Below are 72089 nucleotides of genomic sequence, written 5' to 3'. Positions count from 1 at the left end.
GTGGTCTTGTCCTGGTGCTCCTCTGAGACAATTAAGGTCTTTACAGGGGATCTGTATCTGGGGCTCTAGTTGTCCTGGTCTCCGCTGTCTTTCAGGGCAGTAGAGGTCCTTTCTAGGTGCTGATCCACCATCTGGTCTGGATACGTACTGGATCTGGGTGACTGCAGTGACCCTCTGATCTGGACACCGACTGGATCTGGTGGCCACGGTGACCTCGGAACAAGAGAGAAACAGACAAATATTAGCGTAGATGCCATTCTTCTAATGATGTAGAAAGTACGGTGTTATGTGAAGTGTTCCGGTTCCAGTTTACCTAATTAATGCAGCCTAAAAATCCTTTAACGGATTTGGATATTAAAAGCATATTAGTATGTTATGTGTATGCCAGGTTAAAGAGATGGGTCTTTAATCTAGATTTAAACTGCAAGAGTGTGTCTGCCTCCCGAACAATGTAAGGTAGGTTATTCCAGAGTTTAGGCGCCAAATAGGAAAAGGATCTGCCGCCCGCAGTTGATTTTGATATTCTAGGTATTATCAAATTGCCAGAGTTTTGAGAACGTAGCGGACGTAGAGGAGTATAATGTAAAAGGAGCTCATTCAAATACTGAGGTGCTAAACCATTCAGGGCTTTATAAGTAATAAGCAATATTTTAAAATCTATACGATGTTTGATAGGGAGCCAGTGCAGTGTGGACAGGACCGGGCTAATATGGTCATACTTCCTGGTTCTAGTAAGAACTCTTGCTGCTACCTTTTGGACTAGCTGTAGTTTGTTTACCAAGCGTGCAGAACAACCACCCAATAAAGCATTACAATAGTCTAACCTTGAAGTCATAAATGCATGGATTAACATTTCTGCATTTGACATTGAGAGCATAGGCCGTAATTTAGATATATTTTGGAGATGGAAAAATGCAGTTTTACAAATGCTAGAAACGTGGCTTTCTAAGGAAAGATTGCGATCAAGTAGCACACCTAGGTTCCTAACTGATGACGAAGAATTGACAAAGCAACCATCAAGTCTTAGACAGTGTTCTAGGTTATTACAAGTAGAGTTTTTAGGCCCTATGATTAACACCTCTGTTTTTTCTGAATTTAGCAGTAAGAAATTACTCGTCATCCAATTTTTTATATCGACTATGCATTCCATTAGTTTTTCAAATTGGTGTGTTTCACCGGGCTGCGAGGAAATATAGAGCTGCGTATCATCAGCATAACAGTGAAAGCTAACACCATGTTTCCTGATGATATCTCCCAAGGGTAACATATAAAGCGTGAAGAGTAGCGGCCCTAGAACTGAGCCTTGAGGTACTCCATACTGCACTTGTGATCGATATGATACATCTTCATTCACTGCTACGAACTGATGGCGGTCATATAAGTATGATTTAAACCATGCTAATGCACTTCCACTGATGCCAACAAAGTGTTCAAGTCTATGCAAAAGAATGTTGTGGTCAATTGTGTCAAACGCAGCACTAAGATCCAATAAAACTAATAGAGAGATACACCCACGATCAGATGATAAGAGCAGATCATTTGTAACTCTAAGGAGAGCAGTTTCAGTACTATGATACGGTCTAAATCCTGACTGGAAATCCTCACATAAACCATTTTTCTCTAAGAAAGAATATAATTGTGAGGATACCACCTTTTCTAGTATCTTGGACAGAAAAGGGAGATTCGAGATTGGTCTATAATTAACTAGTTCTCTGGGGTCAAGTTGTGGCTTTTTTATGAGAGGCTTAATAACAGCCAGTTTGAAGGTTTTGGGGACATATCCTAATGACAATGAGGAATTAATAATAGTCAGAAGAGGACCTATGACTTCTGGAAGCACCTCTTTTAAGAGCTTAGATGGTATAGGGTCTAACATACATGTTGTAAGTTTAGATGATTTAACAAGTTTATACAATTCTTCCTCTCCTATAGTAGAGAATGAGTGGAACTGTTCCTCAGGGGGTCTATAGTGCACTGACTTTGATACTGTAGCTGACGGATGAATGGTTGCAATTTTATCTCTAATAGTATCGATTTTAGAAGTAAAGTAGTTCATAAAGTCATTACTGCTGTGGTGTTGGGAAATGTCAACACTTGTTGAGGCTTTATTTTTCGTTAATTTAGCCACTGTATTGAATAAATACCTGGGGTTATGTTTGTTTTCTTCTAAAAGAGAAGAAAAGTAATCAGATCTAGCAGTTTTTAATACTTTTCTGTAGGATATGCTACTTTCCCGCCAAGCAATACGAAATTCCTCTAGTTTTGTTTTCCTCCAGCTTCGCTCCATTTTTCAGGCTGCTCTCTTTAGGGTGCGAGTATGCTCATTACACCATGGTGTCAAACTGTTTTCCTTAACCTTTCTTAGCACACACTCATCTGTTCCCATTAACACTTGTTTGATTAGCAAAATGCCAGCAATGAGCACTAAGGTTATTTGGAAGCAGGAGATACCTTGAATCAAGAGTGAACTAAGGCAATGTGAATTCCATTATATATATATATATATTAGTGCTGTCAATCGATTAAAAAAAAATAACTAATTAATCGCACAATTTTTTTAAATTAATCGCGATTAATCGCGATTAATCGCAATTAAAAGACTGAAACTTTTTGGATATGTAAATGTAAAATGTAAATAATTAATGTAAACTCAAGACAAAGAAACTATTTAAATTCAAAATATGATTGTTTATTGGAATTTTTGTTTAACTTGTAACACAGATTTTCTCATGTAAACAACATACCTGCAATAAACCATCAATATCCTCCAAATTAACTGTTGGCTTGAAAGCCATATTTATTACAGAAATAAAAACACAGGCATGTAAGTACCATTTGAATTTCAAAACAATCAGTGCCAATAAAAAACAAAAATGATTTCCATGTTGAATTCTAAGTGGACTGCAAAAAAATTCCTAAGTATAGTCATTGCCAGTGCTTTAAGTGGGCTGGTACACACCAGTACTCAGTACCGCCACTTCCAAATATAGCTCTTGAGCGTACCGCCACCTCTCCGTGCGCCCAGAACGTAGCGTACCGGTACGCTCACTTGGACATCTGTTTTAATAGAGGTTTTAATCTTTTACCTGCACTGCCGATTTTCAGAGCGCCCTTCACAATGCAAGCTTCCTAATTCATCCCACCCAGAGCAGAAACTACATTACCCATAAGTTATACAAGTGAATAGCGCATGTGTCGCTTTTCCCACTGTTAAGTGTCAACAACTCAACGTGGCCGGAGAAGGTGTGTGAAACTCGTTGTGAGTTATACTAAAGCAAAATCTTGAGTATTTATTGTCTGATAAACATTAAAAACTGTCTGCGGAGGTTGAGTCGTCCTGCAGCCCCCGCTGGCTGTTCATTGGCTGCAGCATCTTTTTAAGTTCTAAAAAAATACCGTAGACGGCAAGGCACAAATTTAGTTATTAATTTATCTAATTAATCTATAGCCTATGCACAAAGACAATATGATCTTTTTTGTCCCCTTTTTGTTTTAAAGCTTGATGAAGAGAGAGAGCGCAAGTTGCTGCAGCTGAGGAGGACAGTGATGCACGCGTGCAGGAGTGATTGACAGTTCGCGGCACTGTGTACAAAAAATACCCCGCTACACAATTATTTCGTTATTTTCGTTTAAGCTTATTAACGTTAGCGTTACAGAAAGGTCTGATTTACGCACTGTTACAGTCATTGTTTTTTTTGTTTTTTTTTAAACAATGACATTTGAGTTCATGATTTTAATGTTGCTGTTTCTTGTGGCAGACTAAATGAAGAGTAATGTTTCTTGTGGCAGACTGAAGAGTAATCCGGCAGAATTTTATACTGAAACTTTCCGTCTAAAAGTCCTTCCTTGGTCTTAACCATATTTCTTTGCACGTTGAACACACATAGGCCACAACTGGAAATAAAAAAAACTGCAACCGCGTTAATTGCGTTATTTTTTTTAACGCGTTAAATATTTCAAATTAGTCGAATGCGTTAACGCGCTAATTTTGACAGCACTAATATATATATATATATATATATATATACATATGTATGTACACTGCAAGCAACAATCCACTTTTTGTATAGTATGTAGTTGCAAACATATGATTTTCTTAATTAGAATACAGAAGTCATATCGCCTTTACAGTTCATAATACATAAATAAGGTTGCATTCTCCCAGTTTAATCATCTAATGCATATATTACATCTAAAGCCATTTTAACTCAGTTTTTATTAATTTTAACTATTAATTTACATCAATTATGAATTCTCAAAATAACACACATTAATATACTGTGATCGCTTCTTGACTTGATATATAATGGGATATATCTGAGGTGTTTGAAGGAATAAAGAAAGGTTGCATGCGCACAGGTAGTCTCAGCCTCAGACGTCACGTCCATGGACCGTTGGCTAAACATTTGATGCATATGGGACACAAAAGTGGAAACACTTCAGGAATGTCAAAGTCGTTATCGGATTGGTTGAATTCTACAGGATTTCCGCAAGACGCGTTGTTTAATGTTCCTCCTGGAAAGAAATATACCATGGCGCCAAACCCCCTCACGAAAGTTTGATGAACAGATGATCAGGATCAACTAAATGCTGGATTTTCCAAAGTATGTGAAATATTTAAAGTTCGCCACATTGAATCTTTAAAATATGTCAGAGAGTTTTACACACCGGTCTGTTATTGTGGCGACATTCCGCAAAACTTGATGATGAATGAAACTAACTGTGATTGGTTGTTGGACATGTCAGTCAAACCTCCTCATGGGTGGGCCTTGGCCAATGAAAGCTGCCATGATTTCCAGACCTACAGCCTGTGCAGACTAGTGCACAGGCAACCCTTTTATCAACACATATACACCAGTTACCACTCCAGAACACAAACACGCTTGGAACACATTCATGCACATGTACCTTATGTACATGTAAAAGTGTGCTATTAATATGCTTCTTTTTAACTTAAAATAGGAAAGTATGTTTTTAGCTTACTTTTTATGTACAGAAATGGGCTTCATGTACCCCTCAGAAATATACTTAAAATTACATTTAAGTGTACTTGTCTTATACTTACAAAAAGTCTAAATATATATGAGCTATACTTGTGTTCCTAGAATCAGTGTTTTTATTATTATACTGTAGATGGCGCTAGCACACATCTTTTGTACAGAATTTCCAAAAAAACACAAGTGAAGAAGAAAAAGAAACAACAGATACTAACACATGTAACACGATCATCTCACATGAAACAGCATTAAAACTGTAATGTTATGGAAGAAAATGGTGTCCGATGAAGAGGTAATAATTACAGTCACGCTTTGGGGTGTTGATTGACTCCATTTACCTTTTGATTATCATTCTGAATCCAATTCATAGTCTTTTCCAGCTTTTTTTTCAAAATGTTATTTCTTTATTGCTATGAAACGTACCCACATAAAGTGTTTAGAAAAGAATGCATGAAGCTAGAATAAAATGTTTTTGTTTACGAGCAGATACCCTGTTCTTTCATTGGATGTTTTGTATTTTCAGACAAAATATATTCAAATTAATCCTAAATATGGAAGTAATAGTATACTTAAAGTATGATGTAAAGTTTACTAAAATAAAACTTCTGAGTATACTTGCAGTATAAAACTGCAACTGAGTTTAATGCGACTATACTTCAAAGTGTACAAAGTATTTAATTAGTAAATCATCAGTGTACATATAAGTTCACTTTTGGTAAAATTGCAGTACAATAATTTTATACAATAATAACATAATTTTATCAAAGCCATCCACCTTACATTTTAGAGTGGCCTTTTTTATGTGGCCAGCCTAAGGCACACCTGTACATTAATCATCCTGTCTAATCAGCATCTTGATTTGCCACACCTGTAAGGTGGATGGATTATCTCGGCAAAGGAGAAGTGCTCACTAACACAGATTTAGACAGATTTCTGAACAATATTTGAGAGAAATAGGCAGTTGGTCTTCATAGAAAAAGTCTTAGATCTTTGAGTTCAGCTCATGAAAAAACGGGGGCAAAAACAAAAGTGTTGGGTTTATTTTTTTCAGTGTATAAAAAGAGTCACAGGTCAAAGTAACCCATTGTGCTTTGGATGTAATGTCACTGTATGGATAAAAAGGTCCTTCAGAGATTATTTCAGTGAACATCATACTTCACAGGATTAATATACATTAATCCAACATATAGTTTGAATCACTTTAAATAAACTTTAAACAAACACTTACAAACTCAGTGTTGTGCATTTAAGGTGATACTTTCTGTAAATTATAATCTTCACCTTCACTAACGTCCAGCCTATGCAGATAATCTCACAGTTGCTTCAGTCATCATTAAAAAAATCATTCCTTTCAGCTCTTGACTGCATGTAGCAGTTCACTGAACACATGCTGCTTCCATTCTTTCACTCACTCAGTGCTCACAAAGAGATCCGCCAGCAGTGGCACCGGGCATCCAAGAGCTTGGAAATCCCACCGGGCTTCAAACAGAATGAAAGCACGAGCCAAAGAGATGTGCCCAGGCTGTGTTCCTCCCCAGGGCTTCATGCATCAGTACAGGCTGTGTGTGTGTTTTAGTGAGCATCTAGAGCATCAGTTCTGTTCGATTCTTTTCTCTTTCCCGGAGCATCCTCCCCTGTGATCCAGCGTTTAAATGTTAATGCTGCTTGACTGAACACATGATAGCGGTGTGGAGCAGGGTCACACACAGTCTAAAGCTGATGGATCACAAACTGTCTGCATTCAGTTCCTATGCGAGCCACAGGAACCTAAGAACCAGGTCTGTCTTTGCAATTGAGAATTGATTGACAGGTCAGAGTGGTGAAAAGGTCCTCCCACTTAGTCCATCCACCTACAGCCAATTTGTTTTCTCATTCGTTCAACCTATTCATGGCTTTCTGTCTCTGTCCTCTTTCTGTCTTCCTGTTCTCCTTTGTGCGGTCAGCCTGTGGATAACCGTGTCTTTATAAAAGCCACAAGGGAAAAGGTCAATGACCAGACTAGAGCAAAGAACAAGAGAAGATAAATGACGAAATTAAAGGATAGAATGAATGGAGAGGAGAGGAGAGGAGAGGAGAGGAACTGCATATGGCTGGAAAGTTCTCTCAGGTGTCTGGAGCTCAACAGATGGTGCAGAAGATGGAGAGTGATGACACTGTATTGCAAACTGAAGTCACAAAAGAAGCCTTGAAGTGAACAATGCTTTTGATTTAAAATTAAGAGAATTAGCAAGAAAATGCCAAGCACTTTCATGTGTAAAACTATCAAAATGAGTGTGAAAAATTCTTGAAAGAAAGAAATCATTTTCTTAGTCATATTCACATTCCCCTACTTTTTTTTTCTCTCAGAATTTCACTTGGTCTAGTATACGATTGATTTTTGGAAGATTATTGTCTGTGCTTATCTGATTTACAAAGTATTCTACATTATGATACACATTTAATTAGGATTTTCTGACAGAAAACAAATAAACACAATAAACATTTTATATATGTGACTCTGGACTACAAAACCTCTTAAGTCGCTGGGGTATATTTGTGGGTCAAAATTTGTATGGGTCAAAATTATACATTTTTCTTTAATGCCCATCATTAGGATATTAAGTAACGATCATGTTGCATGAAGATATTTTGCTAATTTCCTACCATAAATATATAAAAACTTTATAACTCCTAACAAATCATACAACAATGGAAAGCTTATTTATTCAGCTTTCATATGATGTATAAATCTCAATTTCGAAAAACTGACACTTAAGACTGGTTTTGTGGTCCAGGGTCACATATTTATAATGTTAAATTATTCAAAAGTTTAGGGTTGGTAAGATTTTTTTATTGTTTTAAAACAAATCTGTCATGCTTACCATGGCTGAATTTATCAAAAATAGGGTAAAAACAGTAATATTGTGAAATATTATTACCTTTTAAAGGAACCGTCTTCTATTTGTATATATATTTCACATGTGATTTATTTCCGTGATGCAAAGTTGATTTTTCAGCATCATTACTCCAGTCTCAATGTCACATGATCCTTCAGAAATCATTTTAAAAATGCTGAGTCACTGCTCAAATTTTATTATTTTAATTTTCTTTTATTTTTTATTATTTTTATTATTGTTAATTTTGAAAACAGACGTGCTGCTTAATATTTTTGTGGAAACTGCGATTTTTTTCAGTATTCTTTAATGAATTTTAAATGTCTTTACTATTGCTGAAATATATATATATATATATATATATATATATATATATATATATATATATATTTTTTTTTTTTTTTTTTTATGCATTATGTTATTTCATTTTGATAAATTGGTTGTCTACATAATGTTTCTCAATCATGAAGTGCAGAAGAAATGAAAACAGCCTCTAAATATCTAAACCAGCATGACTCTCTCGGCGTCTGACCAGCAAATGTTTAAAAATCTAACACAGCAGCCAAAACACTGACCATTAATACAGGCGAGCAGTCTCATGTGTACAAGGACTAGTCACCAAGATACAGTAACTGTCATGAGATTCAGTGTCCCAGAAACATCAACGCAGAAAAAGGTTCTATGACTGATCGTGTCCACATCCAGACCATCTATTCTCGTTCTCTCTCTCTCTCTCTCTCTCTCTCTCTCTCGTTATTGCACAAACCTGCTCCTTGATCACAATTCTAAAGCTTCCCTCACAAATAACTCAGGCAGCCAGCAGCACAGTTCACTGGGTCCTCGTGGTTCAGCAGTATGCGTTATTAATTCCCAGAGTGTTGGTATACAGAGAGAGACCGGAGAACATTGGCTCTTTTTCTCACTTAGGCTCTGGAACTGTGTGCAGCAGCTGTGCAAGGCTGAAGATAGGCGATGACACACTCTTATTAAAGGTCAAACATGCTATGAGCATGACAGAGAATAGGTTTGTTTTATAAGATGGCATACATCAAAGGATGTTTAGTAGGAAGCAAAGAGCACAGAATCCACTTACATGAACAAACTTCATGTCCACGAGCAACAATGTGTCATACTCAAGACGGTGTTGATCAAGTAAATATACCTTTTATATTCACAGGATTTTTGTTTTTCTAACTCTCTGATTGATTGTGTAACAGATCAGTCAGTCTCAGCCTCAGGCAGCACACCCACCATCCACCCACAGTCCATTCATTTTTGCCAAAAGACTGCTACATGAAACTACTGACCAACTGACTGATTGATTGACTTGGAATTGCACCAGATGATGCAGATGGTTTTATATGTAACTGTTTGATAAATTAAGTAAAATATTACCAGGAATAAGATTTATAAAACCAAAGATGTTAGATAGACCCAAAACTAATTATATTTTAGTTTCAATTATTCAATTTCAATTTCACACAAGTTCCCTCTTGATGCATCCTCGGTAAAAGGGGCAGAACAAGAACACGTCCAGGGATTTGAACTGTACTTGGCTAGATATGAACTTTGAACTGGAACAGTACTTGGGCAATGAATGATGATGTTTCTCAAGTCCACAAGTATAAGGCAAGATTGAGAAACTGCTCATGTCTACAGTAGAAGTTGTATAATATGCTATTTTATATTCAATGTCTTCGAGTAATGATAATTCATTGGTGTTTTTTTGTTTTGTTTTTAATACAGTAACTAGTAACATCCCATTAAGCACACAGTATCGTGCATTGTGTATACACAATAATACAGTTCTCGCTTTAGTTCTGGAAATAATTGCTTTTGTTTTGACCCCGTGTAAATTTACATATTGGCTGAAGTTGCAAGGCAACAAATCACAGACCAAGTGCTTGTGATTATTACTACAGGCCATATCATAGCATAATGGACTATGTAATAGCGTGGTGGTATTAATAGTGGGTGGTTCGGCGGTTTGTACTGAAATGGAAGGCCTACGCAGTACTTACAACAGTAATGGAATAATAATAAAAGGAATGAATCATGCCATAACTGTATGAGCCACTTTAAAGCCTAAAAATAGCTGAATGCAATGTTATTAAGCTACTACCGTTTTATATATATATATACATATATATATATATATACATATATATATATATATATATATATATATATATATATATATATATATATATATATATATATATATATATATATATATATAGTAGTCATAGGTTCTACAAAATTCTCGTATGACAGCAAAATAAATATCTTCCTTCAGTTGTTGTTAACCTACTTTCAAACCAGAATTCTTTTTTTTTTTTTTTTTTATAGATTTTGAGAAATAGTTTTTTCTACTTTGCAGAGTTCTTCTTAACTGGGTTCAACTGGGTTCAGCACAAGAAAGTCCAAAGGCAGTCATGACACGGCCCGTATGCTGTCCTACTTACAAATGGAGAAGAGAATTAAAATCGGTCCCTGTGGTTTCATTGTGAAATCACTTCTGCTCTGAAATGTGTCATATATCACCACCCCAGGACGCGCTGTTCTGAAAAGTGTTAATAAGCTTGAAGGCACTCATATTGCATCTATACAATCATGCACACACACATACACACATGACAGTACAACACACACATACGTCAGATTATGCCAGTTATATGCATATTATCTAACCTCAAATGAACTCAAATCCTCAATTGTATTTTCAAGGACAAACTCAGAGAGACAAATCAGATTTATCAAGGACAGCATGGCCTCTTATTAAGAATAAATTATGTTTACAGCAACAGAGGACAGAACAGGTCACACTGACCCGATTCTTTCCCCAAGAACAAAGAATAGGCTCATGCAAACTGATTTTTACAGTGAGATTTCAATTTGATCACATTGTTCTTTATGTATTTCAAAAGCTAACAGATTCATGCTTTCCTTTAAATGTGACTTAAAAATAAAAAGCATCAAAAATCGAGTGCACTCAAAAATAAAGCGCGACGTAACAGCCTGCAAAGCAGATGTTACATTTAATGGAGGTGGAGTCATGACCCTGTCTTAGTTTTTTGTCCTTATTGATCATACAATTTCAAACACTGTACCAGTATCCATGGCAACCAGAGAGATGTTCTATTGAGACTTGAAACCAAGAGGGTCTGTAAAGTCAGTGTGCATGTGCAAAAAAGAAAAGAGAGCTTATTTAGACCGTTGCAACCCAGGTGAATTATTAGTCTCTCATCAGACATATTTTTTTTATTACTTTTCACAAATCCTGTCCTCTTTCCTTTATTCCCACTTCTCTCAACCTCATTCCACAGCCAGGCATCAAAGCTCTCATCTGAGCTCTTTAAAACACGCGGAGCTGCAGGGAGATGAGGTTTCAGGGATGTCTCAGTCAATGTGAGTGTTGTGAAGTTTAGAAGCATCTGGGGCGTCAGGGAAGGAAAGGATGGAATGGTTTGTGAGGTGATTCCTGGATCTGTCGATAGGATAATCCCTCAGAGCTCTGGGTTTATTTACAATCCACCAGCTCGGATTTCAATCAAAATTTAGTTCATGCCATGTACATTTGCATTGCTTTCTTACTACAAGTGTCTGCTGTTCTAAACCTTGACACTTATTTGGATCGTTATTGCGTGCGCATACATTCATGCATGGTGCATTCAGATATATTTCTGTTCAGACTAACAGGTCAAAGGGAGAAAGCATTGCTATATAAAGAAATATATATTGTGTGTATATATTGAGTGTGTGTGGATGTATCTCTCTCTCTCTCTCTCTCTCTCTCTCTCCATATATATATATATATATATATATATATATATATATATATATGTATTGGGGAAGAAAGGAGATTTAAGTAACTTTGAACATGGAATGGTTGCTGGTCTGAGTATTTAAAGAAATCTCGATTTCTGCTGCAACAGTCAGGCGGTAGAGTCAGAATTTGGTGTAAAGAACATGAAAGCATGGATCCATCCGGACTTGTCTCAACGGTTCAGGCTGCTGCTGGTGGTTTAATGTTGTGAGGGATATTTTCTTGGCACACTTTGGACCTCTTAGTACCAATTGAGCATTGTTTAAATGCCACAGGCTACCTGAGTATTGATGTTCATGTCCATCCCTTTATGACAACAGTGTACCCATCTTCTGATGGCTATTTCCAGCAGGATAATGCACCATGTCACAAAGCTCAAATCATCCCAGACTGGCTTCTTGAACATGACAACGAGTTCACTCAACTCAAATGGCCTCCACAGTCACCAGATCTCAATCCAATAGAGCAGCTTTGGGTTGTGGTGGAACAGGAGACTCACATCATGGATGTGCAGCCGAACAAATCTGCAGCAACAGCGTGATGCTATCATGTCAATATGGACCAAAATCTCTGAGGAATATTTCTAACACATTGGTGAATCTATGCCACAAAAAATTAAGGCAGTTAAGGCAAAAGGGGGTTCAACCTGGTACTAGCAAGGTGTAACTAATAAAGTGGCCATGAGTTTATATATATATCCTGACATTTTCAGAATGAAACAAACAGGATATTCAACAAGAAAACTGTATCATGGGGCTTGAATTCTGTATGACATACTATCACATATGCTTACTATTTGTGCCAACTTTCTATATAGCAAGAAATTAAAAAACAAATATCCTCATTGCTATGCTAGTTGCATGGTCAACAGTGAACCTTCAGAGAAAGAGCAATTTATGACGTTCTGATGACAGATTCTGAAAACATTTTTAACACGCACTGATAAATAATTCACAAAAAGACAAAAAACATTCCAAAAATTAGTTTAAGGTGTCATGGAACAGATGAAAAAAAAAAAGCTTTAATGTGGTTTTTGAGGTTAATTTATAATGTTAATAAAGTTTTTTTTTTTTTTTTTTTTGTTTTTTTTTTGAAAAATAAAATAAAATAAAATAAAATAAAAGTAAATAAACTGTCATATATTCTCTAAATAAATAAATAAATAAATCAAACCTTATTCTGTCCATGTCTGAAATTACACATTTTAAGCAAGTTGTTCTTTAAAATGTTTCAGTAAACACCCACTGCTATGACTGGCTAACATGATTAAGTGTTTTGAAAACATTATCTACAGAATTTTTTTTTTTTAAAGCATTGTGTTATTTACTTATGATATGTAATGAAGCTACTGTCAGATCTAACTGTGAATTCCCCTTTACACTGTGCCTTGTTTACAGAACAATGTAAAGTCAAATGCTCCGAATAAACATGTATCCAGTGTGATTATAATGGCTTTTAGTTGCTTTTGATGTGACACTTGCATTTGGTGTAGACAAATGTACGCCATCAAGGGACTGAACACTAGTGGGCGGGGCCTGTGGTTGTGATGTACAGTATAACCATTCTGTGTAAATATATTCACATATCCAATCGAGCTGTTTTAAGATCTTTTATATGTCAAAACATCAATAAATTGATTTGTCATAAAAATATTATTTTAAGAAGACTTAAATCTTTAATGGTTATCAGACCATCACCATCATAAAATAGTAATAATAATAAAAAATGCATTAGGGTGTGGGATGCTAAATTCATGAGTTATTTATTTATTTATTTGTACATGTATCTCATAAAACTAGCATTTAAAGCTTAGGATAGGAATCCATAATAATATTAATAACCCTACTCCAGTAACCTAACCCACATACATACAGAAAGGCAGACAGGAAGCACACAGAGCGAATGAAATTCTAACGTTCCCGACACATCATGTTCTCAGCACACACTCCCACAGAGCAACGGAAACATGCATGAAGACCAAAAACAGGACGTCACTTTTAAAATGGATGGTTAAGGATACTGTGAATTTTAAATTGGGCTGAGGAGTAAGAGAAAGTGAGAGAAATATACTTTAGGTGAGTAAAACTATAATGAACAATCGATTCTTTTTAGATTAAAAGAAAATGAAAGAAACTATCACTACTTTTTCTATCACAAACTTTGTCTGGCCCAGGGGCTTTGGTCTAATAAAGGCACTTCTCAAAGCTGGTGGCAGCAAAATTAGGAAACATTGATCATGCAACACTGAAACAAGACTAGAATTAGACCAACATGCTAGTAATATGCATGATAATAAACAACTAGTTGATTGGTTCCTAAACGAGTGTTGCCATAACCTTTAATTTCAGGAGTTGGTGATCACCACCAGTGCACGATGGTATAATATCATTATTGTTAGTATATTATGGTACAATAAGACATTGGATTACAAGATCATCATATAGGTTTATGGTATCATGCATCGGTGCATTTTTGTTGCATGTACTGTATTTGTGAATTGCAGGGCATTTGTGTTTGATACTGTTATCTAAATAAAAATGACTGGATCAGTCAGTCAGTTGTTGTGCTCTCTGGACCGCTTCTTCTTTCATTCTGCAGCTTTCCAAGCTTCACTTCTACACAAGCTGTGGTGAGAGCTGACCTGTGCTGAAATGGGGGTTTCGTGACACTCTAACAGCTCTACTTTCAAGGTGCAGTGCTTGACATCTTGCATATGATTTCTCAGAGCCAGGAGTGCTCCGAAAGGTGGCTTATCTCAAAACCACAAGTTAAATATTTTTCTAAAGAGCTGATGGACACAGCTTCAGTATACTGTATATACTGTCCCAGACACTTCTCTGAACTGTCTGTCTCCTCTCACAGTATCTTCCTCCCCCTCACATCCTGGTTTAGATCTAATCAGCTTTTCATGAGTTGGCCAGTCACAACATCTGCTGTTTATTTAATTTTATGCAAATAAGGATTTATACAGACACACCACAAAATTGAAATTAACGAGGCATCGCTATGTCAAAGTCTCTTATTAGAGGGTCTACTGACCCTAATTTTCACAGAGGGAGAGCGGAGGAGTTGAAGGCACATTTGGAGGTTATAGTACCTTGGTTTCAATTCTTTAAAAAAATAAAAATAAAAATGTTTTTACATAAACGTGTACCCTAAAATACAAAATGCTTTAAGCTTCCTAGTTAATATAAAACAACTTGCTCAATGGCTTAGAACTTGTCAGTTGAACCCATTTGACCTAAAATAGGACCGTCAAGATTTAAAGTTAATATTACAATAACTTAACAACACAAAAAAGCAGTGTGTTTGTCAGAAACAAACCCATCATTAAAGCATTTTTTAAACTTCAAACAGTTGATTCTGGCCAAAACAAGGGTCTGTAATCCAATAACACTTCTCCAGTTGAAAACTCCATCCCCTGTTGCCCTTTTATAAAAATCCACCAACATATTTGTAAAGAATATCTGTTTTGGTTCGTAAACAGTGCTTGATCTGTGCATATTTCTCTCCTGATTCAAGCTCGAGATTATGGATAGAAAGCAACCGTTTAAATTACAAATAGTGGTGGATTTGTCTCTCATAAGCAAAGAGCTTTTATTTTCACAAGACATTAACTGATGAACTGAAATGGTGTGGATTATTGTGATGTATTTATCAGCAGTTTGGACTCATTCTGATGGCACCCATTCACTGCAGATGATTCATTGGTGAACAAGTGATGTAATGCTAATTTCTCCAAATCTGTTGTCAATTTTCAGCAATTTTTCACTTGCCATAAAATATAAAGTGCTGATATGCTTCCCAGTTTATGTACAGGGGTTTGTTAGGTCATTCAAACTTGGAGTTATCACTTCCCACAAAGTCCTTTTTTTTTTGTATACAGTATTGTTCAAAATAATAGCAGTACAATGTGACTAACCAGAATAATCAAGGTTTTTCGTATATTTTTTTATTGCTACGTGGCAAACAAGTTACCAGTAGGTTCAGTAGATTCTCAGAAAACAAATGAGACCCAGCATTCATGATATGCACGCTCTTAAGGCTGTGCAATTGGGCAATTAGTTGAATTAGTTGAAAGGGGTGTGTTCAAAAAAATAGCAGTGTGGCATTCAATCACTGAGGTCATCAATTTTGTGAAGAAACAGGTGTGAATCAGGTGGCCCCTATTTAAGGATGAAGCCAACACTTGTTGAACATGCATTTGAAAGCTGAGGAAAATGGGTCGTTCAAGACATTTTGTCAGAAGAACAGCGTACTTTGATTAAAAAGTTGATTAGAGAGGGGAAAACCTATAAAGAGGTGGAAAAAATGATAGGCTGTTCAGCTAAAATGATCTCCAATGCCTTAAAATGGAGAGCAAAACCAGAGAGACGTGGAAGAAAACTGAAGACAACCATCAAAATGGATAGAAGAATAACCAGAATGGCAAAGGCTCAGCCAATGATCACCTCCAGGATGATCAAAGACAGTCTGGAGTTACCTGTAAGTACTGTGACAGTTAGAAGACGTCTGTGTGAAGCTAATCTATTTTCAAGAATCCCCCGCAAAGTCCCTCTGTTAAAAAAAAGGCATGTGCAGAAGAGGTTACAATTTGCCAAAGAACACATCAACTGGCCTAAAGAGAAATGGAGGAACATTTTGTGGACTGATGAGAGTAAAATTGTTCTTTTTGGGTCCAAGGGCCACAGGCAGTTTGTGAGACGACCCCCAAACTCTGAATTCAAGCCACAGTACACCGTGAAGACAGTGAAGCATGGAGGTGCAAGCATCATGATATGGGCATTTTTCTCCTACTATGGTGTTGGGCCTATTTATCGCATACCAGGGATCATGGATCAGTTTGCATATGTTAAAATACTTGAAGAGGTCATGTTGCCCTATGCTGAAGAGGACATGCCCTTGAAATGGTTGTTTCAACAAGACAATGACCCAAAACACACTAGTAAACGGGCAAAGTCTTGGTTCCAAACCAACAAAATGAATGTTATGGAGTGGCCAGCCCAATCTCCAGACCTCAATCCAATTGAGAACTTGTGGGGTGATATCAAAAATGCTGTTTCTGAAGCAAAACCAAGAAATGTGAATGAATTGTGGAATGTTGTTAAAGAATCATGGAGTGGAATAACAGCTGAGAGGTGCCACAAGTTGGTTGACTCCATGCCACACAGATGTCAAGCAGTTTTAAAAAACTGTGGTCATACAACTAAATATTAGTTTAGTGATTCACAGGATTGCTAAATCCCAGAAAAAAAAAAATGTTTGTACAAAATAGTTTTGAGTTTGTACAGTCAAAGGTAGACACTGCTATTTTTTTGAACACACCCCTTCCAACTAATTGCCCAATTGCACAGCCTTAAGAGCGTGCATATCATGAATGCTGGGTCTTGTTTGTTTTCTGACAATCTACTGAACCTACTGGTAACTTGTTTGCCACGTAGCAATAAAAAATATACTAAAAACCTTGATTATTCTGGTTAGTCACATTGTACTGCTATTATTTTGAACAATACTGTATTAGTATCCCAGCTTCTTACAGTTTTTTTTATTTTTTATTATTGTTTTAATTATTATTATTATTTTCGATTTTCTGCTTTCATTTTAAGTGTAGTTAAGTTTTGGTCATTCTTTCCTGTGTTTTGGTCATTTTTATTAGATTTTACTCAATTAAATGCAGTTTAAGGTACCTGAATTATGAAGGAACTCTCCTATGAATCCAAGGTCATCCCGTTTCATGTGTTAAATCCTGCAATGCACTTAAAATATTGGACACTTTGCTCCACTGCATTCCAACCTCGTCAAAGTCACCAAACACATTTATTTTGGAGAGTACTTCTTCAAAATCACCAACAGTTTAAGCACTGAGGACTGTCACGTAAGAGTCTCCAAAGGGGCTTTCTGTGCTAAGCATTTCTACACATACACTGGCTGAGAGCTTTTCCAAAAACTAGACATTGGAGACAAATTATCATTAGATAACAGCGTTCCCAATGGGTGTCCATCAGGAGCCAGTCAATTCTGTAAGGGAACAGATAAGAAAGGTCTTGAAATTGACTGGAACACATAGATAGTCTGTACTTCACAGGAGGTACAGACCTGCTTCTGCCATTTCTCCCTTTATTTATAGAGGACAGTACAAAGAACAGAAAGAAGGTGAAGTGGGCAACCATGCCATAAGTAAAAATGCTGGCTTTAAGGCTATCGGCTCAGCTAGGAGATATAGATTTTTTTTTTTAATGACAGACTTGTAAAACTGCTCAATCTGAGGAACAGAGAGAAAAAAAATTGCTATAGAGGGACCCCTGAATCATCTAAGTTTTCAGTGAAGTTTAGCTGATGCTATAACACTTATTGACAGCTTCAGCCAACAAGATGGCAGATGGGCTTTTCAATTAGTGTGTGTCAGTTTCACCTGCATTAGCTCATTATTGTGTAGGTGAGGTCAGGGTAGTTGTTTGCAGGGGCTTTGGTTTTACCAGGCTAGTTATTACTTCCAGTCGGTTGCTATGAGAACCGCTGTAGCTGTAACCCTTCAGCAAATAAATGATCATGTCTCATAGGCATTAACAAATATGCAATTATGCTGTATGGGTCGATAGCAAACAGAGATAAGATGGCATAAATAACACTAATGACGCTGTTGTCTGGAAGTTCCAGACTATCTGTCTAATGACAACAAAGGCCTGTGTGACCAGGGCGCTGTGTTCTGTCCTGCTGTAATCACTATCTGGAGAGATGGGACCATCATGCCAGTCTTCGCTGTATGATTACCCTGCGGTCTTCAGTAACTGCAGGCGGCGGCAATGTTGAGCACTAGCTCTCTGTGCAGTGCATCGTGATTCAAACAGAGATGAGAGGTGGGCAGCTTACATGCAAGTTAAGACAATTGATATATAAAAAATGACTAAATTGGAAATGTAACCTTATGGGGAGGCAACCTTCTTATAAGTATTATCCTTATTTTTAACTACATTTTTGAAGATTTAGAGCTTTAAAGAGCCAAGATGTTTTACATGTTTTCATCCCATTACCTTTCCAGTTGTTTATCATGCCTTCATACACTTATTTTAGAGAGACGACCTCGATGAGAAAAAATTACTAAAAAAAAAAAAAAAAAAAAACCCTGATTACTATTAGACAAAATATAACTTTTAGAAAAACATTAAAATGTTATTATTTCCATATATTACAATGCCTGGAAATCACACTCTTGAAACTCCCAGATATTTTCAGGCTGAAGAACAACATTGTTGATATTTAGTAAAAATGCAAGCTTGGTTTATGTGATATCGTTTGAATGCACTACCATTCACAAATTTGAGGTCAGCATCAATTTTAAACGCGTTATTATTATTATTATTTTTTTTACATAAGTTCTTATGGCCACAAAGACAGCATTTCATTGATTGATTGATTTATATAAATATATATAGTTATGACACAAGCTACCTATGATTATAACAACCAAAAAGATGGATGGATGGATGGATTTCAGCCCAGTCTGTATGTTAAGTAGTTTGGGCTAAATCTAAATGCATATTAAGGATTCAGGGATTTGACCAAATCTTAAGATCAGTGCTTGACCAAACATCAATACAGCACTGCTACAGTAGAGGATGAATCCAAGACAGAAGCTCATTTCACATTTTACAAAAACATAAATCAATAACGGGCATTATGCACCATTGATAGATTGCACAATTTTACGATCTAATGCCAAAAATCAATTGAAATGTTAATTCTCTATTCGCCTGACCCAAAATGCATCTAAATGTGACTGATAAGGTTGAACCCCAAGAAACTAATCTAATATCAGTGAATCATAGGTTTTGAAATGCTTTTGTGTATCGATTAACACTAACAACACTTACAATCCCACCACACTCGTATCCTGTATGATGAGACGGAGCCAAAGACCACAGGATGTTGCTAATAATCGAATGCCATCCAGACTGTTCTAGCTCAACAATGATGACACACACGAAAGGTTTAATTGTTCACTTTTTACAAACAAAATATATTTATTCTGCTAGGTACAAATTACAAGGACTTCATTTACAGGCTCACCAGCTTGCTGTCATTTACTCAAAAGATAAAAGGGGAAGCAAATCAATCAGTTCATCAGTGTGTGCATTATTTCAGTAAAACAGACCGTTAAGCTTTTCATGATGGAGAACAACTGTCTAGAAAGAGGGACCCATCAGATATCCATATGAGAAGAAACCGGATACAATAAACTCTTATATAATAAATGTACATGTGCAATGAAATCAGATGGTGCTTCTCTGATTGATTTGAGATGTACTTGTATAACCAGTGGGTGACAAAAGTTTATGTCATCACTCCAACCATAATAATTACAGAGGGCACATGAAGGGCAAGTCACTGTGTTTTTCGGGGCTGGGCAGCGATATAGAGGGCCATTAAACAGTAGAGGGTACCGCCAATCGTCAAGCCCATCGTAGTCCTGTACAGCATCTTGTCCATGACTCCACGCTTCAGGTGAACCGGTGCTCCATCACTTTTCTGTAACAGGTCATAAGGTTTAACACACAAACACACATACACAAGCATTTGCTAAAAAATTCTTGTTTTGTAAATTATTTTTTTTTATTTATTTGCATTGGTACATTATTTAACTGGCCTGAAAGAGTGCCTCATACCCAATAATCACAGTAGGCTTTGTTAATTTTGATATGAAGCATAATTTTAAGCTTTCAAATAGTTAATATTATCAAAAACATTTAAACATTATCTTTTTGACAGTCTTTTTTATATAGTGTAACAGATCACTATAGCACCTCAGTTTAAGAAGCAGCATAGATATGAACTGATAATCTGTTCCTGCTTAATAGTTACAGTAAGAAAAATTTATATATATTATAAGTTTATATAACATATTAAAATAGAGTCCATGTAAAATCATATACATTTATATATAAACTGAATAATTAAATGTTTTCATACAATTAAGTTTGTGTGTTGATTCTTATATCTAAAAAAACAGCAGTTGAATCTGAATGTTAATTTTAACCTTTAATATTATTGCAATGTGCCGGCCATACAGTTTACAGCATTAGATAAGAGATTATTTTACTTAAGAAAAATGGACTTGTAATTAATTTACAATTATATTTTTTTTTCTAGAGAATCAGTTATGGACTGAAAGCAACTGTCTAATTTGTGATGATAGAAATTTAGGATAACATAAAACAATTTATTTTATAGTATATTACACTTACTTCATACTATTATAATAACATTACATTATGCATAATTACATGCAACTAACCCTAAATCTAACCTTTATTCTAAATCTAAACATATACTAAGTATATTTGTTGTGTTAATTAACATTACTCAGTATTTAAATGTATACACTGTATTAATGACACCTTAAAAAGCTGAATGTGGCTTTCCAATCATAATTTAGAGTATGAATTTATAATACTGTTTTGAGTCTTTCGTTTTTAACTCAGGGGGTGCAAAATATGAATCCGTTTTAAGACTGATGCCAGCCAACTGTTCGTACAGTTTTGACATGTGTGTCTATAATTCAAATAAGATGGAGTACATTTTCTATTATGAAATATCTAAATCACTGGGTTGAAAATCAAACAACTTAAAAAAAATCTATAAATAAATCACAGTGTAATACCTGGAAGATCTTCTGCAGCTCAGGAACTCTGTTGATACCCAAGTAGTGAGCCACGGACCCGGTCTCTGAAACAACCTTGGTGGGTACCGCAAAGATCATGGGAGGAGCTTGAGAGGGAACCGTGGGCTTCAGCCCCTGACAGGACAAACACAACCATGACATTACGCCACCAAATAAATCACTACTGCCTTTATTTACTCATTTTAACATCAGTCCAAACCCTGATGCTGGCATTGTCTTCCTCTGACCTCAAAAGGACACCCACACCCCACAAAGGTCACTCGTAGTGAACCACATCTAAATATCCGAATATCCAAAATTACCATAAAGCAGAATCATCTAAACCTGGATACACTAACATCACACATGTGATGAAACTAGTAACTGAATCATCATTCATGACTATCAAACACTCTTAAACTGGTTTACCCTTTATGGCGCTTAAAGATACAGTCATTGTGAATTGTTGTATTAGGGAAAAGAGCTGCAAGAGGATTGTTCAAAATGTTTCCTCGTCTGTTTGATGGAAGAATAACAGCATTTAAGAAAATAATGACCGACAGACTGAACAGACAAGGAAATGATGGAAGGTAAACAAACCTTATAACCTCTTAACCTTAGTCTAAAAGAGCTTTGAACGCTACAGCTGTCAGTTATATTAAACAAATACACCTTCACTTTTCCACTATTTGGTATAATTTCTGTTGTGTTAAGTTACGTTCCCTTCCAACAGCTGACTTTCATGAGCTCGGAGGAATTGTGTGATATTATGAAGCTATAAAATCCGGCCATGTTGCAGCTCTAGTCTCGGTCTTTAATCACTCGGATTTATTAACGTTAACGACAAACTTAGACTGCATTACTTTTTAACAAAGGCAGCCGTGATGGTAAATCCAGAGTAGCCGAGAGCGTTTATCAGCACAATAAAAACACAGAGCTGAGCAGTGGCTGAGTGTCTGTGAAGCGCTTCCTGTGAAGGTCACTGCAGATCCTCGCTTCTCATAAAGCAGCAGCGGAAGGGTTAAGTACCTGCGGGCTGTAAGCGGACGCTGCTGTCGCTCCCGTTAACTTCCCCGTGACTCCGCTGACCTTATAGTACATGTTTGTTGATGATACTGTGAGTCACACCGCAGACAGGATCGCGTCCGGTCCCACCACCTGCTCTCTTCTGTGTCCGAGAGTGAGAGGACCCCAGCGGAACTCACGTCACTTAGCAGCCCGATTCTTGCCCGATTAAAAAACAAAGCGTCAACCCTACCTTCAGCCTCTGTTCAGACAAAATGCTATTATTAAATTGTGAATCAAATAATTTTCTCTACTGAGCAAAAGTTTGTGTTCCAGTAAATTGCAAATCGTAATAATATTCCCCAACAATACTTTGGAATACCTTCTACAACAATACAAAACAATAGCCTTCTTCTAAAATCTCTTCGCTTGTTTGGGATTTGTATAATATGGTCTGATTAACATTATTTAGAAACACAAATTAGACTTTTGGGTAACACTTTAGAATAATGGTTCATTAGTTAATGTTTAACTACTTAAGTTAACATGATCTAAGCAAGAACAATCCTTCTACAACATATTAATCTTAGTTGATGTTAATTTCAACATTTACTTATGCATTATTCAAATCAAAAGTTGTGCTTGTTAACATTAGTTAGTGCACTGTGAATTAGCATTAATGAATGATTGTATTTTCATTAACTAACATTAACAAAGATGAATAAATACAGTAATAAATGTATTGTTCATTGTTTGTTCACGTTAATTAATACATTAACTAACATTAACTAATGGACCATTATTCTAAAGTGTTACTGACTTTTGAAATATTATTTAGGATATTTTTTGTCTTCTCTAAAAAAATAGAAAGTCAAAAATGTCAAGTTTAAATAGCATATAGAGCTCACCATGAAACCATTGTTTGTGTTTATTTGGAAAAGCAACAAAAACTAGCCTAATACAATAAAAGTACCACAAAACAGTCATTTATAATTTTTAGTATTTATTAATATCCAGTGTTCATGAATTTTGTCAAGACCCACTTCAGCTAACACAGAGGCAAATAGTTTATTCAAAATAGACTTTCTATTTAAAAAATACATTGAAAGCTTAAAGTATTAGAGAATAGAGAAAGAAAAGAGGGAAAAAAAATAGCCTAACTGTAGTTTACAGCAGGATTTCAAACACTTGTCTATTACTAAACATTACTGGGGTATAAAAATCCCTACAAAAAGCTCAAGCCATGTGCAATAAGCCAAAGCTATTATATCAGTGGTACACAACATATGATCATAATGCACAACTGTTGTTACAACAATAAAATAAGTTTAATAATAATAATATCTAGTGTAAATGGGTTGTGTCAGAACTGTATATGTCAAAAGTTTATTTCTGCAGAATTAACACAACAGAGAATACAAAATAAATAAATAAATAAATAAAAAAATCACAGTAAACATATATATGTCCATTGAGACAATTTTTGGCAACACTGTTAAGCAAGTGTCATATGATGAAGAAGTCATGATGGTACAGTGTCAGATGTGAATTCTCAGTGTACACATTAAAAATGATAAAACTGTTCCTCTGAGAGATCTCTTGCTGCTGTTGCGAGGGACTGAAATGAAACGGATCACATCCTACTGACAAACTGAAATATCTGTTGTTTTATGAGATGTTATTTATTCACATGTTCATAGCTTTTAGCTGTCATGAACTTTTCATTAGAGCAGTGATGTATTTGCATGTAAAGTAAACAGGTTCTCTTATGTTTACCACGATTAATGAAGCAGGCAATAGAGGGAAGCAGTGGGTTGAAAAAGAACAAATGAGTGGCAGATGACACCTGCAGTCTGCAATTAATTTCAGGGATTTCGCTTATTTTCACTTTCACATTAATCTCTGGGTGTTGTTGTGTACACGTGAGCCAAGGGAGTTTGTGTCTGAAGTGATCTGAAGGCACACTGGAGAACACCTCAGCATGATCTCTTCGGGAGGTTTAATTAACGAGGAGGAAAGTCTTAGCACATTTCAGTCTGACACATTTTTCTTCCTGCAACCCAAAACGGAATGCATCTATTTCCAATCACACAAATTTCCGTTTATTAATTCACAAAAGCCAGTGCTGCAGTCTGTGACTGCTGGATTCCATCCATAAACTGCTGTGAGGAATATGAATAAAGATGACGATGATTAGTAAGAATGTGGTAATTACAGAGGAGAGAGGCACCGCACCTTGCACAAGAGGAATTATTCGTAGAAAAGGTGAAAGTTTGTCGCTTACTTCTTTAAACGGGTAGATTGTCTATATTTCAACTGCCGGAATATATATATATATATATATATATATATATATATATATATATATATATATATATATATATATATATATATATATATATATATATTTATACATTAATTCCTTTATACATTAATAAAATGTATAAAAAATTGACCAAATAGAGTCTTAAATAAATATTGTACCATATCATAGTTGTAATTTTATAATGTACTGTGAGATGCATACATTGAAAATGGAAGGTTTACCATATTAAAAACAAATTGTGTAGTTTGCAACAAAATATGAAAAAGTGCAAAATGTTCTCTTTTGAAGTCAACATGAATCCGTTTTACTTCTGTGCTCTGAATATTAACATGTGTAACAGAACAGCACATTCAGTGAGGAAAAATGTAGGATAGAAAAGTGGATATTACGTACCATAAGGGACTAGGCTGAAAGGGAGGAGTTATAAACAAAACAAAACAAAACATGAACATTATCAGCTAAGGAGGTTCTTTCAGAGGTGGATCAAATTATTAAGTTAAGACTTTTTTGAATTTGGAATAATGCACAGATGAATGTGCCCAAGCAAATAAACAGGGTCAATTTTCATGATGACTCTTCCTTAAATGCTGACTTCCATTTAACAATGGAAACTGGCCAACATTATTTACATGTTATTTGACATCAATTAACTCTTCTGTTACAATTTTACACACAGTTTTTTTTTCCTCCGTAGGTGCACTTAAATAAATGTGTCGAGATGAAAACCCAGATAACAGCTCAATCTCTGAATGTTCACTTAAGAACATTAAGGAACATAAGGGCCACAATAACATAGAGACAGCAGTGAGTCGGGGAGAAGTGGGTGTCATGGGTGACTCCATGGGAGGAGATGGCCTTGAGGTAGCTGTGTCACTAAAGATCTCCAGAACCTTGCTTTCTATGCAACTCCAAGGGTGCACAAGCCTCAAGGCATCTCACTCCTGTGTGAAAACTGGCAGGGCAGTAGAAGACATTCATAGGTAGAGGATTCGGGGAGAACTCTACACGCTCTGCGTGGAGTCATCCAAAACACCCAACTCTCCATGACAGCACTCTCTCTCGATGGCTGTTATGTTCCTCTCAGCAAAGCTGCCCACACAGCTCTCACTTTATCCTTGTAATTCTCAGTCTATTCCGCTCATTATGTCCCACTACCTCTGGAGGTTTGCTGTCACACTAAATTGGGTCTACACAACACTTTAGCCTGGAAAGAGTATTCAGAAACTGGAACAGATTGATTAAAATTCATGTTTTTGTAATCTATTGTCATTAAAAAAGAGAGGCTCTCAATATTTTAAATGCTGGAAAAGTGGTACTGCTTTAAAACTCCATTGCTTATAAATGAAGGCATCATCAAAGAGAAAGGTTCCTGGGTGACAAGACGATTAATTTATTTCTCTCGTATCTGCTTGCCAACACCGTGGGCTGCCTAAGTGGCGTTCAAAAGCTAAATCCTTTGGAGGAACGCCACATATATAAGGTAATGCGCAGATCTCAGAGAAAGCTTTTTGAGTCTTTTCAAGGCCTCTGAAAGTTTCCCTCCAGCAGTGTGTACCTGTCAAGTACACCTGGCCTCTGCGATACAGTCACCATTGCAGCCTCCTCCAGCCCCTTGAGTAACAGATACAACACATACTGGAGCTCAGCGGCGCTGACAGAGTCTGTTCTGGAGATGAATGCGGCAGACGGAAATGCCTAGGGAGATCTTTGCACTAGCCATTGATTTCTCTAGCAGAAAGCGGTCCAGTTATTGGCCGCAGCCAAAACTCAGAGTCAGTTGAGGAACTCGGCAGACAGGCTTCGGGTGCAGCGAGCCGAGCGGAACTTGAGTTCGTGGTAACACTGCACAAAGCTGTGGTAGATGAAGGTGATCGGCAGAGCCAGCAGCACTATTCCACTGACGACGCACAGGCCACCAAGCACACGTCCCGGCACAGTGATGGGGTACATGTCTCCATAGCCAACAGTGGTCATGGAGATAATAACCCACCAGCAGGCGGCAGGAATGCTAGCGTATTCCTCGTTCCCGGACTCCAGATCCAGGCCGTGCTCTAGAAGTTGCGCCAGCGCGCCGAATATGGCCATGGCCACGCAAATGAAGACCATGAGCATGACCATCTCACGGTAGCAGCGCTTCAACGTTAACCCTAAAGTCTGGAGCCCCAGGAAGTGTCGCGCTAGCTTGATGACCCAGAAGATTCGCATCATGCGCAGCACGCGCAGTGTGACGCCGGCTCTCTGCAGCTGAGAGTTTTCTCCAGTCACAACCGTCATGGTGACAGAGATGTAATAGGGGGTAATGGCCAGCAGGTCTATGATGTTCAGCGGACGTCGCACAAACTCACACTTGTCTCGGGACACAATGAAGCGCACGATGCACTCTGCCGTGAACCATCCGATGCACACCGCCTCAATGATCCTGGACAGGTGCGCGGTGATGGGGAAAGAACAGAAAGACAGTTTAAGAGAGAAAGAACGGGATAAGGAACAGAGTCTCATTAACCACAGATGTTTAATCCAAGGTGCCAAAGTTTGAAAGAATTCAAAGCCATTTTAAAGCTTTCATCTTGTTTGCTAAGCTGTTGAATGATTTACACATTGCTATTGCTGCTCGTTCACAGATCCTTTGAAAAACTGGCTGAAATTTTCTGAGGCAGCAAGTAGTAAGGTCAAAAAGCCAGCAATCGCTTTAGTTGACTTCCTTCAGAATTAAGCCTCTGTTCAAGATTGCGTTTACAACTTTAATAATGGCTTAGAATTAATGAACTGATGAAATTACACTAGAAAATAAATAAATGAACAGCTCTTTTGTTGTTTTGTGATCCAAATGACCATTAACTGATTGCTAATTGAAACAAATGCACAGTAAATTTATATTTTCATTATGTGAAACTGAAATATGGGTCTCTTGAAGCATTTTTAAATGCACTCTTCTACTTAATCCATGCAGCCGCTTGGATTCCAATAAGGCCTAGCAACACCGTTTATGGAGTAATGCCAATATTGATCACAGTATTTGTATTCCTCTCGCAGACTAATGATGACAGTAATGATGTCTGCTGAAAGCCAGACAGGAAAATGGATTGAAGTGTTTTCACAGAACAACAGTAATTGTTAGTGACTGACTGAAAAAAAATTAATGTGTCAATGCTCATTGTCTTTATCTATTTTGGCATTTTGTTCAAACAGTTGCTAGGGCTTACAGGGTTGGATAAATAACTAAAACAAATAAATAAAGGCAAACCATTCCAGTTCAGAGTCCTGCCAATTTCTCTTTGTTTTAAAAACCAAATCAATATAACTTCACATTTGATTCTGAGGATGAGATTAGAATTTTTTGAGCTGAGAACTGGTGGAACAGATTTGGCAACAGATAGCCAAGTTTATTTCTCTTTGGTTCTCTGAGAGAGACAAGTTGCTGTTTCAAATCCACTTGACAAGTTAGACTTTTATTTTTATTTTATTTTAGACAAATTCAGATTTAGTCTTTTATCAACATCTGTTACACCAAAATGACTGGTGTAGCCTATTTTTGTTCCAGTGTTTCAAACCCCAAAATAGATGCGCAAAATGTCCCATTTTACATCAAGTGGAGTGAAACTCTAGTTTATATGCAACAAAATTGCCTGACGTTTTCACATCAGATGTGCTTTTCTGACAGAAGTCAACTTTGAGCTGGAATAGAAGTGACACGGAGGAAAAATGGAGACATTGAAAGTTGTCCCCAAAGACATAATCACTCCTACTAATGACAGCTGAAAAAATAAAAATAAAAAAATAAACCTGATTTTTCAGCAACATAGACCATGTTATTTTTTGTACACACAAACACACACAGTATGGAAGTTTGCTCCTCAGGTACCAGTACCTTCAGAACAGTCCATGTGGCAGTTATGAACATAGAACAGACAAACACAGAAGTTAAAAGGATATTAAATACAAATAAAATTGCTAACATACTAGTTTTCCCAGTGGTTGTTTCTAACACTATTTGTTGCAGGACTCTACCTGCTAATGTAGATTATTAGTGGCACCATTATTCAACTCACCTTTTGCTCATTTATTTATTAATCTTATTGTCATTTCTCCCCCCATTAATTAGCTTATTGTTTTAAATAACCTTAAATGGGGTCAGAAAAAAAAACAGACCAGCTTAAATAATTGTAAACATCTGACACATTTTGCTGTTTAGAATCCATTCCTCCTCATGACCATAAACTGCTGGCTCTCAACCTTCAGTCAGCACCTTGGAGAGAGACAGCTCTACCTTCCTCAGAATAGTGCGCTTTCCAGCTTCGCTTCAGTTTTAGCTACGCACACTGTTACCAATCTCACAATCAGTGAAAATCGAGGAGCTTCGAGAGGCTCGAGTAGGCTATTTGTTGACTAGACTATGAAACGTTATGACTTCTTTTCATGCTGAAAGATAAAAGACAAACATTTAGGAAATATGATAACATGACAATATACACATGATACAGAAGACTTTAGACAAGTGTGGTTGCAGACGCGCATATTTATAGGCATTGCTTTATAAGAAATAGGCACAAATAAACACTTGATGTGTTCTTGTATTAAAACAGCTGGACAAACAGCTTGCATTAAACAACTAAGATATGTTTTTAAAAGTTGAATTGATTTTGACTGCTCATTGTATGGGGTGTGACGCAATGGACGTCATCGGACTCCTTTTTAGGCTAGAAGAATTAAAAATAGTGCAGTCCGAACACATCCTAGAATCAAATTATTAAAATAACTGGAATTAATTATAGGCAATGTTCTTGAATAAAATGGAAGAAAAGTGTTTTTTTTTTTATTTTATTTTTTTATTTATTTATTTTGCTGAGCTTGCACACTCCGCATTATCTCTGCACACAAGTGAAAATATTTCAATGTTCCGATTTGTCAAATAATTATTAATTCATACAAACCACCAACTGCTTCCAGTTCAGAGTCCTGTTATTTTTATTGTTCCCCACCATGAGTTAAATTATCCAGTAGTTAAGTTATTTTGAGAAGGATTTGGCTGGTCGTGTGATTTCAACGTCAGCCCCATGAGGAGACCCTCTCCATGTAAAATAAAACAGCTGTCCTAGGCTACTCTATACCGTATGAGTGTAAATCACAGATTCATTAAAAGTACTACTTATTTAATCATGTCTAGCGTTTTAATTAGAGTTCAAATTGTTAATTGCACATTTAAAAGCCATTCAGCGTAATTCGAGACACCTATGCTCGCTGTTTCAGTTCCTCTGGTGTCAAGCTGTTTCTGAACACAAGAACGCATCCTGTGTCAACGACCCCTGTGGGATAATTTACCGCTGAAATCTCACAAAAAAGTTAGGAAGTTTATTCAAGAAAGAAGAAGACGTAAATACCCGGATGGATGCTCTAAAGAGTCTGTGTACCTGTGCTCTTCCACTGTGTTGCTCTCGGCAGTTTTCCAGTCTGGAAGAGTGCTCGCGCAAAGCATTACCATGGACACAATGACAAAAATCACAGACACGGACGCCAAAATTTGCGCGGCCAGGGAGGAGGTGGGCTCCTCGAAAGTCCTGCGCATTCGCTCAAGCCACTTTGAGTCCCGCTTCCCGTTTGACGACGCATCCGTCCTGAATTCATCGTCCGTTTCGTGGTGCTCCTCGGTGAAGTGAGTGTACGTGTCGGACATGCGTTCGTCCAGTCTCCGCTGGCAGCAGAACTCCAAATGAGAGCTCTCCAAACCCCAGTAGATCATCTCGTTGTAAAACGACAGCTCGCACATATGCGGGACGAAGCGCAGTTTGCCGTACTTCACGTACAGCATAATGAAGCCGAAGGCTTCTGAATGTCTGTCAAAGAAGAACTCGTTCCTCTCTCTATCGTAATCGTCGCACACTTCCAGCACTTCTCTCTCCGAGGCGCAACTGTGGAGACGACTCACTCTCCTCAAAGGGAAATCCTTGATTACGTCCTTTGGAAAAGCATACTTGGTGCCACCCACGTTTATGATACAGACGCCTTTGCCGAACTTCATTTTTGCGAACTTTTAAATCCTAGAGTGCGGATGAAAGTCATGTTCAGTGGGTCGCGTCGAACACTCCCAGCTTTAGCTTCAAAGTTCACGCTTTCCCTTTCTTCAAGTGTCCACCACGCGGCGTTGGAAGCGGATGGAGATAACGCCGACTCTATTGGCATCCTCGGTTTGGATAAAACTTGCGCGCTCGCGGTGCGCTTGTACCTGCGCGGCGGCTGTGCCCCGCCGATCTCCTCTCCACACACGCGGCATCACGAGGGCACTTCGGTTTCCGCGATGCACCGAATCAATCCAACCTGCGAGTGAGGCACCGGGCGCGAACAGTGATGTTATGCGTGCGCGCACACGCATGCACGCACACACAGAGCTCCAGAAGTAGCTACTCTCAGATCTCTCCTCTCGATATTCTGCTGTCTATCCACAGATTTCAGGAGACACTTATCTGTCGTTTAGAGTCTACTTTATTATTTAACCGCTTGCAAATTCATCTTGCACAATCTTCGTAATGCCCTAGTTCTTCAGTAATATATTTTTTACTCATTTTGAAAGAGAAAATAGATCTTAAAATGACTACCTTAAAATTGCATTTATTATAAAAAACAGTTAAAACATTGTAAAATGTAATTGAAGCACCATTTGTGGTTTCTCAGATCACTGGAGTGACTGAAGCTTCTGGAGCCTCGAACGTTTTAAATGTGTCTCAAATATCCCATTGTACTCAACGAACTCCATAATTCATATTTCAAGTGCATTAACAGATTTCCCTTATGATACAATTCCTAGAACTGTTGACAGTCTTGCAGAATGACTCACCACATAATTTAAAGAGAATGGGCAGAATTCCCTGTGCGAAATCACGTTTGTACATATTTTAAAAGTTAGTTTCTTGTTACTTTTGTTATCAGTGTTTATGATAGATTTAATTTAGTTTAGTTAATGTGTTATTTTTTTCTTGTGTATTGCACGTGGTGTTGCGTCCAACACACTCTCATGACAGTTCGAGACTAGGCCTATTTTATGTGCTGATGATTTGTGTGTTTTCATTCTGCTTATAATGGTTAGGTTTAAGAGTGAACAAAGGTGAAAAGCCACAGTTTAAAAACAACAAACAAACAAACAAAAAAAATAAAAATTACCTGATCATCAAAAGTCATCTTTTTACTAGTATGTGACATCGATTTTATAAGATTACTTTAGATTCAACTTTATTGTCACTGCACATGTAAGGTACAAGGCAACGAAATGCAGGTAGCGTCTAACCAGAAGTGCAATAAGCAGTAAGTGCAGAATATACAAGGTCTACAATGTACAATAACTATACAGATAAGTATAGTAAGATGTTACGGACATAATTTACAGATAATAAATACTATCAGCATGATATACAGATAGGTGTACTATGAACATACTATACAGATGGATTATGTAAAAGTGTATGTACACTATAGGCAGAACTACGAACATACCATTTACACTATTGCAATGACAGTAAAGTGCATAGAAAATATTACAGTGTGCAAATGGATTACTCAGTGTTTCTGGATGAACAGACAGTAGTAATAACAAGTTTACTGGTTTTTGCTTGTTGTAAATGATAAATAAATCAGTCAGAGATAGTGATGAGGAGGGGGAGGAGTCTGTGTATTTGGTGTGTGGGTGTGTGTGTGTTTGCGGGGGCGGGGTTGGGGTGTCAGAGGGCAGAGTTCCTCAAGGAGACAGCTGTAGGGAAAAAGCCGTTCCTGAATCTTGTGGTCCTTGGGGTTTAAGGTTACATGTGCATCGAAGTAAGCTTTGAAAACTGATGGGACAGTATAGCGAAAGGCTGAAAATTATTTTCAGACAGATGCTGATCCTTAAAACCTTGAGCATGCTGCTCTGAGAAAAAGAGTGAAGCGTAGAAAGAAAGGCATGACAGCTAGAGGGCGCCTCTTCTCTTTATTCATTGAGTGAGTTGCTGCTGCGTGACATTTACTCTTGCAGGCCTTAGACCTGTGCAAGAACACGAATATAAGGGATATTATCCCTCATTCAGTTAAGTATTTTGATAAAGACATCAGATTATGAACTATGTGCAGAACACTATTCAATTTCGAAGCAATGATTAAAGACTGATAATTACAGCTCCTGCCATGGGCTTTAATTACCCATTGCAAATAGAAAGTCCTGATTATAAATCTACTTTAATTATAAAGCGATTTAGTGAGCAAGAGAGAGAGAGCTCTGAAAAGCAGGCTTTAGTATGGCCTTGTGCTAAATGAGGACCTCATCCAAACAGAATAAAATATTATAAAAACAATGCCTGCTCCCGGGCAGAAAAAAACAACAACAACAATAACAACAACAACATTGTTTTATTTTCCATAACCTTATGCATTATGAAAAGCTCATTCCCGGCACATAAAAAGGGGTAAGGCACAACAATGCAGATATAATCAATTTGTTTAAAAGTTCATTCAAATTCATTCAATCAGCCAAACTTGTAATGAAGAAAATAAAAATGTCTAGGGAATAAATGAGCCTTTTATGGAGCAAAATATGCAAGTGAGAATGAAAGAGAAAAAGGCCATAATTCCTCTAGAGAGAAAACAAGAGATGTGGCTTTTATAACCTACACACAAACAAGCTAATTAAGAAATGATCATCGCCGTCAATCAAAACTGCCACATAGACCTACTGACTGCTACAATAAAACAGGCAGGGGCATAGAGTGCACTGAATACTAGAATTATTACATTTAATAGTAATTTAATATAACATTTATTTTGGTTTTTTTTTTCTTTCAGACAGTCTATTCATGAAAACATGGTATAATATCAGATTATTCAGTGTATCTGTGGCCATGGAGTATGGTTACATTATTATACACTTTCACCCGGTTTCACAGACAAGGCTTAAGTTAGTCCAAGACTAAAATGCATGTTTGAGCTGTCTCAATTGAAAATATCTTGCTCTGAAATATCTTAAAATATGTCAGTGTCATTGTTCTGTGTTAAGATTCAATGTTTCTTCTATGGCATTTTTGTAACAGTTGCCTAAATCTCTTAATTTAACTAAGGCCTAGTTCTGGTTTAAACCATTTCATATTAACCTATAGTAACCCCATGTTTTTTTTTTTAATCTGCAGAACAAAAACATCATACAACATGAGTGTAAAATGGAGTCAGAGACGTTCGGATCCATATGCAGTACTTTATTTTCAAGAATGGTCAAAAAGGGAGAGATCAGAGTGTCAGGTATGTCAGGTATGTCAGGGGATATGCAAAATCAGCAACAGAAACAGGCAGAGGTCGGGGCAGGCAGCAGAGAATCACAGTCGGTATACACAATCCAAGATCAAACATGGAAGGAACACAGAAATGCCAGACAGTCCAAACACAGTTTATTTTGGGGAGTGGTAAATGGGGGACACCTGGTTGTGATTAGCCCTAAGAATGGAATTCTGGGAAATTAAGTAGGGAATGGAAAATGACCCCAAATACAAAAGACCTGAGTGGAGTGCCCTCTACTGGAGTTCATGGGCACTCCAGCTGATGATAGTGACAATGAGGTTGCATAAATAATGAAAAATTTTATGTTATTTTTACCTGTAATCTTTATACTTAAGAAGTTTTATTATCAGTTACTTTATATTTTAACTATTTTTAAAGAGCCACTTAACTGACATATTTTATTGTTTCTTTAAGTATGATGATACAACACAGTTCACTAAGCATTGGGTAACACGTTTTCCCATTGAGCTATGAGATGGAGGAAATATTTCCAAGTGAGCAGACCACCAGACATACCAGAGGAAGCCAAAATATAAGCACTTTTTGTTTGTGATTGTTCATACCACATATGACACAAAGTCTCTTCACCACAGGGAATGTTTTCAGCTCTCAAAATGTTAAATTCCTCCTGAAGAGGTCCACAAAGCAATCTACTGCAATAAAATCACTGAGCAACTGTGCACATTATGAGAGGATAAGATCAATGAGCCTTTCTTAATTAAAATCCCCTCGTATGTTTTGTTTATGTCTCTTTCACATATTAAATGTAATGAAAAGAGATCTGGAGAGCAGAACTAATGCTGTCACTGTTCACTGTGCTGTAAGGATAAATCATCTTTGCTGTAGGGACCATTAATCTATTCTCGGTGTATCATGTTAGATCAAGAGAGAAATCAGATTTTAAAAACAGATCTGAAAAAAAAATAAATAATAATAATTCTACATGAATAAATATAAATATTAAAGAAACACTAAACACAGAAATACGATACTGACTGTATTGTCAGATTTCACAGCTGTTTTCTTCCAAATGCTTTTCATAAATATTTGTTGATTTCATCTCACAATAATGCTGATATTGCTTAAATACAATTATTATGTGCTCATTAGATTTGAGTGGTTTGGCACGCTCAGCCTGGCCCTGTAGATTACTCTCGGCATGCATTCAAACTATTTCATAATTAATATTCCAGCCTCATTTATTCACATGTGTCTGGGTTGAAAGTACTTTGTAATTATTCAGGTTGAGTTGTGAAATTGACTTCTTCCTCACATTCTCCAAATTCCTTTTGTGATTGAGAGGTAAGCACAGGTTGCACTGACACAGGGGTGTGACCTCCTACAAGTCTGCGCTCTGTTCAAAAAGCAGAGAGCTCCTCTTCATCTTAGCGATCAGAACCATTTGATAAAAGTAATTGGCTCTGGCATTTAAAAAAAGACTACAGAAGTAAGTTTTAATTCAGAATTTAAGCAAATTTTGTGCTAGCAAATACATAAAAAAAAAAAAAAAAAATAAACTGGTACTTTTTGGGTGCATGTTAGTTTTCAGCTTGCATGCATGATCACATCTCTCAGTGTCCTCCACGGATTGTTACTGTGGGGTTAAGAGTCTGGCCTTTGCTAGATAACTGTGTCCATCTCCACAGGGGCAGCTGGAGTGGTGGCGTGTGGTCAGTCAGACTGGTGCCCTGAACACTAATTAGGCTCATAACAGAAATCCATGAGGATTCGTCATGCCTCTAATTACCTCCTCACCATGCCTAGTGGGTCCATGTCGCGGTGCTGTCGCACATTAATGAGCTACGTCTCAATATGAGCTTTTTCCAGAACGAAATAATTAAGACAATGTTATACACGGCTGTGTCTACTCATCTCTGCCCTGTCTGTAGCCAGGTTGTGTAGGTGGTTAAGAGTCAACCCGACCTGAATGATTGCCAAAAATATTAACTTGGCTTATGGCCCTTTGTTTCTTTTTTGATCACTCTGTTCTTCATTTTTATTTTATGCTTTTGGCTTTATGCTTTATTGAGTCGAAGATGTCTAGGTTGCCTGGGGGAGATTTAAAAATGGATGATTCTTAAGCCTTGATTTTAGATCAGTGATCAGCATGCCCTTACGAAAGGAAAATATATTATTTACCAATATATTTCTTAAAATATATTGTGATATATTTTAATATATTATTTTCCCTTTTTATTTTCTAATATTTTTATGTTTTAATACATTTAATAATATATTGATGATGCATATATTATATAATATATTGCAAAATATACAAATGATTGCCGCTTTCAATATATTGCAATATATTGGAAAAAATAAATATATATAAGAATATATGCCTAATATATTACATGATATTTTCCAATATACTGCAATATATTTTTGTTTCAAGCGGGTAATACTAATCTATTCATGTTCATTAAAAATACAATATGAAACTACCATTTTGAAGAAGCCCTACCCCCAGGCACAGAACCCTTCAAATGTGAGATTTGAAACCTGCCATCGTTGTTGATGGGATTTCAGGTCAGAAACTATAAACACTATGACCAACAAAATATATAATGGCATGCTAAGTGGCATTAGTATTCACACTGACACAAATGTGTCTAAATGCTTTTAAGAGTCCTTTTAAAAAAGAATCTTTCACTGATGAAACTTTTACTTTAATATATAGAAATATTATCTGTATTTACCATTCAAAACTTTGGAGTTAGTAACGTATTATTTAATGCTTTTATCATGTTTTTGTTCAGAAACGATGCATTAATCTGATCAAAAATGACAGAAAATACTTACATTCTTACAAAAAATAAATAAAAAATCTAATAAATTGCATTGGTTTAAACTTATAGATGTACATATATATGCATTTTAAAAAAGTATATCTAAGTACCCATGCGATGCCCATGGGCTGTCTGTGTGTGTTTTTTTCAGCACATGCTCACCGTGACCCAGTTTCTCCCATGTGTTGTTGTCTCATTTGGTTCAGATGTGTCTCATTAATTACCTAGTTTAGTCCTGCAATTTAAAGTGTTATCTACCCTATGTTTCCTTGTCTTGTGTTAAGCATCTTAATGTGCTTCTTGTCTCCAGCCTGCCCTGTGTTTCCCTGCATTTCAATTATTAATTACTGTTGTTTATGATTATCCCACACAATATTAAGCAGCACAGCTATAATAAAAATATGTATTTTAAGTGTAATAAGAAACAGTGCTTGAGAATACTGGAATGATGTCTGAAGGATTATTTGACAAAAAGACCTGGAGTAATGATGCTGAAAATTCAGCATCAAAATATTGTTTTAAATAGTATTTTCATAATATTTACATGCATTTATATGCACCCTTAGCATATATATATATATAAAAGACCCCCAAAAATGCCACTTTTAAATGGATGTCAATGCCTAAATGAACTGTTGTTTATGACTTTAAATGTTGGTGAGATGCTCTGTTTCTTTTTAAGGGGGTGATTCATTTCCCATTAAACTAAGACGATCTTTGAAAAGGAGGGCTTAACATGTCTTTGGATCTGTTTAAAGTTTACACCGTGTTAAAATACAATAACAATAATTATCAATCAGTTATATTCTGTTCCTCTACGAGGTAAATGTTCTTATGTATGAAAGCAGAAGTTGGTTCCTTGTAAGAGAATTGCAAAATTCCACAGTACTAGCAACATTAACTTGTCAATTTGTTGTCTTGGTTAAAGCTGCCACCCCTGTGTTTGTTGCAGAGGGGTGCAACTAACACAGCCAGCATTGTCCTCTCTGCTGGCCTTAGGTTTTAATATATTCTTTTCATGAATGTGTATTAAATTATTCCCAATAGTCTATTCTCTTCATTTCCAAGCTTTTCTCTCGGTCGTGGTGCTTCCTGAAGTGTATATTTATATTAGAGCTTTTATCCAATCATATTTCAGCAATCGTGTTGCCAGGGTCAAACAAATCTGCCTAAGGCCTTCAGAATCAACAGTGCAGGCGCCTGTAGCTTAAAATCAATGGCAATGAAACCGTTGCTTTAACCAATCAGATTTCAAGCTGGAAGCACCAGGGCCACCTAACAGGCTTATGATAACGTCAGCATTTTTTCGCCCTTTGATTGGATGGTCAGACAGCGTTCAAGTCATAGCAAACAACATTTTCGTTTTCACAGTATTATTACTGTTTCTCGGGTTTCTTGCCATTTATGTTGTGTACAGTGCAAGACTGTAGATTTTCAGTGCATTCTGAAAATTATCCGCCTTCTGTAAATCTGCTAAAGTACTAAATAACCACAAAAAACAACCACATACCTCTTCTATCTCTGTGAAATACTCGTGAAGTTGAAAAACCATTAACGTTAGAGTATGGTAGAGTAAATTTCATTTTTGACTTTTTATTGATTATTATTGATAATACAATTCTGAATCCGTTGTATTCTGATGTTATTTTCAAGTTATAAAACAGCTTTAAAACACATGTAATCACCTTATTTGTTTTATATCAATGCTATGTGTAAGGTATAAATACGTTTGAGTTAATCAGTGTCTATAAGAACTTTGAGTGGACTCTATTTGTGTCATTTTGTCAGGTTAATGCTTCAGTTAGAGATTATGTGTTGCATAGCTGCGGCAACTTGTTAACTTGTTAATATCTCACTGTGTGACATTTAAGATGGCACCTTAGTGTTTGGCTCTCCATTGTTTGTACTGTTTTTGTCAGTTTTACCAGGAATGAACTGCTGAACATTCGGCAGAATACACCACAAAATCTTCTACTGTTTTTTGATTATTCTGACGTTTTACTGAACTTTGTAGTTGGGGGAGCAGCAGTTCTTCTTATACAAACCTACAGGCAGAAACTGAAATCAGCTAAACCTGTGTTTAGGACTGTTTAAAGAAAGACTAATGAAGCAGAGCGGGATTTACAAGCCTGTTTTGACCTCACTGATTGGAGTGTTTTTAAAGATGCTGCCAACGATCTGGACGAGCTCAATGAGACTGTAACTTCATAATTCAGTTTCTGTGAGGATATATGCATCCCTACCAGGACTCATCTAACATTCGACAATGATAATCCATGAAGGTGGAAACCTGAATGTTTACGTGGTGGCCATAGTTGTTAACCAAGCCCTTCAAGGTGATCAGTCAGTGGGAAGACACCAGTAAGTTACATGTTTCCTCCATGGCACCCGGAGGCTGAGGCCAGTACAGTGCACCAAGGTGCTCTCATGGCACCAGTTTGCCAATACCATATCTGAAAATCTTATTAAATAAAACGTTATAAATAATCAAAATCTTAATGTGTTAAAAATAATGTATGGCTTATAGCATTAAAATGTTTTGTTAAACGTTTTTGTTTTGCTTTTGTATTTATTATAAACTTAAGGTGCGGAACTGCCTTATCTCTTTCTGACCGCAACAAACTGGACACTCTTCACTTTCCCTCAACGTGCGAGTCAAACAAGCAAGGGGAAGTTACAGGTGCCACATGAGCTTCAGTAGAACAACAGTGAACTGCAGTCAGCTGATGAAATGGTGTTAGATGTTGTTCCGTCAGACATTTTACTGTGCTCTCTCAAATGCATGTACTGAAATATTCTGCAGTTCAAGATCACAATAGGGTAATTTCTAATTTGGAATTTAATGCACAAGTAGGCAAAATGTAAAAAGTGCAGTGCAGTTGTACTAGAAAATATGCCCCATTTTTTTTCATTTGTAAAGTACGAAAATTATATTTAAATGTATATAATAACTATTTTTAAATTTTTTCAGAGGTCATTGATTATATAAAATTCGGTGAAGGTTGACTAAATTTTGAACAATCTGCACGTCTCATCTGAGAGTAGTCCTGTGCAATGATGGAGAACAAGCTTTTGAAGGCTGTTGAGACCCAGAACCAAGCTGACTGAGCATTAAAAGCTAGAGTGAGCCCTTTTATTAAAATACCTGAAGGCAAGGCTCGAATTGATGGGGGATGCGGGCGGATGGCATCCCCCTGATCGAAAAAAAAAGACAAAAAGCATCCCCTCAGTAAAACCACCATCCCCCTCTTACCATCCCCTTTAGATTAATAACGTTTATTATGTAAAACTTATCATGCAAATGAAATATTAAAATACTCTACTGATAATTCACAAACGTATTAATTGCAATTGCCCAATCAGAACTTGGTACCGTAAGAAGCTGCGCACAGCTGAAGCAAGTTTTCATCAGTTTTTACACAAAATGATTGAAGCGCAACTTTTGAAGTTAAAATATAAATAAAAAAATAAGACAAGAAGGTATGACTTTTCCTTGATTAGAATTTAAAGACATTCCCCTGATATAAAGTTATTGTACTGTAGCTTGTTGTTCCGTACAAGAGCAGGACACAGCATTCGTGTGCCTGATAAACTGAATTTGTAGATTTATATGAATTCTGGGGGGGGGGGGGCTAGTATAGTGGACTTCATTTAAAGATGTGACAAAATTCACAGAGGGTATGTTATGTTTGGCCTTTAAGAATGTTTTGTTGCCTGCGGTGGGGTTTTCCCCTTTAAGAGGTAGACCTTCTGTGAGTTCAGTAAGAGCTATAGCCTGTTCACGTCTTTTCACCCAATTTTGGTGTCATTTGTGTTCATTTAATCACAGGAACACCTATAGTACACATAAAACAATCAGTAAGATCAAAACAGGTGTTGATTTTCTTTTGCAGTGTCAGTGTTTAGCTACATTATTATGTCCTGAAGTGGCACATTCCACAAGCTGTCATCTTGACAGACTGGCTTCAATATAAGCTGTTTTAAGTATATAGTACAATGACCTCTTACATGTCAAGTGATCAAGGAAATTTTTTTTGATTTCAACATTTTCAAGGAAATCGCAGCCTAGAGATACCTAAAATGAAAACTGCCCTTGAAAAATGCCCCACATTTCCTTTAATCCTGCTTAAGTGTTTACATGTTATCCACAAATTAATGATCCTAGGGATAATTTAACAGTATCCCACAGTCACGAGTCTAAATCACACATTTATTCATGCACAACTGAAGCCTGACAACAAGTGACAATGACAAACAAGCCTACATGTTCATCCACTGCAGTTCTCAAAGAATAAAATCTAGGGTGCTTATATTCCAGTGCGGCCCGATGGAAAACAACTCATGGCTCATGCCCTCAGTCTGTCTGAAACCCCTTCTTCACACAGTCCTCAAATCTTCCATTTCAGCCTTGAGCCATTACACTGTCATTAAAGTGTACTTTCAGAACTGAAACCATTTGTGAAGCTGCTCCACAGCCAACATTTTAAGATGTTGTATCAACCTACATCTTAACAGGAAAACTTGTTTCGGGAAGTCCAAGTAATTTTAGACAATGAGTTGTTTTTTATTTCTTCTTAGAACTGTTGAATCACTTCTAAAAATTGGTTGTGACAAGTTTGGAATGAACTTTGCAAGGGCCATCCCACAAAATCTCACCACATCTTTTTTGCTCACTAGAGTGAGCATTTTCTGATTGCCTCGATTTTGCTCGGAACAGATTTCAAGCCATCTGGTCAAGGTATTTCATCTCCTCGAGGGCTGTTCAGCATTTCTTTAGATTTTCTCTGAAATTCTTCGATTTCGTTCTCAGGTCATGCTGCTCTTTCGATTTTGCCCAGACATCCTGAAGGCCATTGAAAATAGCTGTCTTACCATCCAACAGACGTGGTGAGGTTATCCTACAAGGAAAACAAAAGAATGCATTTGACAAAAGGACTGTGAAATGTATAAAGACTAAAACCGGCTTCATCTAGTTTGAGATGCCAGAAGCAAAAGCATTTTACTTTGATTCATGGGATTTCTTTCACAGTAGCTGTTAATGTTCTTTTCTCACTGCTGTGTTCAGATCGCAAAGGTGAAAGCACATTCATGTTTGACTTTCCAACAACCAAAAAGAGTTTGATCCACAGTGAAGGTACACCTTTTTTGATTCTGATTCATTCTGCTTTCTTGTTCAGTTCTTTTATACAGTTTATATGTACCGTACAGTTTGACAGTATTTATGTATGTATATAAACACACACAGCTGCCTATATGCTTATACGTACCCCTTGCAGAATATGCAAAATGTCAATAATTGAAACAAAATTAGAGGCATAATGAAAATTGTATGTTATTCTTTATTTAGTACTGTCCTGAATAAGCTATTTCACATAAAATATGTTTACATGTACTCCACAATGCAACATAATAACTGAATTTATAAAAATTACCCCGTTCAAAAGTTTGAATCTAGTAACACAATGCATTAAGAGCCAGTGGATGTTAACTTTTTTAAATGTGTGCGTGCGTGCGTGCGTGAGTGCGCGCGTGTGTGTGTGTGTGTGTGTGCATGCCTGTGTAAATTTATTTATTTTTACTCAGGCATTATTTATTTAGTACATTTTTACTCAATTTCACTGGATAACACTTTCCAATAAGTATACAATTAAATTCATTAACATAATCAATGAATTATATATACAGTAAATATCATTAGCTCACAATCATCAATACTTTTACAGATTCTATTTTTACATAATCGTTTACAAATATATAATTTAATGGACATTAATTAACAATGAATAGTATTTTCATTAATTAACATGACCAAGAGATTAATAAATGCCATTGTTTGCTGTTAGATAGCTATTGCATTAATTAATGCTAATGAATTGAATCATTTTTGTGTAGTGTTTGAAAAATTGAAGGTGGTTTCCTATAGAAAACTGTAAAAAAGTTTCAAATTCCGCTATAGGATATGGTCCCTTGTTACTGTTATACTATAAAACTGTAGTGTATCACACTGGTGAACAAATTTCACGTCAAGCTTACACCTATACGGCAGCGCTTGGAAGTATACTACTGATTCTTGATTACTGGCTTTGCCATGTGGATAAATGCTGTAAATCTCTAACTACTGAATTTCGGTCAGTCCAACAGTATTTTTTTCATTGTTCCATGGAGATCCCTTTTACATCATGAGTTTGCCTTCAGTTAAAATATGCCTACACCAAAGAACAACGCTCTAATGTCCACAGTGCTTTCATTCATTTCTAAAGTAATTGAAGCAGAGACAAGAGAAAAGTGGCTTTTACAGGGATCTGGATCAAGAGTACAACAAAACAACGTTGAAAAAATAATGATAGCTTTTTCTGTCATTATCTGCTGTAGCACCAGTGGAGCAGTCAGGCAAATTGCTTTGGATGGAAGTAAGGGTTCAATAAAGCAATCCCCTCTGGCATTTTCAGAGATGTTCATTTTATTTAATACATATCAGATGGCTAGATGAGACTCTGTTATGTCTGTTGGCTCATGTATGGTATGACTGATGTGATGTGATTTAAGGTTAAGGTAGGAGACAAAACAAGGAAGGGTGAAAAGTTACAAATCAGGTTAGGCAAGAATTTGTAATTAATTAGAGTAGGCAATACCTTAACAGTATCCTCCTTAAAATGTTTACACTATACTGCTTTGTCTAAAAGAAACTGGCATGTGGATCAGACAATTCAATATTAAGAGTGAGATGACTATTTGCATGCAAAGTAAGAAGTTGAGCAATGTATTCAATAATGTGGTGGGCCAGAGTGTTCGGTCGAGTATTTGGCCGTACTTTCATCCAAATGAACAATTATATCAGGGCTGAGAGGAAATGAGAGATTATACTCTATTACACTGTCCACTTTGTGTGCCCTCTCAGAGAATAATGAACTTTGAAAATGATAAATGCCCTGATGATTTAGTTACATAAGAGTACAGAGCATTAATAGGTTACAATACATTTTTTGCATTGCAGTCATCTCTCATTTTTAAACTGCATTGCATGAACTCTCTTTTGGTCTTCTAATGCATTAGGAGATCACTCAAGCTACTCAATCTGCATAATGTTGTTAGAGATTTTTACCAGAATGGACAATTCCCAGTTATTTTAACTTCATTATCACACAAGCAGGGAACTCTTCTGACTGACTGCATCATCTCCCATATTCTCATTTGGTTTGAAGACGAAAATTACTTTAGGAAAAAAAAAGCCTTAGTTTTCCATATTGTATGCAGAAAGCAGTATATTACTGTAAATGAGTGGTAAATCAGGAGGTCAGTGCTAATGTTAGGGTAGATCGTTTACAGTTGGAAGACTTTACTTTTTATATTATCACACAAAAACTTGATGCAATATTTATTTCATTTCTTTACTAAAGAAATAATGATCAATAATACAAATACATAGTTCATATTTTCCATAGTTCATAAAGACAAGACTTTTGATCGTCATTCTTTTTTTAAATTAAAACGTTAAACAGTCCACATTTCATCAGTAATTCACTGAACAATTATAGATCAAAAGGGATGGTTCGAAAATGGGGATAGGGATAGTTCAAAAATCATCATTCTGTAAAATAAATTTTCACCCCCATGTTTTTCTAAACCTGTTCATCTTCAGAACACAAATTGAGATATTTTTGATGAACTCTGCATAGACAGCAATTCAACTGACACGTTCAAGGCCTATAAAACGTAGTAAGGACATCATTAAAATAGTCCATGTGATGGACTATTTTTGGACTATACAGTGGTTCTACTGTAATGTTATGAAGGAACGAGAATACTTTTGTGCACAAAGAAAACAAAAATAACATTATTAAAAAAAAAAATAATCCATGTCGGTCTTCGACACACATTCAGAAGAGTACCACAATGTGAAGACATGAGGATAATTAATGACAATTTTTGGTTTTGGATGAGCTATCCCTTTAAGAGTGTTAATTAGGAAAATGTAATTTCTAAAACATTTAACAACAGGTTTGAAAGACAAAAATACTTACCTACATTTTTTTTTTTTTTTTTTTGTAAAGCGATGTCTGCAGATGACTACAGTTGGGTGCTATAAAATGGAAAATACAATTGGATCCTTACCAAGCCTTACCAAGCCAAATTTCCAAGTTTGATGATTATATCTTAGAAAATTGGTGTTTTACACATTTATGTCTAAGAAACTCCAAATGACCAATTGTAACCAGTGACACATAAAATGCTCTAAATTGAATGCTTTGACGTACAGTTATAATTTTGGGCTCTAATGAAAGGTTACACTTAGACCTATTAAATTTCACTGTCAATAATTGCTGACACATGGTAACTGAAGCATAAACAATTATTTAGTGTTTTTTATTATTTTTTTAGAGGTGCTGTCATCCTGTACCTTAGTATATGGCTTTTTGCTGACTGGCTCCCAGACTTCATTCGATTCTGTCATGAGTCCGGACCCGGTGGTCCTCCCTCTCACCACCAGAGGGCACCACTTCCTTTCTCCCGGACTCATCACCTTCACCCACTCACATATTCACTCTGTACACCTGTTGCATCCACTCACTCTGTACACCTGTGCACATACTCACTCACACAGCTGTTCCCCATTTGTTCAAGAGTATATAGTTAAATAAATATTATTATTATTATTATTATTATTATTATTATGTTGATTACCTGTGTCACTCGTGCTTGTGTTCCGGCTTGTCCCTGTGATTCATTTTGGTGCACGAATCATTACAGAAGGACTCCATCAACAGAGATCCAGCGGTATGTCTGCTCCAATTTCCTCCCCAGCCATCAAGCTGGAGAGGAATGGCTTTGGAGGAACTCGCCTGGTTGTGTTCGGTTGAACCATGGGAGGTCGGTCAGGAGTGAGTAGCCGAGAGAAGGTCCGGCAGCGATCTCCACTGTGGCCTCCCGTTGGCCTGGCCGTTTCACGATGTGTTGTTTAAGCATCGATATCGCGATGTACAAATCCACGATAGTCACATCGCAGGATGTGCGATGTAGGCTGTCGTAGTTGATCCATTCTTCATAAACTGTATGGGCCAAAGAGCGCGTGCGCGAGAGAGAGAAAGAGAGAGCGCAAGCGCGCGGCCGGCGACACACTAGATGCGTGACTCATGCAGGCAGTCTGCAAGCTCTAACCTGTTACTATGGGAGCCGAATTAAACGGAAAACACGTGCATGCTAGAAATAGAGCCGATGCCTATTTATATTTTTCCCAATATCGTGCAGCCCTAATTGTCTTCTCTTCCGTTGTCTGTTGTGAGAGAGTTCATAACAAAGCAATTTGTGATATCCAGTTTGCGAACGAATCATTCAATGTAACCGGATCTTCTTGAACCACTTTACCAAATTGAACTGAATTGTTTTAAACGGTACACATCTCCAATAAGCATTAATCCACAAATGACTTAAGCTGTTAGCTTTTTCAATGTGGCTGACACTCCCTCTGAGTTCAAACAAACCAATATCCAGGAGTAATGCATGCACTCAAACAGTACACTGACTGAACTGCTGTGAAGAGAGAACTACCAAGCCGAGCCGATAATGACTTGTTCAGGAGTCAAGAACCGTTTCTGTCAGAAGCGTCCAATTGGAGAACCGAGGAGCTGATGATACTGCGCATGTGTGATTCAGTGTGAAGCAGACTGACACACAGAGCGTCTGAACCGAACTGGTTCTTTTGGTGATTGATTCTGAACTGATTCTGTGCTAATGTTATGACCGTGCGTAAACCGAAGGCTTGAATCAAGGGCAATCATCGCCAATGACGCTATTACGTCGAGTGCAAAAGAACCGGTGAACCTTTTTCTTAAACCAGTTTATTGAATCGAACAGTCCAAAAGAACTACTGGTGATCCGAAAACCGATGCAACCGGTTCTTCACTACTGAACGAGTCAGTCTTTTGTTCGTTATCTGCTCGGCTCGGGGTTCAGCTTCAGTTCTCTCTTCACAGCAGTTCAGTCAGTGAACTGTTTGAGTAAATTAATTACTCCGCGATATTGGTTTGTTTGAACTCAGAGGGAGTGTCAGCCACATAAAAAAAGTTACCAGCTTAAGTCATTTGTGGATTAATGAGTATTGGAGACGCGAACCGTTTCAAACGATTCAGTTCGATTTGGTGAACTGGTTCAAAAAGATCCGGTTACATCGAATGATTAGTTCGCAAACTGGATATCACAAATATGAACTCTCTCTCAACAGACACGGAAAAAGACAATGAACTATCCCTTTAACAATACTATTGTACGTTACACACAACCAACTGTATTTATCACCACTGTTCTTATGTTGCTGCTGTTCATTATGTACATACAATCCTACATTGCATTCCTATTTATATTCTGTAGGCTACATACTCCGCTTAATAATGTATATAGTGTGGTGGTTACAAAATATAAAATATATTAGTAAATAATAGGTGAAATGTTATGTGTGTCAAGATGAGAGAATGTCTTTCTAAAATGTATTTTACACTGTTTATTACATTGACGATTGATGTTCTCTGCTCAATCAATCGGTGTTTGTTTGTTTTTCCCTTTGGGAGTGTTCGCCTGTTTGGGGAGGGGGCGCGCGCGCTGCTCAAACATCACACACAGACTCTGGTTGAATCAGCAGCGGCTCCGTGTCCTGTGTATTATTTATACTTTTATCTCCCCTCGTCAGGTATGGTACACATCAATGTTATAAGAATATGTTCTTGACGTGTCAGAGAGTTATGACGACTGTAAATGAGAGTTTAAAGTGTTTAATGAGTTGTGTAAAAGTTCGCTTCCAGTTACGTCTGTGTGTTGCCTGTGCTAGTTGTGCATTTCATGCTAATGACGGGGACCATGTGGTCTCAGGAAAGACGCGATATTAGAGTGAATCCACCAGTATGATTTGTTTTACTTAAATAATGTGATTATTACAATTGTAAGTCTGCATATGAGCGTGAAGATAAGTGTGTTTTCACTCAAAATGTGTTAAAGAGAATAATTTTGGCTGACATATGAACACGTTGGTTGTCAGGGTTTATTTAAGTGTAAAACACAGGAAGAGTGGACAATGTCACGTGTATATTATATGTTAGAAATTAGTATTTTATAGTGTTTAATTGGTGAACACAGTAGTCAGTGAAAGACTGTATATATGTACTTCTTTTTCTTCTATATTGTGACTTCTCTTGAAGTGATGCTCTGTCATTTATTGACGTATAAATGTATTTGAACTGTTTTAAATGGTTAAAAAAAACTATACACAAATCCGTGTCCTGTGTATTATTTATACTTTTATCTCCCCTCGTCAGGCGGTGAGGGTACTACTGCACTGTACATTCTGTAAATCATAGCTCCACTTACTCTGCACTTACATGTAACGTTATATGAAACACTATACTCTTGCACTTCTGGTTAGATGATAACTGCATTTAATCAGCTCTGTACTTGTACTCTGCATAATGACAATAAAGATTAATCTAATCTAATCTTCTGCATAGGAAAAACACAGTAGTTATATTTCTGGTTGTTGATGGTCTGACAAAAATACTGATGTGACGTGACCCATACTCCGAATTCAACCTATCCAAAGTGCACAAACACACCAGGAGCGGTGGGCAGCCATGCTGCGGCGCCCGGTGAGCAGTTGGGGGTTCGATGCCTTGCTCACGGGCACCTAAGTCATGGTATTGCCGGCCCGAGACTCGAACCCACAACCCTAGGAGTCAAACTCTCGAACCACTAGGGCACGACTTCCCCCTGCAGTATTGATTGTATCGTAAAATGTACATGTAAATGTTTGCATCATTCAAATCGCAAGAATCTAAGCTTTTCAAAGATATATGGCACGTTTATCTTTATTTAATTTTTTTCTGTGTTTCGCGAAGTTAAAAACTATAATTGTATCTAAGTAATATACAATAACACAGCACGAAAAAGTCATGCTACCACTACATATAAATCAGTAGATGCTACTTTATTATTAATTGATCAATTTATACATGTGTGTCGTGTGTGTGTTAATGGTCCATATATTTTTATTTTATTTTTTAGCAAAAAAATCCACCAAATAACATTAGTGAAAATGTTAATACAAACAGATTTTTTAATGATTTTAAATATTATATTTTTATTAGATATATTTTTTATAAATCCCTTTTTTATTGCTTCCTAATAATATATTCATTTTAAAACAGCAAAACTACACTTTTTAAACAAAGCTAAATCAACGCTTTTAAAACAAAGCCAAACTGTGCTCTTAAAACAAGCTTTTATAAAAGCACTTAAGGCTCTGATGACTAGAACTATAGATGCTCAGATTCAGACGGGACTGTAAGGATGTGGACCAGCTCTGAATTCAGGGGTGCTCTGAGCTCTCTGATTCTTTAGTAGTGGGCTCACATGAGGGCTTGAGTTTCCAATCTCCATCAGCATGTAAATTCATAGTGTTTTTTTCACTGGACGGTGTGTGTCCAACCCTAGGAAAGAGAAAGTCAGAGGATTCTTTACATTGACTGTCTTCACTTAGGTCTTTTTTTCTAGTCGTCATATATTACAGTGTAACAAGACTGTTAAAGTGAACTCACTTCACTGATCATATTTTAAATCTACATTATATATGATTCAGAATTGAAGGTGACAACACAGTTGTAGTTTCCTACTCTGTCTGTTACACTGGCTCAACTTTGAAACCAATGCTGTTGCTATCCTCTGACTCTTCTAGATCCACTGTTTTAAACCAGTCATGCTGCAAGATCTGCTCGAGGGTCAGCCGTTCAGTAGGATCACGGTTTAGACATTGGACAATCAGATCACGGCATTCTGTTTCCAGGAGAGAGCTGGTTAGTTGTGACCATGTTACACTAATGTTAGCATGCACAAAACAGCTGAAACGTGGTTAATTTAAGGTTAAGGGAATTTACAATTATTAGAAACATATCTCTCAACACATAATTCTAACATCAGTTGGTAAATACTAAAGTCTGTGTTTTAGACAGGACATTCTCTACCAATGTTTGTTCATTCTGTGCAGAAGCTGTATGTGTGTGCTGTCATACAGTGTATGTGTGTGTGCGCTATTCTCTCACCTTTGGATAAATCTGGGTTTTCAAACCTAATTTCGGCTTGCTTGATTTCCGTTATATTGCAAAATGGAGAACATGTGTTCACCATCTCATACAACAACACTCCTAGAGCCCAGACGTTTGTAGAGACAGCGTAGAACCTGCCACAGGTGAAGAGCTCAGGTGGGAAGTAAGCCTGTATTCCTGTAAGCAAGACATGTTCAGCATTCAGCAGTTCTCTGAAGAATCACATGATCAATAATAAGTCACTAAATACTGGTTTCCACACACTCTGTTACACAAAATGCCAGCTCACCTCTATATTGACTGCGGACATAGCCATTACTACTAAGTAGATGACCACAGCCAAAGTCTATCAACTTGATCTCCAAAGTGTGTTTTCTCAACAGGATATTATCTGGATGAATATCGTTATGAAAAACACCGCACTCAATGCAGTGCTGTACTGCTTGCACCGCCTGACACATAATGAGCCGTGCTGTCGTCTCATTCATGTTAGGATTCTTGTTGATGAAGTCCAACAAGCTCTCGCAGGGATCCGGATTCTCCATCACGAGAGTAAATACTTGAGGGTGCTCAAACCACTCATATAGTTGGATGACGTAGGGGCTTATGGGTCCTTGCCTCATCGTTAGCATCAGCGCAACTTCGGTAATGAGAGGTTTGGGATGCAGAGTCTACAGAAAAGATGCGGCATAAGGTTAATAAGGTAAAAAAATTGTAAATGTACTGTACTTTACATTGCGTTGAACTTTGCAGATTTAATAAACAGTCAAAGTTGAATTCCTGCTTAATATTACGTAGAAGTGATCAGCACTTAAACAACTAAATACATATTATGTTTTGCCAGCTTACAGTTTGAAGATAATGATCCCGTACAGTCTTTTGAATACGTTTGATGGCAACCTGCAAAAGGTAAAACACACAGTTGAGCATATTAAACACTCAGCCTTAACATAACCATGAAGAATTGAGTATTTAAGATTAAAATCTTTATGTTCCCTCAAATTTCTTTCAGTTTCTGCAAAATGTTCATCTACCTTTTTGCCATCGGAAATACGGATTCCCTCATACACCCTGCCGTAGCCTCCTTCTCCAATAATATTTTGCACTATATAGCGAGTGCTAATGGATTCTGAAAAAAAAAAAACACATACACGAGAACGTATTACATATTGTATTATATAAATATATTGTACATTGTAAAAACTTGCTACTGTAGATCATTTGAAGTTGCATAAAATCCTTAAAGCAGTATGACAAGTTATTATTTATTCTTCTTCAAGATTTTTAATAACTTACAAAGTAATGTGCATAAAAAAATTGTTCAAAATGAAATAAAATCATAAACTATGCTAACTGCTAGATGGTTAATTCTTTTAAAGACACAGTCTTAATTAATACAATTGGTGCCTTGTGAAAATAAATAATATTAATATAAAAAGAAAAAATAAATGAGACTCAAACATGTTTGAGAGTCCAACAGTAGATTCCATCTAACTGCAAATTAACTTCAGTAAAGTTTAAGCATATTTTAATAAATTATTTGGAAACAGTTTATTACTTCCATTACATTTATCTTGTTATAATGATCACAGATTTACCATTAGTTGGGCCGCAGTCTGAAGGCTCTGGGACAGGTGACAGCTCAGGATCATCCAGTTCTGGTGGAGGCACAAAAGGCTTCACTTTGTTCTGGCAGCAGAAAGGCTTTTTCATAGCCTTCCACACGCTCTTGAAGAAAGAGTGGATTCCTCTCCTCTTCCTACGTTTTTCTGTACCCTTTTTTGTAACTAAGATCAACAAATCGAATATTAGCTATTAGAGATCTCTGACATTTGACTGTTATAGTTGCATAAATGTCCCCTGTTTGTAATGCAATTTTATTCTCACCTGAAGCCTCCAATTTCAGTCTCTCTGTACTGTTCTCTGAGATGACGTTAGGTGTAGAGTCATTTAATCTGGATGCTGTCTTTAGGTTCAGGCAAGCTGAAGCCCTTACTGGCTCAACAAGCACTTCACCTGGAAGAGTAAAGCTGGACTGCTCTGGGCAGCCATCCGAACTGGATAAAGCGCCATCGCTCCACCCTTCCAGGCTAGGTGTAGAGTTGTCAAACTGTGGGTCCAGCTGTGGTAGACAGTCCACTGTGTTCTTGGAGCAGATGGGAAGCTTCACAGCCTTACGTACTTTCTTGCAGAAAGACGAAATTATGTTCTTCTTCCTCTTGCTGGCATGCTTTTCTAAAACTAAGTACAACAAATAGAAAATACTATTAGAGACAAATATGACCCAGGGTTGTCATAATTAAATAAAACTAAAACATTTTTAATTGCCTTGGCAACTAACTGAAATAGGTTGAAGCACTACAATTACTGATGAAAAAAAACACAAACAATAACTCTTGATGTTAATTGAACTTAATGGAATTGCTTATATTTTACAAATAGATGGGTCTACATTATTTCATGAACATTTCTTATTTTTTTATTTCAATTTTTATATTTTGTGTATTTTGAAATTGTACAAATCAAAGTCAACCACTGGTGTCTAGCAAACATCAAATAGCCAACTATGCTCTTCAAAGCTCGAGAAAAACTACAAAAATAAATCCAAGCCCCACTATAACCCATCTATTGCTTTCCTGAATTTGTGAGTTGGTGTAAGTCAGAGTTGAACAGTTTCGAACATATTTGTAATCTCACCTGTCGAGCTTTTCTCCACAGGAGGGGCCTCCATGACACTCTGAGTGAGGCTCAACTGACTCTCTACACTCTCCTCAGACACAGACGATCTTGAAGACATACTGTCTGGTGAAAATGTATCAAATTTGTGCACTGTGGTTGTTTGACTGAAGCTAAAGTAACTCTCTGTATTGCAAATTCACTCAGAAAATTAGCGTCTGTACACATATGATACTCCTATAGCATATGATCCTCAGAAAGATTCAGCGATCGCGGCTGCTGTGTGACGTCATGTAAATGGAACGCAATTTGCATAATGTATTAGAATGAAGGAGTTCCGATGTGATGTGCATTTTTTAAACTTCAGGCTTGTTTGAGATGCAGTTGTTTGGGGGGTTGGAATGAAATAAATGCAGTTAATATATATATATATATATATATATATATATATATATATATATATATATATATATATATATATATATATATATATATATGTATGCATTTAATTTCAGTTATGTTGCCTTTATATGGAAATAAATATGTATTTTAGATTTTTATAAAAATATGACAACAATTCATTTATCACACAGAGATCGCAGTCAACCTGTATGTGAACGTTCATGCATAATTTAAATATATAATCAGGGATTTAAATTCTTTACATTTACTCTGGGGCTCGACATTAAAGCCAAATAAGTAACGTTAAGCATGTTGATGTAAAAGAAAAAAAAAAAACGAAATGAAATGAAAAGTTGTATATTTAAAACATATTACAAGCAACACAACGTTTCACCATTACGACTGTTTAATAGTTTAATAAACAGTTCAATAAGCAAGTACAATAATATAAGGTAACTTACATTTTAGGCAAAACCACAGCGACTCTTACAGCAACCAGCCGATTCATGATTCTGTCTTTCTAAACGAATCGGTTGAGTCAAAGATTCATTAGCTCATCAATGAATCAGTCGTTTGAACGAACAGCTTGAATGAACAACTCAGTGATTCACTCTTTAATAAACCATCAGTACTTGCACCTTACTGCATTTTACATTGTTTGCAGATTCACTTTTTTTTTAATAAATAATAAATTTAATAAAATGAATAATAATAGTATATAATAATAATAATAATAATTACATTAATCAATAAAATCTATATGAAATCAAAAATTAATTATTAAAGCTGCAGTAGGTAACTTTTGACGCTCTAGCGGTTAATAAACAGAACTGCTTGCCTCTTGCGGAAGAACATCGTAGCCGGAACTACTTCTCTCTGTTTATGTCTATGAAGAATCACAAAGGTACTGGGTTACTCCGCCCCGGTACCCCCGAAGCAATCTAAAATAGTCCGAATATAAACACTTATTATAGGTGTACCCTAGTGATTCAGGACAAGCTAAAAACACGGTTTGGAAAATGGATTCATGGTGTACACGCTTATTATGTTCATTTTTCTACATTTTGAACACAAACAAAGTTACGGACCGCAGCTCTGATTGGTTGTTTTTTACCAGGAGCGCATGACTTTCTGAAAAATAGCAATAGGACCACTGGGAGGAGCCAGAGGAGCTTGGTTTTTTTCACAGATTATCTGTCTCATATTCTACTGTCAGGACATAATGACAGGTTTAATAAATATGTAAAAATTTTTTTTTTTACAAAAGTTCCCTACAGCCCCTTTAATGAGGTTGGGGGAAAATGTCATCTATAAAGGTAAAAGAAAATGCCTTTGAAAAAACAAAACAAAAAAACAAGCAATTTTATATGTAGGCTATCAGCTGATAGAAAAAAAATAAGTATATTGCTTCATAATTAATCATATTTTATATAAAGGAAGAAGAAACGTTTTTGTGTAAAACGTGATTAGGATAGTTTTGAATAGAATGGAAATGATTGTTTTACAGACCTGGCAACCCTAGCGAAGCACGAAGCATTTGAATCCAAACTGTGGACTGATGGAGGAACTTAAAGAGGATGTATGTACAATTTTGACCCTTCTGAAGTCAAAAAATTACAAAATATGTTTGTAGATATTTAGGAAATATATTATGTTTATATGATCAGTGAGAGCAGAACGAATGTGTCACATGTTTTAAACTCACCAAAATAAAAACAACAGCATTGGATCAAGTGGAATAGAATCCCGAATGGGCCTCAAATGTAGGCCCTCGTCCTAACCTGTCAGATTTTGCTACCTCTCATTTAAACAGTGGCTAGTACAATTCGATAATGAAAAATGCTACCTGTAAAATTCAGGTTTATTTACGTCTACACCTACGACATACCCTAAACCTACCCTTACAGCAATGCAAATACATTACATATTCAGTCCCTCCCGAAAAACGCAGATTATTTTTGTGATTGTTGCGGGCAAAAATCCTTGATTTTGCGGCAGGTTTTCTTAAAAAATGCGATGGAATATGCGCGATTTTTTGCAATCTTATGCAATGAAAACACCCCCAACACCCTGTTCTCACTAGGCTACTACCTTACTGTAAAGAGTCATTTCTTATGACTTCCTATGATAAGCAAAGCAAGCATACTAAATTACATAATATTTAAGTTCTCATTCTGTTTTATTTCAGACCTTAATTAACACATGGCTCAAACTTACAAAACATTGAGTCAAACAAGTTCTCTAGCTTTACAAAAGGAATATTCAACAACTTCTGTAAAAATGAATACAAATAAAATATACACACAGATATACAAATGCTGTTTTACAGGAATTGCAAATTGCAATCTCTTACTGCAACGTAAATTATTTTACATACTACAGCGACCCCATTGGAACTCAACTGAGACAATTGAAGCCCATGTTTAGCGTTTTTTAGCACTTCCGTTTCTGACGCACAGACTCAAACGAAGCTTGACGACGTCAGCAACCTGTCTGACAGATGTAAATGTAGTAGCTGTGCGTGAAAACTGGCATCGTTAATCTTGCAGAGACGGCGAGCTTGAGCGGGGAGTTCTTTGTCGTGAGTGAGCATTAGTAAGTATTCTGATTAATTATTTTGTATAGTATTTTAAAATGTAACGCCAGTACGCCATATTATGTTAATTGCCTGCGAGCTTCTCCTCCTGTCTGTACGGTAATGCGACAGAGAGACGAGTGGTTATGACACAATCGTTAGCCTATTATTTACAAAAACTGTTTATACGGGGCCATAATGTAACATATAAGGTTATGGAGCCCTTTATACATTGTTGTGTATCTTTAGAAATAAATAATGGACAAACGGAGTCTTTAAACGCCACAGATGTAAAGTTATTCGCTGTCAAAGTGATGCCAAAATGAATGGGAGTCAATGGGAATGCTAACGCAAGTGAAGTTCTGCTACAAGATGGCAGCACGCAGCCGACTTCAACTTCCGGTCGACTTCCTTGCCACCTGGGTTTCCACAGTGGAGCCTGAAGCACCGCTGCACATCACTAAAACGCGCCCTTTACACGCCTCTCAGGACAACGTCATGCAACCTCATCATTTCACCATCAAAGAGAAGTTATCAGAAAACTAAGAAATAAGTCACTGGAACATGCGCGATCACAAAACGAACATGATAAAAGCGGCCGTTTGTTTGAAAGCTTTGTTATATATTCAAATTCAAAAGCATTGATGTTTTAACTATAGAATTGATTTGATTTATCAGGACTCAAAATTAATCACACATAAATACACTTACATCTATTTGATTTATTGATTTTTAACGCTTATGAAAATAGCCTGCTTATTCAGTCGAGTCTGTTTCTGTTTATTAGCCACAGTAGCCGTCACATTTAGAATGAATGATAATATCTCTATTTTTATAAAAGCTCCCGAACAAAAACATTATTAGGCTATATTATTATAGGTGAGATAAACTCCATAATATAGCCATTATTAGGCTATATTATTATATTACAAGGTGAGATAAACTCGAGACGAGGCTTGTGACAGATAATATAAGTTACTTAATAAATACACGATTGTGGTAGAGAATAAGAAGCTGACGTCTGATTTCTTCAAGCGGTCATATTTTACCATGTTTACTATGGTAACATGTTTAGCGTGCATATCTTTTTCTTCGCTTATAAATATTTCTGCCTTGTATGGTGATTATAATCCACATTGGATCAAGTTATTTCAAGCACTCGCTGCTGACTGAAAGAGAGTTTTGAGCTCGACTTATTTAAAGGGGGGGTGAAATGCTAGTTTTCACTCAATATCCTGTTAATCTTGAGTACCTATAGAGTAGTACTGCATCCTTCATAACTCCAGAAAGTCTTTAGTTTTATTATATTCATAAGAGAAAGATAGTCTGTACTGATTTTTCCCGGAAAAACACGACCGACTGGAGGCGTGACGTGTGGGCGGAGCTAAAAAATCACTAGCGCCAGTAGGCTTTTGCGTTGAGAGCGTTTGGAAGCTGTGACATTACCTTGAGGAAAAAAACATCATCCAAAACAAACCATGGCTAACAGTCAGATTCAGCCGTTTATTTATGATCTAGAATCAGATCCAGAGGCTGAAACTGAACGAGAGCAGCAGCAGCAACGACTCGCTCCGAGCGGGGCTCGAACCCGGGACTCCGGCATGGGAGGCGGACGCACTAACAAGGAAGCAGAGATATTCGAAGCAGTTTTACTCACCGCCTGCGGTTCCAACACACGATCGTGACCCTTTTTCGTTGGGATTGCATCATCCTTAAGAAATAAACGATACGCAAATCCGTCGTCAAACTGGGCCTTGTTTGTAAAACAAGCATTTTCGAAATGCAGGGAACAAACACAAACACTTGCACAACTCCGTTGATGCTCTGTAAAAATAAACTCCGTCCACTGGTCCCTTAATGCTGTTTTTTTTTTGGTAATCTGTGCAGGGTTGTCTTGCCCTGGCAACCAAAAACACACTCCTTTTGTGACATTTCGCGCCGCTCTCGCTCTGATCAGTGAATGTCCGTTGTGCTCTCAGTGCTCTGCTATACGGGAGCGTGCGCTCTTCCGGCAGACGTGCCCTTAGCACCCATATAAGGAAATTCCGCTCCATCTAACGTCACACAGAGCCATACTCGAAAAAAACTTTCCGAAACTTGTGGCAAACCGGAAGGAGTATTTTTGGAACAGAAATACTCCTTCAAACGTAAAACTTAATTTTTTGAAACTTTGTCCATGTTTAGCATGGGAATCTAACTCTTTAACAGTGTAAAAAACTCAGTATGCATGAAATAGCATTTCACCCCCCCTTTAAAACAAAGTGTTTAATGCTGTTGTTAAAGCTGTTATCTTTCTGAAATGATCCGCAGTGCAGACTCGCTATTTTTATAAAAGCTCCCGAACAAAAATCATTGTTATATTTTGATGATATGCAACGTGGAGCTAAACTCACGAAACGAAACGACAGATAAAATGTTACTTAATAAATAGCCTACACAATTGTGATAGAGAATAAGAAGCTGACGAATGATTTCTCTAAGCGGTCATATTTTACCATGTTTACTATGGTAACGTTAATTTTTAGCGTGCATAGTCTTTTACATCGCTTATAAATATTTTGCCTTGTTTAGTGATTATAATCCACATCGGATCAAGTTATTTCTAACACTTGCTGCTAACCAAGAGTGAGTTTTGAGCTCAACTTATTTTAAAACGTCTTTAATGCTGCTGTTAAGGCCTTTGTTCATAACCCCTCCTCTAGCCCCAGCTGTCCCACTTTGGCCCAAGGTTTTCGTCGGGCCAAAAAACCCTGGCCGTTGGCCCCGAGGAAGCCCCGGCGAGGCACGATCAAGCCCCGGAAGTGACAGTGGAAACGCGACTGGCCCTGGCACGCACTAGTACGCCCGGTCTTAGCTCGATAGTGGAAACATGGCTAATGTCTTTGGTGATCAGACAGGTGGGAAGTAAGCCTGTATTCCTGTAAGCAAGACATGATCAGCATTCAGCAGTTCTCAGAAGAATCACATGATCAATAATAAGTCACTAAATACTGGTTTCCACACTCTGTTACACAAAATGCCAGCTCACCTCTATATTGACTGCGATCATAGCCATTACTTAATACTTGATCAGCTTGAGTAAGTAGTATACTGAACACCTAACCTTTACCTAACCATGAAAATTTTGAGTATTTAAGTATTAAGTATTGTAGGTAATTGTAGGTACTTAAACAATGTTTTAATCACGACAGTGTTTGCAGATATCAATGTAAGAGCACAATGCTACATTTTTGCCATCAGAAAAACAGATTCTCTCACACACCTTGACATAACCTCCTTCTCCAATAATATTTTTCACTATATAACGAGAGCGAATGGATTCTAAAAAATCTCTCTGTACCTCCAATTTCAGTCTCTCTGTACTGCCCTCAGAGATTCATCTTAGATGATTAGAGTTATCTAATCTGCATGCTGTCTTTAGGTTCAGGCAAGCTGAAGCCCTTACTGGCTCAACAAGCATTTCACCTAGAAGTGTGGAAGCTGGACTGCTCTTGGAAGCTATTTGAATTCAATCAATCGGCATCACTTCTTCCATGCTATCCATAGGTCCTCTCTTAATGATGCACGTGCCTACAATAAGGCAGTGCATATCTATACCGGCTACCAGACGGGAGAAGATTGAACTCTGAATACAAGGGGTGAGAATCAACTAACAAAATGTTCTCGGCTTTACCCAACACCTGTCTATGGTATAACTGAGCCATAGACATCTGCTTCCTCCCTGTTATTTTGTTTCCCTGATTTACGATCCTCTCCATACGGTTTTTATTTTTCACATTCAGAGAGTTAAACCAGCACAACAATGAAAAGGATAAAAACGACTCAATATAGGATCTGTAAAACATGCACATCAGTGTTGTATCCACATTAAAAGACCTCAGTTTCCTTAAGCAAAACAATCTTTGCTGCCCCTTCTTACACAAATCATCAGTATTTGTGGAAAACGTCAATTTACAATCTAATACAGTACTTGTACTGTTCAACACTATGGATACTCGTTCCATTAATACTTATTTGCTTATCATCAATTGATTTCCCCCTCAATCTATAATCAATAGTCATCTCTTTAGTTTTCAGAACATTAAGTTTTAAAAAAACATTCTGACACCAAACAGTAAAATCCTCAACCACAGGACCAATAGGCTTAAAGAGTCATCAGCAAATTTTAAGATGTGCCTATTTTCAAAACTACTCTTACACGCATTAGTGTATAAAATAAATAATAAGGGAGAGAGGACGCACCCTTGAGGTGACCCAGTCGATGACACCAACCATTCAGAATAACAGTCGTTTACTTTGACTCTCTGTGTTCTCTGCACAAGGAAATCTAAAATCCAGCCTACCAAATAAAAATCCAACCCAAATTCTTCAATGAGTTTGTCAATTAAAATATGTGGCTGAATGGTATTGAAGGCAGAAGAAAAATCGATAAAAAGTAATTTAACAAAAGTTTTCGGCTTCTCTAAATGCTGAAAAAAGAGAGTTCCAACAGCATCCTCTACACCTCGATTCTTTCTGTATGCAAATTGAAGAGGGTCTAAAGAACTCTCAGTCTTATGCATAATTTCCCTCTTAACTAATTTTTCTAAACATTTCATCACTAAGGAAGTAAGCGCCACCGGTCTAAAATCATCTAATAACTGTGCATTCTGCTTTTTTGGCAATGGAATCAGTGTAGACTGCTTCCACCGTGCAGGTAATTTTTGTATTTTTAGGGACCATGCAAAAATGGTGGGAATCAGCGTAATGCAGCCATGGAAGCCAGCAAATGCACTGGGTCAGAGAATGCAGATCCAAACTGATCTGCACATAAATAAAGTCATAAACTAATTGTGTTGCATTCCCTATATATTTGGCAACCCACGTGAGCTTAGAGTCTGAGAAGAAGGGGTGGGAGAAACAGCTTTCTCCACCTGTCAATATGTGTTCCTATATGGCCTGTGTGGTATTGAGTCATCTGAATTGATGTTCACATTTTAACTTTACAAATGTGTGAATAAAACAACAGGACCTTCTTATGTTTGTTTTTTATTATGTTCTAACATTTATTCATATTATTTTGTATCTTTTCAAATATATTTTTTTTGCATAGATGTTATTGTATTATCCATGTCCCAGATGCAGACTGTAATATAAAAAATAATCTTAAAAAAATATATGCCAAAGTTGCAGTGATAACGAGTATCAATGTTAATATTTATTTTGTGGAAGATTTATACAACTATCCATCATTTCCACTGAACATTTGCTTGGTACGCTAGTTTACCAATGTGAAATCAGTCAGTGAATGAAATATGAGACATTTGTAAAGGAATTAGAATGAAGAAAAATCTATCAAAAGTCATTTTAACTTATGTAGTTTTTTATATTTGAAAAAACTGCTGACTACTCTTTTCTAACTCAGGTTCGGATTTATAGAACGGCTACAGGGTGTCCGGTCAGAACATTAGGTCTCACACCAGGAATGTACTTCAGGGTGATTTATTGTGCAAAGATGTGTGTGGTTCTGTAAATATAAAACAGTATACAAATATGAATAAATGAATAAATACACATTAACAGATCTTTACAGCAGTACTTAAATACTCATAAGTAACAGCATTGTAAATTATCTAAATATAATATATATATATATACAAACACAACTCAAAGTTCTATTAAATGATCGCACTACTGCACTGTGCGTCTAGCTCACGTGCCTAGCTCGTCCGGTGAACAAGCCCGAACATGTTCCCTGAGATGCGTCTTAAGTCTATGCATTATAGCCTAATATGCAATAACATTAAATATTCTATCAAACAAAAACACAGGCGAAATATAACATTTTGTCAACAAGAAAATGTGCAAATATAATAAACAAATGTAAACATTTAGGCGGAATGCCGCGGTAGCGGTCATTAATCTCGCTTGTGAACTTATCATACATTTAATTATGTAAATGTACTTACGATTAGTTGCACGCACACATATATCCACACAATCCTTAAACGGGCCACTTCTAACTAATTTAACTATGAAATATTAACTATAAACATATCAACACATCCAGCCTCTATAATGTCTTGGTTCTCACTCCGCGGAAAGATTAGGAACAGTCCAAATCACGAACACAGGCGGGCGGGTTCGGAAGAGTTCACTTTCAAGGGGTGGCCTTTTTTACAGCCGCCCCCAAATTCACAAGGTGAATTTGAACAACAAGGGCCTTACTAAGTATTGCAATGTCATTCAGCCAAAGGAGGTAGACAGATGATCTTGGTCACTGGCCTTAGGTAAGTTCGGTCTTTCACTTTGATCTCAGCTGATCTGACTCTGTTATCCTTCCCAGGGAAAACTTGAAGAATCCTTCCAACAGGCCAAAGTGCACGAGGTAGCTGTGGATCCACAATCATAACAGTTTCACCTATCTGTAGGTTGTCTGTTTCTGACATCCATTTCTGTCTGGTTTGAAGGCTGGGTAGGTAGTTATGGATGAATTGCCTCCAAAAGTGATCAGCTAACAGTTGACTATGCCTCCATCTCCGTCGACTCAGAAGCTCAGAATCCTGGTATGTCACTTGGGGAAGTGAGGCGTCCCGCCGCCCCATCAGCAGAATGTTGGGTGTAACTGGGTCAGGGTCAGCAATGTCTGAAGATATGTAACCAAGAGGTTTGGCATTGAGGATCCCCTCAATTTCAATGAGAACAGTCCGCAATACTTCTTCAGTGACTGTCTGTGCTCCGAGTGTCACTTGTAGGGCTGTTTTCAAGGATCGAATTTCCCGTTCCCAGCATCCACCAAAATGTGGGGCATTAGGTGGATTGAATGTAAACCTAATTTGCTGGCTTGCCAGTTGAGCTTGGAGCTCAGGTTGAAGAGCAGTGTAGGCATCCCGAAGTTCCCTTTCACCACCTTTGAAATTCGTTCCCTGATCTGACAGGATTTCCAAGGGTTTCCCTCGTCGAGCAATGAAGCGACGAAGGGCCATCAGGAATGAGTCACTGTCCATACTTGTGAGGAGATCAGTATGCACTGCACGGGTGGTCATACACTTGAAGATGATCCCCCAACGCTTCTCATTTCGGCGTCCAAATTTTATGAGAAAGGGACCAAAGCAATCTATACCTGTTGAATAGAAAACTGGCTGGTGAATTCTTAACCTGGCAGGTGGGAGGTCTGCCATCCTGGGGGGATGCGGTTTAGCCCGCCATTTTTGGCATTCAGCGCATTGGCGTTGGTGGTGTTTAACTGCTGCTCGTCCTCTTAATACCCAGTATTTTCTCCTGAGCTCCGCAAACACCCTCTCTGGTCCAGGGTGATGTAAACAGTCATCATAGTCTTTGATAATTAGTTTGGTGAGCGGGTGATGTGGATCAAGGACAATGGGGTGAATGGTATCCTCGTCTAGTTGACTGATTTGTCGTAGGCGACCGCCAACACGAATGAGATTGGTTCTGATATCTAGTTCTGGGGCTAGGCAAAGCAGTCGACTATTGCTTGGTAGAGGTTTACCAGATTTCAAGTGCAATATCTCATCTGGGAATGATTCTGCCTGGATCTGTCGGAGGGCTGTGAGCTCAGCTTCTATGTAGTTTTCTGCAGTTGCAATGAAGGGAGAGCTTTCTGATGATGGCTGTATAAGAGCTTTTAAGTAGTCTGTGAATGTGCAAAATTTATGAGGATCTGGCAGTGACAGATCAGAGGTTAACAGTCCACAGAAAGTTGACCTTTTCAGCTCACCGTCTTCACTTATGTGAGCTAATGGTGGCATTTCTGGCCAGCTGTCTGGTCTTTGTCTGAGGAATGCTGGGCCTTGGTTCCATCTGCTGTCTTTGTTGAGATCAGAGGGAGACTTTCCTCTTGTAATTGCATCTGCTGGGTTGTCGGATGACTGTACGTAACGCCAGGTGTCAGATTCAGTCAAGTCCTGTACTTCTGCCACTCTGGTCCCCACAAACACCTTAAAGCGACAGGAATCTGACAAAAGCCAAATTAGCACTGTGGTGGAATCAGACCACAGTGTGACACTACTGAGTGGTAACGTTAGCTCTGCCTTCAGGACTTTAGCAAGCTGTGCACCTGTGAGTGCTGCACACAGCTCAAGACGAGGGATGCTCTGCTGTTTCTTGGGAGCAACACGAGACCTAGCTGTTACAAAGGCCACCTCCACTTCACCTTGAGGGTTCTCTGTTCTTAAGTATGCCACAGATCCATACGCCTTCTCTGAGGCATCACAAAATATGTGAAGTTGCCTAATGCTACTAGAGCAGTCTAGTTCCTTGCTGCAGTAACATCTGGGCAAACTGATATTCTGCAGATCTTCCAATTCACTCTCCCAGTGTTTCCAAGAGTCTAATAGGTCCTCTGGCAGCCTGGGGTCATCCCACTCCCTTTGTTTGTCCCACAACCTCTGCACTATCACCTTGGCTCGAGTGGTGAAGGGTACAATATAGCCAAGGGGATCATACTGGCTGGCAAGGATCTGGTAGATGCTTCGCATTGTGGGCACTTTATTGTCTGGTTTGCGTCGTTTGTAAGAGAGGGTATCTGATTGGCAATTCCAGTGCAGGCCAAGTGTTGATTCCTGAGCTCCTTGGTGGCCTTCGCAGAGCCAGAGTATGCTACTCGGTGACTGAATGTCAGCTGGCAGATGGCTGATAACTGAAGGGTCATTGCTTGCCCACTGTCGTAACTCAAAGCCACCAGATGCTAGAAGGTTACAGAGTTTGTCTACCAGATTCTTGGCCGTGTCACGGGAAGCGAAGCTCTGGAGGCAATTGTCCACATAGAATGACTTCTCCACTGAAACTTGTGTGTCCTCTCCAGGCTGGCTGTGATCTAGAACATGCTTCTGTAAAGCAAACGATGCACAACACGGACTGCAAGTGGTCCCGAAAGGCAGTACCTGCCATTCATAGACATCTGGGGTTCTGTCTCTTTGCAGGTCTCTCCAGATGTATCTCAGCAGAGGTTTATCTTGTGGCAAGAGGCGTACCTGATGGAACATGCCGCGGATGTCACTACTGATGGCAACAGAGTGCTCCCGGAAACGCAGAAGGACTGCCAGGAGAGATGGACCAAGTGTTGGTCCAGGTAACAGTAGCTCGTTCAGGTTGTGTCCTTGATATGAGAATGAACAGTTAAAAACCACCCTGTTCTTCCCATTATGCTGCACCATGTGGTGCGGGATGTACCAGGCTTCCTTTGTTTTGTCCACTTGCTCCTGACTAAGTTTGACAACGTAACCAGCTTGCACTAACCTGGCCAGCTCCTCTTGGTATGCTGCAGTTAGAACAGGGTCCCTTTCCAGCCGTTTCTCGATTCCTCTCAACTGTGGCAGGACTGCTTCCTTTGGAGCACAGAGGCGAGGCATGTTCTTGACACGGAGCAGAGGAGTAGCGTATCGCTGGATACCATTAACATCCACTCTCACTGTGTTTTCTTGCAGAAGCTGAATGGACTCTTTGTCTTGGCGTGATCTGGTAATCACCTTTTCACTCTGGTAGGGTAGAACATCCATTTGCCACAGTCTCTCCACATTTGCATAAAGATCATTGACAGGCTGCAGCGAGGTGAAGAAGCATTGGTCAGGGGAAAGATGACTGCTCAATTCTTCAGTTGGACCCTGCAGTGTCCATCCCAGACGTGTTCTTACTGCTGCTGGCCCACCAGGGGGCCCCAGTCGGACTGGTTCTATGGGTGTGAGGAGGTGAGGGCAATCAGAGCCAATGAGAAGAACAGGATGTACCTTGTCCAGCTGTTGTAGAGGTAACCCTGCAAGATGCTTAAATTTCTGTTGCAGGACACTAACTGGGTGTGTATGTTCTGCCAGACCGAGTGCTTTGGCTGTGAAGGCATTACGGATCTTGTAAGCTTTCCTGGGGTTAACAGTTTGGGACACAGTAAAAGTCACTGCCGCCCCGTGAATGACCTGGGTATCCTGTCTTACTGTACGAAGTACAAGGTCCTCTGGCTCCCCCACGAGTCTTAATTTCTGCACTGCATCATGCAGAATGATGGTCCGCTCTGATCCATCATCTAATATGGCGTAAGCTTCCATTGCCACGTTGCCATTCTTGATCAGAACCTTAGTCACTTTGAGCAGTACTTTACTTCCGGAGGTTGGTCGGTCAACATATAAAACTGCACTGGAAGGAGCTGCACTTGGCTGAGATGGCTTGACCTGGTCATTGACATCATGTAGTACCATAAGGTGCTTCTTGTTGCAGGTTGGGCAGAAAGTCTTTAGTGTGCAGTTAGCTGCTTGATGTCCACGACCACAACGCCAGCATCGGTTCTTTGTCTTTATCCAGTCTATTTTCAGGTCTTTGCTAAGAAGCTTGAAGTTGTCACAGCCATTCAGATAGTGTTTATTATTATCACAGTATGGACAATAAGCTCTCACCTTCTCTTCTCTGACTGAAGCTGGTTTAGACGTGGCTGACGACATTGATGATGAATATGACTTGTCGGTACCAAGGAGAATGGTAGTTGGTCTGCGAAGCTGCTTAGACTCTCTTCTCACCTCTCGGCCACGCACTGAAGATTCCTGCCTTGTATAACAAGCATACTGGCTATTGTCTTCCTGTACTTGAAGCTCATATTCCAACCAATCAGCGAAGTCCAGCAAAGTAGGAATAGAGACTTGCAAAGGGTGGGTGTACCGCTTGAAACTTGATCTGAGGTCATGTGGCAGTTTACTCAGGAGTCGAGACACATGTGATCCACATTCCAGCTCTACAGTACCTTTGTGGCCAAGCTGCTGCAACATACTGACAAGCGAACGCACCTGCAGTCCGAACATCCTGAAGGCCTTTACATCTCCACTGCGTATATTAGCTCCATCCATCAGCTCAGCGATTCGTTGCAGTGCTAATTGGTGGGGTTGACCATACATCTTATCCAGAGCTTTCATAGTGTTGGTGAAGGGAAATCTGGAATTGCTGTAAGAGTCTGCCACAAGGAGGGCCTCCTCCAGTTTCAGATGGTCTGTGAGGATTTGAAATTTGAAACGTTCAGTGGCATCTTCAGGCAGGATGTTCTCTAATGCAATTCTCAGTCTTGAAAACTCCCTAGGATCAGAAGACGTTAGGCAGGGGATGGTAGGGGCTGGTCCTCTGTAGATTTTCTCTTGGGTACTTGAGGGTAAGACATGATCTGAGCTGTATTCTGCATGGGCTGACCTCCTCCTTTCCTGTGATGGGACCACGGACTCAGGCAGCTGAGGTGGCTGGGAATATGAGGAAGTGTTGGGATACCTGAACTGAGCTGAGTCACTATAATGTGCTGTAAAGGAGGGTCTCTCACGAGGGGAGGAAGAAATGTTCATGTTTCTCAGATCTTCAGTAAACTCTGAGCTTTCCTCTGGCACAGCTGGGTGTGGCAGTCTCTTAGTGGCAGATGGTGGCAACCTAGAGCGTGGAGCTGGTATTGGGCGGTATGGCTGTGGAGTCTGAAAGTTAACTGCTGGAGAGTGAGAGCGTGGTGATGGCATCTGTGGAGTGACCGACTCGGGTGGAGAGCTCTGCTTCGATTTCAAGCTTTGAAGCTCATGCCATAACGCAGCATTCTGTTGACGCATCTCTTGGAATGCTGAAATGATCTCAGGGAGTTGGCTGGATTGTCGTTGCAAGGCTGCGTTCTCCCTCTTCATCTTCTCTAACATGGCTGTAAGCTCTGGCAGCTGTTTCACTTGCCTTTGCAATGCTGCATTCTCCTCTCTCAGCTTCTCAGAAGTGTAGTCCCATTGGTCAGTCAGTATCCACTCAGAATGTTCTGATGCTTGGCTCACTGGTGAAGTGGATCTAGAATGACCTGTAACACTTGGTTCATTCTCCAGTACTCCCTGGCAGGTAAGTGACCGTGATTGCTGTTGATGAGACCCAGGTCCACTGAGCTCAAAGTCTTCTAAGTAGGCTGGAGGGTTAACTCGTCTCCTCGGCCGCACAGCAGGGGCTTCTCTTTCTGGTTGAGACATGTCTGTAGCAATCCACAAATCCGGCTCGAAGGACCATGAAAAAACTGCTGACTACTCTTTTCTAACTCAGGTTCGGATTTATAGAACGGCTACAGGGTGTCCGGTCAGAACATTAGGTCTCACACCAGGAATGTACTTCAGGGTGATTTATTGTGCAAAGATGTGTGTGGTTCTGTAAATATAAAACAGTATACAAATATGAATAAATGAATAAATACACATTAACAGATCTTTACAGCAGTACTTAAATACTCATAAGTAACAGCATTGTAAATTATCTAAATATAATATATATATATATACAAACACAACTCAAAGTTCTATTAAATGATCGCACTACTGCACTGTGCGTCTAGCTCACGTGCCTAGCTCGTCCGGTGAACAAGCCCGAACATGTTCCCTGAGATGCGTCTTAAGTCTATGCATTATAGCCTAATATGCAATAACATTAAATATTCTATCAAACAAAAACACAGGCGAAATATAACATTTTGTCAACAAGAAAATGTGCAAATATAATAAACAAATGTAAACATTTAGGCGGAATGCCGCGGTAGCGGTCATTAATCTCGCTTGTGAACTTATCATACATTTAATTATGTAAATGTACTTACGATTAGTTGCACGCACACATATATCCACACAATCCTTAAACGGGCCACTTCTAACTAATTTAACTATGAAATATTAACTATAAACATATCAACACATCCAGCCTCTATAATGTCTTGGTTCTCACTCCGCGGAAAGATTAGGAACAGTCCAAATCACGAACACAGGCGGGCGGGTTCGGAAGAGTTCACTTTCAAGGGGTGGCCTTTTTTACAATATTGCACATCATTTAATGTACAGATAGAAGGTGGATAATGGTCTTTTGAAAATACATTTGTGTGTTTTTTGTCGAACATTATCAGTGAACCTCTGCAAAACAAAAATATAAAAAATTATGCTATGACCTCTTTAAGATGGCTGTGGTCTGTGGTATTTCTGTTTTTGTCAACCAGTATTATTTGTGAGCCTGGTGCTAGTATGGCACTCGTATCAATAGTGAGATATCAGTGGAAAGCGCAGGATAATGGAAGCTGTTAGCACTTCATCACTTCCATCATACCCTTTGGCCAGTGCTCAATAGAAATACATAAATCCATAAACCCAAATCATCCTCTGATGACACGGAGCCAGCGCAACTCAGAAGATGGTTTACCTAGAGAAGTGTTTGAAAATTGTGAAAATGAAGATAAAACGGTGTGAAAGAGAGTGTGCATGTTTATGCAGCAAGTTGTTTGAAGATTTACTGCAGAGAGTCATGTATATGAAAAAGCTACAGATGTCAACTAGGTAAAGTGGCCATTACCCTGTGATCCATGCCTATGAATATATAAAAGGCAGTAAATGAGAAACAGCAGGCCTGAAGGCACCTCTGCCGTGAGGATCAAGTAGAAACTTCTAACTAGCTAAAGTCCTTGGCATGCATTACTACTTGAATAACTCATAGTACTTTAAATAGGTCATGACATGATAAATCTAATGTCCTTTGATCTTTTGACAGATAAAAGGACTGAAAAAAAAAAAGTTTCCACTTCCTCTATATTGTGATTTCATAACATGGTAGATATTTGCAGTTGACTGCCTCCACAACAAAACATAAATGCCTAATTTACTTTATCAGTTTCATAGCTGACCCAGACGCGCTGAACAAGTAACATTACTTGCATGACTGTTGTATTACAGTCAAAAAAAGAAACAGAGGAGATGAAACAACAGCATGGGGATTATGCATGGCCATATATATGTGATATTTTAAACTTGAAATTTGTTACAGGTACCCAGTGGTACCTTTTTTTCGGTACTTTACTCTTACTTTAAAAAAAAAAAAAAAACATTTCAGTGAAAAAAATTGATAATAATTGTCTAAACCTCTTATTTTCAACATTTGTACTTATTTATAAATGACACACTAGACAAACCGGTAAGACCACACACACTGTGTCCCCAGCTGTAGAAAACACCCACACACCGAGGGTGTAGAAGAGGCCTGGACACAGATACCTTTTTGCCTAGCTGGTCAGCATTGGTATTTGGTCCCTCTTCTGCAACCACCACAGGATAGGATCCACTGACCTTAGGACGGCCGGGAAGCTCTGGTACACTTGATATCTTTCTTGGCCTTTTCAGTGACTGAGGGGCTACTGACGTCCATCTTCACTCTTTACAGCAGGGCCAGGTCTTTGTCTTTAAAGAGCTCCCCAAGAGCTGTCTTTAAATATAAAAAGGCCTTATGATAATTCATCAAGCATTATAAGTATGTCAGCAATAATGTCCATTTCTTAGATGGGCTGCTGCTACTACTGGTTTTCTGATGCTCCTCTTCTTGCTGCTGCAGCAGCTCTTCTCCTTTTTCCTCCTGGGAAACACTTCTCTACCCTTGAATAAAGCATACACAATAGTAAATTAAAACAATATGAATAGAATATAACACTTAAGTCTACTTTATAATCATGAACAGATCTTGTTTCTGCTTACAAATGTGACAGCTTCTTTCTCTAAGCATGCCTAAACAGTCTCATCCTGAACCTTGGTTTTGAATCTAACATCCAGGGCTGTAGCCTCCTAAAGAAACCGTTGAAGGTCATAATGTCTTTCATCGTAACAAGATTTGTCAATCTCTTGTCAGATGAGACACAGAGCGTAGAGTTGTAGGTGTCAATTAAGTCCTCACACTTCCACATGTCATCATCTGCCACTCTCTCCAGTCTGAGAAGAAAACCAGTAGAATTTTTTAGAATCAGTCTAATTCAACTTTCATTTTTTAAATTATTAATTTCTGTCTCTGTCAATCTCCCTCTTCAGCCGGGGGTCCATTAAAGCTCCCTGGACGGCAGGGTATTGTTTGAAGAAGCGCTCTACCATTAGAAAGAGGCTGTTCCATCTTGGCTGGACATCCAAGATGAGGGCATGTTCAGGAAGACCTTTAAGAACACAAACAAAACACATAATTTGATTTGAACCCAAGTGGAACATAGTAAGAATATAGAAGAACTGTGGTGACAAAAAAGTAATAAAAATAATTATGCAACACATTATTAAATATAATATTTTTTTTTTTTTTTTTTTTTTTTTTAATTGACCTTCCCAAGTTTACGACTTAACACCAAGCTGGTATGAGTGTGTTGAAGAGAACATGTCTATATATATATGTGTATATAATATATACACACAAACTTATAAAAAACGGCAAGTGATCATCAAGGAAACAAAAGTATATATATATACAGTACAGACCAAAAGTTTGGAAACATGAATATTTGTAAAGTTTTTGAAAGAATTAGGTTCTTCTGTTCATCAAGCCTGCATGCAAAGCTGAATTTTCAGCATCATTACTCCAGCCTTCAGTGTCACATGTAACATCCAGTCGATCACATGATCATTTAGAAATCATTTTAATATTCTGATTTATTATGAGTGTTGGGAACAGTTCTGCTGTCTAATATATTTGATGAATAAAATGTTAAAAAGAACTGCATTTATAAAAAAAAAAAAAAGTCTAATAATATATTTTCTAATAATATATTTTCTTTACTATCACTTTTTATCAATTTAACACATCCTTGCTGAATAAAATTTTTATTTTAAAAAAAGAAAGAAAAAAAAAATTACTGACCCCAAATTACTGACCAGTAGTGTATATTGTTATTAAAAAATAGTTATATTTTAAAAACATAGCTTCTTTTTTTTTTTTTTTTATTCATCAAAGTATCCTAAAAAAGTCTCACATGTTCTGAAAAAATATCAAGCAGCAGAACTGTTTCCAACTTTGATAATGAATCATCATATTAGAATGATTTCTAAAGGATCATGTGATAATGATCCTAAAAATTCAGCTTTGCATGACAGAAATATATAATAAATTTAAAATGAATTATTTAAAATTTTAATAATATATCACAATATTACATTTTTTTCTGTATTTTTGATCAAATAAATGCAGGCTTGATGAGCAGAAGAAACTTCTTTCAAAAACAATAAAAAAATATACATTAAAAACATTTCATTATCTCCGTATGCAATGTCATGACCCCTTTCAAGCTTCAAAACAAGTAACATTTATTTAATAGATCTAATGCTGTGAATAGAAAAATAATATGTTGTGTGCTTTTATTTAGTCATTTTCTATTCATATTCGCTGAGGTTAAGAAGGGGTAATCTAGTTTGTTTGCAAATGCAAATTATACTCAGCTATACAGGCTGTTGTGAGTGGTTTCCAGGGCAGTTACTACAGTGTTTTCTGTGTATTTTATTCTGCTGACACATAGTTGCTAGGTTATTGAGGGTGGTTGCTAATAAGGTGTCGCTAGAAGTTTGAAGTTGTTATAGGTAGATATTTGGCCATTGTTTACTGACCCAAGTTGTAGCAAGCACAACATTGAGTTTCATGTGGATGAAAATAAGGCTGTGATGATTTTTTTTACAATGGCATGCAAGCAGTTTTCGTAACTCAGAACTTTTATGTTTTTTTTTTGTCTGCTGAAAGGTATTTGGAAAGATGTTTCATGAACAATCCTTTGAACATACTGTGCTTCTATCCCTCACAGCCTCGTTTCCATTTCTTTCAGAGATAGTAGGGTAGACTGAGTTAAAACA

General features: G+C 37.6%; 3 protein-coding genes and 1 long non-coding RNA gene across 5 annotated transcripts; all 4 read right to left on the bottom strand.

Moving 5' to 3' along the window:
- Positions 1-19684: 19684 nt before the first annotated feature.
- Positions 19685-22557, bottom strand: LOC127970737 (cytochrome c oxidase subunit 7A-related protein, mitochondrial). The gene is made up of 3 exons (XM_052573434.1): positions 22384-22557; positions 21355-21489; positions 19685-20222 (listed from the first exon to the last, which is right to left on the bottom strand). Exons 1-3 carry the CDS (start codon positions 22453-22455, stop codon positions 20079-20081), a joined length of 351 nt encoding a protein of 116 aa, XP_052429394.1. The 5' UTR covers positions 22456-22557; the 3' UTR covers positions 19685-20078.
- Positions 22558-24847: 2290 nt separating this feature from the next.
- On the bottom strand, positions 24848-31126 carry LOC127970734 (potassium voltage-gated channel subfamily G member 3-like). Of its 2 annotated transcripts, none has more exons than XM_052573428.1 (2): positions 30064-31126; positions 24848-27104 (listed from the first exon to the last, which is right to left on the bottom strand). In XM_052573428.1, exons 1-2 carry the CDS (start codon positions 30699-30701, stop codon positions 26459-26461), a joined length of 1284 nt encoding a protein of 427 aa, XP_052429388.1. In that variant the 5' UTR covers positions 30702-31126; the 3' UTR covers positions 24848-26458. The 2 variants fall into 2 exon arrangements, with proteins under 2 accessions (XP_052429388.1, XP_052429389.1); XM_052573429.1 differs by having other exon boundaries at positions 30094-31126.
- A 17899-nt stretch (positions 31127-49025) lies between these two features.
- Positions 49026-50013, bottom strand: LOC127970738 (uncharacterized). The gene is made up of 3 exons (XR_008156675.1): positions 49839-50013; positions 49338-49572; positions 49026-49229 (listed from the first exon to the last, which is right to left on the bottom strand). It is a non-coding gene; the product is annotated as an uncharacterized LOC127970738 (long non-coding RNA).
- An 11702-nt stretch (positions 50014-61715) lies between these two features.
- Positions 61716-68235, bottom strand: LOC127970488 (uncharacterized). The gene is made up of 2 exons (XM_052573080.1): positions 68063-68235; positions 61716-67620 (listed from the first exon to the last, which is right to left on the bottom strand). The coding sequence occupies exon 2, from the start codon at positions 67446-67448 to the stop codon at positions 61716-61718; it is 5733 nt and encodes a 1910-aa protein (XP_052429040.1). The 5' UTR covers positions 67449-67620; positions 68063-68235.
- Between the last annotated feature and the right edge of the window lie 3854 nt (positions 68236-72089).

This window comes from Carassius gibelio, chromosome B13 (genome assembly GCF_023724105.1).
Source record: "Carassius gibelio isolate Cgi1373 ecotype wild population from Czech Republic chromosome B13, carGib1.2-hapl.c, whole genome shotgun sequence".
Classification (NCBI taxonomy): domain Eukaryota; kingdom Metazoa; phylum Chordata; class Actinopteri; order Cypriniformes; family Cyprinidae; genus Carassius; species Carassius gibelio.
This window is presented reverse-complemented; position numbering and strand designations above follow the sequence as displayed.

Excerpts from the sequence above, each read along its gene's own strand:
- LOC127970737 (XM_052573434.1), bottom strand. The coding sequence starts at position 22,455 with ATGTACTATAAGGTCAGCGGAGTCACGGGGAAGTTAACGGGAGCGACA. Across the intron at positions 21,490-22,383 it reads CGTCCGCTTACAGCCCGCAG|GGGCTGAAGCCCACGGTTCC; the intron begins GTACTTAACCCT and ends TTGTCCTGTCAG. Across the intron at positions 20,223-21,354 it reads AGCTGCAGAAGATCTTCCAG|AAAAGTGATGGAGCACCGGT; the intron begins GTATTACACTGT and ends GACCTGTTACAG.
- LOC127970734 (XM_052573428.1), bottom strand. The coding sequence starts at position 30,701 with ATGAAGTTCGGCAAAGGCGTCTGTATCATAAACGTGGGTGGCACCAAG. Across the intron at positions 27,105-30,063 it reads TCTTTAGAGCATCCATCCGG|GATCATTGAGGCGGTGTGCA; the intron begins GTATTTACGTCT and ends GCACCTGTCCAG.
- LOC127970488 (XM_052573080.1), bottom strand. The coding sequence starts at position 67,448 with ATGTCTCAACCAGAAAGAGAAGCCCCTGCTGTGCGGCCGAGGAGACGA.